This window comes from Procambarus clarkii, chromosome 55, assembly GCF_040958095.1.
Source record: "Procambarus clarkii isolate CNS0578487 chromosome 55, FALCON_Pclarkii_2.0, whole genome shotgun sequence".
Taxonomy (NCBI): Eukaryota; Metazoa; Arthropoda; class Malacostraca; order Decapoda; family Cambaridae; genus Procambarus; species Procambarus clarkii.
In genome coordinates, this window is record NC_091204.1 from 2,264,912 (window position 1) to 2,337,000 (window position 72,089).

The following is a 72,089-nucleotide window of genomic DNA, read 5'->3' on the forward strand; positions in this document are numbered from 1 at the left end:
CTATAAAACAATAATATTCTATTTTGTTAACAAACTAGGCTGGTTGTGAGAATTATTCCAGAAGGTTCCAGAAGTTTCGTGTAGGGACCTGACCTCAACAACACACATTCCCCTGGGGATTAGCTGGTCTGAGTCACAAATGGCGGGCGTCTCTGTTCATAGTTGCGTATAATGAATCATCCTATAGTATTCAGTAATTTAGAGAAATTAGCCTTTATTCATTTTGTATTAAAATTGTATTGTATAATATTACTGGGTACAATATCAAGAGTATTCTAATTATTGAGTTAAGTCACCATCAGTGACGTCACGAATCAGATCTAAGTTGTAAGGCGCGAAGTGACCGGCAGGTCATAGGTACATTAGAGTTGACATGTCCACTATTATCTCAAAGTTCAAATACACATTTTGGTGAACGGGAACAGCTCTGCCGTTAGATGCTTGTGTAATTTAACTTCAGTAAAATAATTCAACCAGTCTGGATCAATTAAGTACAACAGAGGTTAATTGTTATAACTTAAACCTGGCTAAGTAACTTGGTAAGCTATGCGGAAGGATATAATGCTCTAGTCTGGGGAAGACCAGACGAGGAGAGATCAGTGTGGACTCCAGATCAACAGGGAGAGGTCAACCATCTTACCTCTCCCAAGACCAGCCCAACATCTTTAGCTGGTCAACATAGAGGTATAGTTGCTATTGTTATTTATAGGGATAGTCAACTCATTGCCGTTCAGGTCAAGTAGGGAGTGAACATCTTTAGATTTTGTTTTAGTTTTCTTTTAATAAATTAACTAGTTAATAATTTGTATTTTTATTATTTCCATGTGTTTATGTGAACTTGTCCTGGTCACGTGGTCCACACGAAGCAGAGTTGGATTGGGCGCCGATTCTAACATCGAGTCGGAATTCATCATTCTCGTGTAATTTATTCCACACTCTAAGTTTCCAAGGTCATCGATTACTAGTGGGGATCAAGCCCCAAGGTTGATTAATTAGCATGATCGATCCAGACCTCGATCATTGCTCTGTGTCACTGGTCTGGTGGTGGCGGCGGAGGCGACTCTTGGGTTTTGCTCAAAGCCTATGTCACGTCATACGGGTTGTAGAATCCTAAGTCGGTCAATCGTCTTAGGACCACATGGGCGTGGAGTCGGCTTTAGTAAAAGTTTTGGAGTCCCTTGTAGAGAAATAAAAAGTAAGAATACGGGTAGAGGGGGAGAAGAAGGAAAGATCAGGCGAGAAACCTACCCCGTGTTACAAATGTGACGTAATGTGTTCAATGTGTGACGTAGTGTCATGTGTTCAATATGTGACATAGTGTGATGTGTTCAATGTGTGACGTAGTGTGATGTGTTCAATATGTAACATAGTGTGATGTGTTCAATATGTGACGTAGTGAGATATGTTCAATACGTGACGTAGTGTGATGTGTTCAATATGTGATGTAGTGTGATGTGTTCAATATGTGACATTGTGTGATATGTTCAATATGTGACATAGTGTGATGTGTCATAAATGTGGAGAATTGAGTGATACCATAAATGTATTATGTAGTGTGTCATTCAACGTGTTCCGTAATGTGTGATACCTGAACAATTAATTTTCGTCCTTATATACATAGTGAATTATGTAGCAAAATATATGTAATGTGTTGCGGTACTGAATGATTATTATTTTGAGAGCATATTTCTTTTAAATAATGTTACAATAAATGTTGAACATGTAATTGTTTCTTAGGCAGGCTGGGGAACTTAGACATCCTTAGTGCAATGTATTGTACTATAAAACAATAATATTCTATTTTGTTACAACATAAGTGTGGGGTGTTGTGTGACTTGAGTGCTATATAATGTTGGGATGCATAAGTGTGATTCTTACCTCCTATTACCTGCAGCGTTGACATCTGCTCCAGCGTCGAGGAGGATCTTCACAGTGTTGTCGTGACCACTTTCGGCTGTCCCTGAGAAGGGCTGTCCTGCCTGTCAACAGACACCACAATTGTTATTATGCATAAACCATCACGATTCCAGAGGTTTCTGTAAATTGTTGAAATAAACCATCCTTAATTAACAACTTTTATACTATTTAAGTGAAATACCAACTCTAAATATTATGCAAATTGATTTTTCCATTTTAAGAATAATAGACGATAACCGTGTTAAAATGTGATCAGAATAGATCACATTAAAAATATCCAACATACCAACGGTTATTATTTGATAAATTATTGCTTGTAACAAGAGAGAGCCAGTGGTGGTATGTAAATCAATTAAAAACTTTATTTGAAAAAGTACAGTACATTAGTAATATATAAAAAAACAGTAACAGAACAGCAAGTAGATATTGTCATTACCAGGACCAGGAACTTAACTGGTAACAACTTATACAAATATTTTCAATGCTAGCAAGACTAAACAGATGTATAGCAATCTTAATTTTATATTATATTTAGGCATAAATTGATTGACAGTTATTTGAAAATTTGAAAGACGATATAGTGTAAAGATAATATGTATTTCACAAATATAAGGTAGTTAGACAATTTGTCATAGAACTAATATAAACTTATAATACCATGACATTAAATATATTAGCACACGCTCAGTATTTAACATCAACACATTCTGTGCCTATCCTGCTCAAAAATGACCCCAAATGCACAGCTCAAATTGTTTTTTTCTGACTTTAGTTGACTCAAAATGCCTGCCAGTAATCCATCTCTCTGTGACATTATTTGTTTAATCATTTCAAATATCCAGCAGGGGGTCTCCCTAAATTAAGGATATTCAGAACCCCACAAGAGATGAACATACTAAGGTGAACTGATAGCTCCAGCCTTGTAAAATGACCTTTAATAAGTGTCCTACACTATTAAGGCTCCGCAATAAAATGTCGGTAATACTAGCCTGAGGAAAGAAAAACATTGTTGCTATCATTTAACCAAAGTAACTATAATTTGAATCTAAAAGTTACTATTTGACGATACTTGATGGAGAAAAGAGAAGCAGGAAAGGACAAAAGAAATTAATTATCTTCGCTAATTAATATTATTGGAGTTTATAATATCCTGCTTCACACCAGTTGACATCTGACCATACTGACCTGAGAGGAGAGCATTTTTTGTTGTCATTGTCAGATAAACAAGATGATCACTGAGGATATCCTCTATCAACCAAGTTGCTATATGGTCACACAAGCTCTAGACAAGGAAAACAAAGATTTGACAATGTTAGTTAAACAATATTACTAATAAAGATATTATGCATCACACCAGTTGTTATTTGAACAAAACGTCTTGAGACTGAAGCAAACATGTGTTGACTACATACTTATAACATCATAAGATAGTTCTTGAACCTCACAATTGTTAGCTGACCATTATATATATTGATACAAAAGCAGGAGGGTTTCATTAATCTCATTTATATATGACGTGCATATTTTCTACACAACACCAGTCACTGTACTAACCTGCAACTAGAGCATCAAGGTGACATTATTGTTGTACTTTGATTCATATAGATAATTAAAACTCCAGAATGAACTATTGCCCATGCATATTCATATTGAATAAAACTTATTCATATGTATTTCTAACCTTCGCTCGCAACAATCCTGCATTCCAACGTTCATGTTATCTGGTAATCACATCATTAACTCCTATTTCCAAAACAATATTTACCTATGTATTTTCAGAATATAAACTTATCTAGTATGAACCAGAGTGACGACACGTGATTTAAGAGAAGAAAGCATTAATTAGATGTTTTTTGTGGCTTATTATAATGTTCAGCCTTAATATGTTATGTTCTCTTCTATCATGTTCAGCCTTAGCAAGTTATATGTTCTTCTATCATATTCAGCCTAACATGTAATTATGTTCTTAATAATGTTCAGTCTTAGCATGTTATATGTTCTTTATCATGTTCAGCCTTAATATGCTATGTTCATTCTTCATTTATTACGTTAGAGTGAAAGCAACATATGACGGTAAGGTGGCTAGTATTTGCCTTAATATAATCTTTGGTGAGAAGCCACGTATGACGACGGAGGGAACCATCAGAGGTGATAACCAGCAATTGTCATTCATAGTAAGTGAAGCTAGTGTATGAGAAAGAGTAACGGGTAACTGCAGGTTTATCAATGAGGGGATAACTCTACACTCAGGCCTGGATAAGCAATGTCTGAAGAAGTTTAACTCAGAAAATAGTTTGACCTGAGGGTGAAGAGGGGCCCTGTAATTATTGTGTTTGAAGATGTCTGGGATCTGTGGGTTCCAGCAGCAGCAATCTCTATCATTCTAATACACTGATAAATATGTGAGAAGTCATCGATAATGTGGAAAACCCATTAGTTTTAATTAGGCGATTAGTGAGGCTTAATCCATACATGCCATTGATGGACAGTTAAAGTTTATCATATTATTCAAAATCATTATATATATATATATATATATATATATATATATATATATATATATATATATATATATATATATATATATATATATATATATACATACACATTGTGACGGTGTTACCCCCTTATATTTCTCCCACGACTGCTGTAAGAGTCATGTCCTCTTTACCCGAGCGTTCTCTACGTCGCAGGCATCAGTTTGATATATGTGGGAGAGTGTAGTGTTCTCGTGTTGGCGAGAAATTCGAAAAAGAAAAGTATTTTGGCCTGTTGTTTAGGCCCTTTAGGATGCCAATATGGCGCTGGCCCCTCCGTTTTGCCGCCAAAACTGTGTGACGTCAGTGGCACCAGATTGGTCACTGACAGTGACGTGGCACAGGGAGCCAATGAAAACCGCCCCTGGCAAGTATGACGTCACAAAGGCAGGGGGGTTTGGAGATCGCCTCTTTGGCACCACCAGTCTGAGGCGACACGTTGACAAGGTCGGACGTGCGAAAGTTGGTCCTGTCAGTTTGACAGTTGTACCCCGTTCCCATGGATTTTACGCGTCACATGTAGTCTGCAAGTACTCTGTAAGGTCTTCCTTCAAAAAGTGGGCATATCACGGTAAACTAAAAGTTGTTCAATTTGTTTATAAATTTATTTATGAAATGGATATAGAGAGGGCTGCAACTGGTCCAAGTTTCAGCATCATACCCTAAATAGAAAAGGAGAAAAAAAATACACAACGAATTATGCAACGAATTTTCAACATTTTCAAATAATGTCAGGGAACACATGTGTCAACTAAAATCATTTCTATAACACTCAGATATTAAAATTAGCATATAATAAAGGATTGGTGAGAGCAGTTTTATTAAAAAAGTGTTTAGTGCAATAATATAATTATTCAAAGTTACCCTTTCAAAAATATTCTAATATATGATGTTTATAAATTTTTATAAAATCAACAAATGGACTTTGGACTATAATATCTACATCGGGCTGTAGAAGCACAAACTCTACATATAAGGTGTAATTTGCATGTAAATTGATTAATAAATGAAAGCTATGACGTACCTTGAAGTTGTAAATTATTTACCTGAGTAAAATAAGATCAAAGTTTGGCCACCTGTAGCTGAGCTTGACGTCTATCGATTTCGTTCATAATTGGCACCCTTGCAGATAGGCATCCGTTGAGCAAGGTGTGCAAGTTCCATGCAAATCCCCTGATAACAAACGAAAAGAAAAATTTAAACAATTTGTAAAAAAAAAAAAAATTATTATACATACATATTATATATATATATATATATATATATATATATATATATATATATATATATATATATATATATATATATATATATATATATATATATATATATATATATATATATATATATATATATACCTATGTATATATATATATATACCTATGTATATATATATATATATATATATATATCCTGCACATACATATTATAATTATTACCAAATATCAAATCATAACACTAAAACATACTAACCTATTGAAATTGGTCCGAATTGTGGGTCCTCAAGGTAGCACTGCAATGTGTGAGGAAGGTTGAGGAGGTGTGTGAGGAAGGATGAGGTGGTGTGTGAGGGAGGTTGAGGAGGTGTCGGTGCGCCACCATCTCTCACTGGATATTACTCTTCTTTGTGCTAAAGCGGCTTTCTTTTACTGATAAAGACGGCGACCGAGTGCCAAATTTGCTGCTCTTATCTTCTGGCACTATCTCTTTATAAGAGTTTGTGCAGTAGATGCAACAATGTGCTATTCCAGGAACGATAATGGAGCGCGCGTCAAAACAGTCCACACTCAATCGGAAACACGAGGTGACTGGGGACTGGGACCTCCCTATGGCCCAACTAGGATGAGAAGGTTGCCAATGAGTGTATATTTACTCCTTATGCATACATCGATATTTACGACGTTATTACGAAAAATTTGACGTTTAGATCGTACGACGCAATACCTTTGGCGTGCCACAGCCGCGGGGCACCGGATTCTGACCAATTACGCATGGAAATGTACCATAAATACGTCAATTTATATCGTAAAATAATTCTGATTGCACCAGAGTGTTGCCAGAACTACGTAGTATTTTGATAAATATATCACAATGTTACGATTTTTCCCTAATTTTTTAGTTATATGTCCCCTTCATTCCATGTGTTGGACCGAAGAGGGAATCGACAGAATATTGAGCAACAAGTGCTCCAGGGAATATTGAGCAACAAGTGCAAGAAGAATTGAAGTCTGTGCAGTGACGTATGCAACGTCTGAGACAGTTCACCCATCTAGTGACAACGTAGCGGCTGGGCCAGTCCACCGGGAAGCAGTGCGAGAAGAAAACTAATTGGGAATCAGGACGACTGCAGCCGAGAAGTAGGTTGGCAGCTGTAGTTGTGAGGAGAAGTCGATGGCCGGGAGACCGACTCCAACTCTTCAAGAAGTTGTGGAGGAGCACGGACCTGCAGAGAACAGAGCACGGGGATGACTGCATTTATTGTGGGATATTGATTGGGTTCCTGGAGAGAGCATCAGTGTGTGTGTTTGGGGGTTCCCTACAACGAGGCGAGAGCCAGGACCAGGAGCAGCAATTCAACTCTCACCGGAGGGCGAGTCCACATCAGTGAGGTGGAAGTAGGTGATTCTAGTTTCCCTCCCAATTCCCCTTTAGTCAGCTATATATTTAGCCAGAGTATCTTTCCATGTTGTGAGCAAGGCTTACTTATGTCTATGTCACAGTAAGGCACAGATGTGGAGAGTGAGGCTGTGAAAGCCCTCACGATATTTATATATGTGGTGTGTGCAGGCACCTGGAATTATTGAAGAGTTTACTGTGTCGTTGATGATTTCTTTCATGTGACATTAATATGATAACTTATGTCAGATAATATATATTGTGTACCAGTTATTAGTGTTAGGCTGTATGCCCAGTATTTATCTTATTATTATTGATATTGATGAATTGATCTATATATATGTATATGTTGGTGTATTGAATAACATTTCCATGTGTGCAGTAGATTAATTGTGTTATCGCCCTCGAAAGGAATTACTGAGGCTGAAGCCAGTATCGTGATTTAATTGTATGTATTATCATTAGTATGATCTGCCGTGTATAACGCCTTTATAGTGAGATATTGTGTTTGTTGCTGTGGAAATTATTTATTGAACTCGAGATCAGTGTGGTGATTCATTGCATTCTATTGCTATTATAGAAAATATTGTGTTGATTACAAACATAGTGATCCCTGCGAATTTAAAGAATCAGGTGCTTAACGCCAAAGAAACAAGTACATAAGCATTCGCACAGTGAGGGGGGCTGCCCAGCTGACATTGACAGGAGGGGGAGTGTTGCCCTCTAGACGAGCCCCAGTTTTATGAAGAGAGAGTGACTTCCTGCATGTGCTTGATGTTTCATTGTTGATATGGATATAATACCTTGAAGTTTTTAAGTAAAATACAAAATACATTCGCGTTGTATTATCCCTCCATATATCTTGGTGCTATAGAACAGTTCCAAAGAGTGAGAGTGTTAGAGACATATACCTGCCTGTGACCAGATTTAACGAGTGAGCTCTCTGCCACTAGTACCACAATTCCACAATACCACTGACGTGTTACTGGACACAGGAAACACCAGTTGGCGACCTTGTAGTTAGTAGTAGAGCCCTTGTCAGGGTGGGCACACAGGTGGGAGAGAGCAAACTGTGTTCTCACTCGTCTTTGGCTATAAGGCCAGCTGGAGATAGACTGAGATAGCTCTGCTGGTGAACAGTGGCGCCGCGAGGATTGAGTGAAGACCCGCAGGGCTAACGGTGAGTAACAGTTGTCGTTAATATTACTGGGTGGTGTCTATGTAGAGAGAGAGACCCCGACGTTGGCGACCGTTGACAGGATATCAAGAACGGTTACTTATACTTATACTTATACTGACAACTAAGGTATTGACATTGGCATAGACATAGACATTGGCGATCCTGCCAGGTGTCTGGGATAAAGATGTGGTGTACACTGTTACTCGCCCCTCGTATTCCCCGACAATATTTATATACATGCGGCCGTGGCAGGTGGACACGTGGAGGATGCTCCATTGTTTTCTGAGCCATTACCTAGTGACATCCTGACGTCACCGTGCCTAGCCTTCACAGGGTGCTGTATGAATGTCCTGGGAAGGTGCAAGAGTGGCGGGAAGTGCCTAGAGTGAACCAGGGATGAGATGTTGTTGTGCGGTTAGGCGAGGGGGATGGGGGGGGGGGGGGTCACCCGTGTGCCACCCAGTATATATAGAAATTTGTTAGGGGGAAAGAAAAACCTATATCAGAATTCATTTTTAGAGTTAATTGAGCTCACAGTGTGTTTGATTTCAGGTATATATTTCATTCACCATTGTGCAGTGATATACTAGGAAACTGTACTAGTGTTTAAGTGTCACACTAACCCCCTTCCCCCACTCAAGCCGAGGGGTGTCCGGTCACAGCCACCCCCCTTCTCCGCCTGTCTCACCGCACCACTGTACATCCTGCCACCACACCACTCCGCCCACCCTGCGCCCGAGCAGCTCCCACCCACCCATTCACCACCCACACAGTGCTTGTTGCAGAGATGTGTTACCCTCCAGGCACTCAGACATGTCACAGGTCACAGCAAGCATTCAGGTTCCTACCAAAAGGGAGGGAGACACAAGTACTCACATAAGTGGTGAGTGCGATGGACAGCTAACAACCCTTCCCCCCTCTTACATTACACACGTGTCCACCCTCCCACGTCCACGCCCGCCCAGGGCCCGCCGATGTCTCAGCTCGCCCGGGTATGGAGGGGACTGCTACAACTAACCTGGAACCCCTTAGTCAAGAACACGGTCCTGGGAACAATGAACCCAGACGTTCACCCAGAGATGCAAATAGAGGTGCACCCAGACAACCCAGAGGAACGTGTCGAGTTTGTGACGAATCTCACAGACTTAGAATCGATGGAACCCTACGCAAACACAATGGTTGTGAGGGTTCATGGACAGAACCGTGTAGAGAGAGAAGGCCCACAGGTCCTCCAGGCAGCCCCACATATCCCAGCAAAATTCATGTTATCTAATGACCTCCTGGGGACAATCAAAGCATCCACCACTAGAACTCTTTCCCACATTCCAAAAGCAGCACGCCCAATTGCAGCAGGGAAATATACAGATCTTAGGAAAGTGAACGAATGGTCTGCAAACCTTAATGCCGCGGCCACCATTAAAGCATGGCATAATTTGCACCTGTTTGGCAATATTTACTTAGGTGTACCTGCAAGAGGAGGCAAGTCACTAGCCTCATCAGTCACTAGGGCAATAAATAATTTCCCCAGAGCTGACAACTTGATCCCCATCCCTCCTCAACGCAAAAGCTTGACTTGGTTGACCGAAGAGTTCCAATGACAATTTTAAGCTAGGGAACACAAGTTACCCCAAAAAATTAATAGGGTAACACAATAGGGACAATTAGGTCTCTGACCAGTGAAGACACAATCGCACCTAGAAATGCTGCCGCTGCCGACTCACTGAACGAGAAGCACCCTCCCAGAGTACCATGGGAACCCACTACTCAGAACACAAATGTCCAAGACACGGGACCTCTTCATCCAAGCGTCAGAAGTGTACCAATCTATCATGTCATTACTGCCAGGCTCAGCATGGGGATACACTGGAGTAAAACCTCAGCATTTCAAGGAGATGGCAAACCCAGTTCTCGGCGAAATTGCTGAGCCACTACTGTGAAAGGTCACGAAGTTTGTCAACAATTGCCTCACTGAGCTGATTCCAGATACAGTTATACCCATCTTCTTCTTCTTCTTCTACTTCTTCTCCGGAGCATCCCTTTTTGCCCTTAAGAAGAAGGATGGTGGAATCAGACCCATTGCCAGTGGGTAACACACTTCGGTGCCTCGTTGCCAAGGCAGCTATCAGAAACATCAGCATGAAAGCTGCAACGAAGCTTCGACCCCATCAACTAGGTATTAGTGTCCCCCCATGGCTGTGAAGCAGCAGCTCATGCAGCACGAGCCTATATTAGGCACCTCCCAGAAAAAAATTAACTAATTAAATTAGACTTTAAAAATGCCTTCAACCAGGTAAAAAGAGATGTGGTACTGGAAGAACAATTATTTGCATGTTTCCATTGTGTAGGCAACACTCCACTTAGGAATGATTTGTTAAACAGGTGGAGTAGTGGATTTCCAAACACTTCACACAATGCATTGAGTATGTCATAGGTGACGCCATCTTCACCAGGTGCTGTATATTTACCCTTTTTCATAGCGCCCCTTTACTTCCTGGGCTGTGATTGGTACCCCATACTCGTCATCACTAGACTGTGCTCTTGTTATCCTAATCCTTCTGTCATTATGTCGCAGGAGCTGTTCCCTGCTTACTTCTGCAGGGAGGGAGGAGGAGGAAGATGCATCACTCCATTTGTGTATTAGTTCTTCAGCCTTACCCTGAGGGTCTTTGTGAGCCGCAGGCCGGGCCCTGTCCCTTTAGCTATCTGAATTTTTGCCCAAACTTGTATTGCAGATGTTTCCCGTCCAATAGAGCTAGTGAATTCAAGTCATTATCTTTCCCGCTCTCTAATCTTCTTTTCCCTGGCTACTTGACACACAGTTTTAAATAGCACTTGGTTACTTTCAGTAGGATGCCTCCGGAACTCTCTACTCATGCTCCTAACATTTGCATTGAGCATCTTTATGTAATCGTTCTCATGCCATTTTATTTTCTTCTTCTGGGGGTTACTGCGCCCAAGCGTACGGCGCGGAACTCGGAGACAGTGCTCTATTTGGTTATTAAGGTCATCAATAAATGTATCAATGTCTGGGATTTGGTATTCCGTGAACCAGTCACTCATCCTGTTTATGAAGTGCGGCCTCATATCCAGTTCGAGTGATAATCTTTTTCTTTTATTTGTCTCTTTCCTTCTCTTGTTCATGTCGACGGTGGTAATCAGTGCCCAGTGGTCACTACATAAACTGTGTACAATGTGTGTACTGGCATCTGTGTCCTGTGCATTCAGCAGGAGAGCATAGTCTAATCTTTTTCCTCTGAGATGAGTTGGCTGTTCATCACCCACGACCTTGAGGTTTTCACTTCTCCTGACAAAGAGTGGCAGTTTCCGTCCATTGACATTGGGCTGATGACAGTTGGCATCAAAGCGTGGGTGCCTGGCATTAAGGTCACCGACCAGCAGGGTAGTTTAATAGGTTCACTTCTTGTGATATTTCCCTTAGTTCACTTGCATTGCTTGTGATTCCATCTATGTGTACTCACCTAATTGTGCTTGCGGGGGTTGAGCTCTGGCTCTTTGGTCCCGCCTCTAAACTGTCAATCAACAGGTGTACAGGTTCCTGAGCCTGTTGGGCTCTATCATATCTACACTTGAAACTGTGTATGGAGTCTGCCTCCACCACATCACTTCTTAATGCATTCAATTTATCAACCACTCTGACACTAAAAATGTTCTTTCTAATATCTCTGTGGTTCATTTGGGCACTCAGTTTCTACCTGTGTCTCCTAATTTGGTCTTATCCTTGACTAGATATGGACTCCATGCTGGGGCTGCATACTCCAGGATTGGCCTAACATATGTGGTATACAAAGTTCTGAATGATTCCTTACACAAGTTTCTGAATGCTGTTCTTATGTTGGCCAGCATGGCATATGCCGCTGATGTTATCCACTTGATATGGGCTGCAGGAGACAGGTCTGGCAGTGATATCAACCCCCAAGTCTGTTTCTTTCTCTGACTCTTGAAGTATTTCATCTCCCAGATGGTACCTTGGATCTGGCCTCCTGCTCCCTACACCTATCTTCATTATGTTACATTTGTTTGGGTTAAACTCTAACAACCATTCCATTCAGCTTGTTCGACCATTCCTTCAGCTTGTCTAGGTCTTCTTGAAGCCTCAAGCAGTCCTCCTCTGTCTTAATCCTTCTCATAATTTTGGCATCGTCCGCAAACATTGAGAGAAATTAATCTATACCCTCTGGGAGATCATTTACGTATATCAGAAACAAGATAGGACCGAGTACAGAGCCTTGTGGGACTCCACTGGTGACTTCACGCCAATCTGAGGTCTCACCCCTCACCGTAACTCTCTGCTTCCTGTTGCTTTGGTACTCCCTTATCCACTGGAGAACCTTACCAGCTACACCTGCCTGTCTCTCCAGCTTATGTACCAGCCTCTTATGCGGTACTGTGTCAAAGGCTTTCCGACAATCCAAGAAAATGCAGTCCTCCCAGCCTTCTCTTTCTTGCTTAATCTTTGTCACTTGGTCGTAGAATTCTATTAAGCCAGTCAGACAAGATTTACCCTTCTTGAACCCATGTTGGCGATTTGTCACTAAGTCCCTTCTTTCCAGATGTGTTACCAGGTTTTTTCTCACGATCTTCTCCATCACCTTGCATGGTATAAAAGTCAAGGACACTGGACTGGAGTTCAGTACCTCTTGCCTGTTCGCCCGTTTTGTATATTGGGACCACATTCGCAGTCTTTCATATTTCTGGTAGGTCTCCCATCTCCGGTGACCTATTATACACAATGGAGAGTGGCAAGTAAAGTTCCTCTGCACACTCTTTCAATACCCATGGCGAAATCCCGTCTGGACTAAAAGCTTTTCTAACATCCAGATCCAGCAGGTGTCTCTTGACCTCCTCTTACGTAATTTCGAACCCTTCCAAGGCCGCCTGGTTTACTTCCCTTTCTCCTAGCACAGTGACCTCACCTTGTTCTATTGTGAAGACCTCGTGGAACTCTTGTTGAGTTCTTCACACACCTCTTTGTCATTCTCTGTATACCTGTCCTCGCCTGTTCTAAGTTTCAATACTTGTTCTTTCACTGTTGTTTTCCTTCTGATGTGACTGTGGAGTAACTTTGGTTCGGTCCTGGCTCTGTTTGCTATAGTCATTTTCATAACTTTTCTCTGCTTCTCTTCTCACCCTGACATACTCATTCCTGGTTCTCTGGTATCTCTCTCTGCTTTCTGGTGTTCTGTTATTCCGGAAGTTCCTCCACGCTCTTTTGTTCAGTTTCTATACATGCCCTATTATTCCATGGATTCTTCTTTTGCTTCTTGATTTTTTCTTTTGGGCCGGGATGTATCTGCTTACTGCCTTCTGACACTTTTGGGTGACATAGTCCATCATATCTTGTATCGACTTAGCTCTGAGGTCTGTGTCCCAAGGTACTTTTCCTTAGGAAACTTTTCATCTTTTCATAATTCCCCTTTCGGTATGCCAGCCTTTTGTTTCCTAGTTCTTTTTTGGGGGTAGATAATTCCTAGCTCTACCAGGTACTTAAAGTTCAATACACTATGATCACTCATACCCAAGGGTGCTTCCATCTTACCTTCCCTTATATCCCACTCATTTAGGGTAAATATCAAATAAAGCATTGCTGGTTCATCCTCTCCTCTCATTCTTGTCGGTTACTTGATGTGCTGGCTTAGAAAGTTTCTTGTTGCCGCGTTCAGCAGCTTAGTTCTCCATGTTTCTGGTCCTCCATGCGGGTCGCTGTTCTCCCAATCTATCTTCCCATGGTTGAAGTCTATCATAATTAGTAGTCCAGATCGATTCCTGCTAGCAACAGAAACTGCCCTCTCTATTATGTTAATGGTGGCAATGTTGTTTCGATCATATTCCTGTCAGGGTCTTCTGTCATTTGGTGGAGGATTATATATGACTACGACTATAATTTTTTGTCCTCCAGTTGTTATTGTACCTGTTATGTAGTCACTGAAACCTTCACAGCCCTGAACAACAATCTCCTCAAAATCCCAGCCTTTTCTTACCAGCAGAGCTACCCCAGCTCCACCTCTTCCTTCCCTCTCTTTCCTCATAACATAATAATCCTGTGGGGACACTGCATTTGTTATTGTTTGCGTCAGTTTTGTTTCTGTGAGATCTATTATGTCTGGGTTTTCCTCTAGTACCCATTCTCCAAGCTCATTTCTGTGTGTGTGTTTGTGTGTGTGCGTGCGTGTGTGTGTGTGTGTGTGTGTGTGTGTGTGTGTGTGTGTGTGTGTGTGTGTGTGTGTGTGTGGGGGGGGGTGTAGAGAGAGAGAGTGTGTGTGTGTGTGTGTACTCACATAGTTGTGTCTGCAGGATCGAGCATTGACTCTTGGATCTCGCCTTTCGAGCATCGGTTGTTTACAGCAATGACTCCTGTCCCATTTCCCTATCATACCTGGTTTTAAAATTATAGAATAGTATTTGCTTCCACAACCTGTTCCTGAAGTGCATTCCATTTTCCCACTACTCTCACGCTAAAAGAAAACTTCCTAACATCTCTGTGACTCATCTGAGTTTCAAGCTTCCATCCATGTACCCTCGTTCTGTTACTATTCCGTGTGAATATTTCGTCTATGTCCACTCTGTCAATCCCTCTGAGCATTTTATATGTTCCTATCATGTCCCCCCTCTCCCGTCTTCTTTTTCTAGTGTCGTAAGGCACAGTTCCCTCAGGCGCTCCTCATACCCCATCCCTCGTAGCTCTGGGACGAGTCTCGTTGCAAACCTCTGAACCTTTTCCAGTTTCATTATATGCATCTTCAGATGGGGACTCCATGATGAGGCGGCATACTCTAAGACTGGCCTCACGTAGGCAGTGTAAAGCGCCCTAAATGCCTCCTTACTTAGGTATCTGAATGATGTTCTAACTTTTGCCAGTGTAGAGTACGCTGCTGTTGTTATCCTATTTATATGTGCCTCAGGAGATAGATTAGGTGTTACGTCCACACCAAGGTCTCTTTCACGCGTCGTCACAGGTAGGCTGTTCCCCTTCATTGTGTACTGTCCCTTTGGTCTCCTATCTCCTAGTCCCATTTCCGTAACTTTACATTTGATCGTGTTGAATTCCAGTAGCAATTTCTCTGACCATCTCTGCAACCTGTTCAGGTCCTCTTGGAGGATCCTGCAGTCCTCATCTGTCACAACTCTTCTCATCAACTTTGCGTCATCCGCAAACATCGACATGTAGGACTCTGTGTGTGTGTACTCACCTAGTTGTACTCACCTAGTTGTGATTGCAGGGATTGAGCTCTGGCTCTTTGGTCCCGCCTCTCAACCGTCAATCAACAGGTGAACAAATTCCTGAGCCTATTGGGCTCTATCATATCTACACTTGAAACTGTGTATGGAGTCAGCCTCCACCACATCACTTCCTAATGCATTCCATTTGTCAACCACTCTGACACTAAAAACGTTCTTTCTAATATCTCTGTGGCTCATTTGGGCACTCAGTTTCCACCTGTGTCCCCTTGTGCGTGTTCCCCTTGTGTTAAATAGACACAATGTCTTTATCGACCCTATCAATTCCCTGCAGAATCTTGAATGTGGTGATCATGTCCCCCCTAACTCTTCTGTCTTTCAGCGAAGTGAGGTTTAATTCCCGTAGTCTCTCCTCGTAGCTCATACCTCTCAGCTCGGGTACTAGTCTGGTGGCAAACCTTTGAACCTTTTCCAGTTTAGTCTTATCCTTGACTAGATATGGACTCCATGCTGGGGCTGCATACTCTAGGATTGGCCTGACATATGTGGTATACAAAGTTCTGAATGATTCTTTACATAAGTTTTTGAATGCAGTTCGTATGTTGGCCAGCCTGGCATATGCCGCTGATGTTATCCACTTGATATGTGCTGCAGGAGACAGGTCTGGCGTGATATCAACCCCCAAGTCTTTTTCCTTCTCTGACTACTGACGAATTTCCTCTCCCAGATGATACCTTGTATCTGGCCTCCTGCTCCCTACACCTATCTTCATTACATTACATTTGGTTGGGTTAAACTTTAACAACCATTTGTTCGACCATTCCTTCAGCTTGTCTAGGTCTTCTTGAAGCCTCAAACAGTCCTCTTCTGTTTTAATCCTTCTCATAATTTTAGCATCGTCCGCAAACATCGAGAGAAATGAATCGATACCCTCCGGGAGATCATTTACATATATCAGAAACAAGATAGGACCGAGTACAGAGCCCTGTGGGACTCCACTGGTGACTTCACGCCAATCGGAGGTCGCACCCCTCACCATAACTCTCTGCTTCTTATTGCTTAGAACCTCCCTTATCCACTGTAGCACCTTTTCCGCTATACCTGCCTGTCTCTCCAGCTTATGTACCAGCCTCTTATGCGGTACTGTGTTAAAGGCTTTCCGAGAATCCAAGAAAATGCAGTCCGCCCTGTGTGTGTGTGTGTGTGTGTGTGTGTGTGTGTGTGTGTGTGTGTGTGTGTGTGTGTACTCACCTATATGTACTCACCTATATGTGCTTGCAGGATCGAGCATTGACTCTTGGATCCCGCCTTTCTAGCTATCGGTTGTTTACAGCAATGACTCCTGTCCCATTTCCCTATCATACCTAGTTTTAAAAGTATGAATAGTATTTGCTTCCACAACCTGTTCCCCAAGTGCATTCCATTTTTCTACTACTCTCACGCTAAAAGAAAACTTCCTAACATCTCTGTGACTCATCTGAGTTTCCAGTTTCCACCCATGTCCCCTCGTTCTGTTATTATTACGTGTGAACATTTCATCTATTTCCACTTTATCAATTCCCCTGAGTATTTTATATGTCCCTATCATATCTCCTCTCTCTCTTCTTTTCTCTAGTGTCGTTAGGTTCAGTTCCTTCAGCCGCTCTTCATATCCCATCCCTCGTAACTCTGGGACAAGCCTCGTCGCAAACCTCTGAACCTTCTCCAGTTTCTTTATGTGTTTCTTCAGGTGGGGGCTCCATGATGGCGCGGCATACTCTAAGACGGGTCTCACGTAGGCAGTGTAAAGTGCCCTAAAAGCTTCCTCATTTAGGTTTCTGAATGAAGTTCTAATTTTCGCCAGTGTAGAGTACGCTGCTGTCGTTATCCTATTTATATGTGCCTCAGGAGTTAGATTAGGTGTCACATCCACTCCCAGGTCTCTTTCTCGAATCGTTACAGGTAGGCTGTTCCCCTTCATTGTGTACTGTCCCTTTGGTCTCCTGTCACCTGATCCCATTTCCATAACTTTACATTTACTGGTGTTAAACTCCAGTAGCCATTTCCCTGACCATCTCTGCAGCTTGTTTAAGTCCTCTTGGAGGATCCTACAATCCTCGTCTGTCACAACTCTTCTCATTAATTTTGCGTCATCTGCAAACATTGACATGTATGATTCCACTCCTGTAAACATATCATTTACGTAAATTAGAAAGAGGATTGGTCCCAGCACCGATCCTTGAGGTACTCCACTTGTTACTGTTCGCCAGTCCGACTTTTCGCCCCTTACCATTACCCTCTGGCTCCTTCCTGTTAGGTAGTTCTTCACCCATACTAGGGCCTTTCCGCTTACTCCTGCCTGCCTCTCAAGTTTGTATAGCAGTCTCATGTGCGGTACCGTATCAAAGGCCTTTTGGCAGTCAAGAAATATGCAGTCTGCCCAGCCTTCTCTGTCCTGCCTTATCCTTGTTACTTTATCATAGAATTCTAAAAGGTTTGTTAGGCATGATTTCCCTGTCCAGAACCCATGTTGGTGCTTGTTTACAAACCCAATGCTCTCCAGGTGTTCAACAAGTCTTAGCCTAATTATTCTTTCAAGTATTTTGCAGGGGATGCTTGTCAGTGATACGGGTCTGTAGTTAAGTGCCTCCTCCCTATCACCTTTTTTGAAAATCGGTACGACATTCGCCTCCTTCCAGCAACTGGGCAATTCTCCCGACATAAGTGACTCATTAAAGATCATTGCCAGAGGCACGCTGAGAGCCTGCGCTGCCTCTTTAAGTATCCACGGTGATACTTTGTCTGGTCCAACAGCTTTATTTGCATCCAGTGTTGTCAACTGTTTCATTACATCCTCTGCTGTCACCTCTATATCTGATAGTCTTTCATCTTGGGTAATCTCTTCTAACAAAGGGAGCTGCTCAGGCTCGGTTGTGAACACTCCATGGAATTTTGCATTCAGTACCTCGCAGATTTCCTTGTCGCTTTCTGTATATGCCCCTTCTGTTTTCCTCAGTCTTGTCACTTGGTCATTTACCGACATCTTCCTTCTTATATGGCTATGTAGTAATTTTGGTTGCTTTTTCGCTGTGTGTGTGTGTGTGTGTGTGTGTGTGTGTGTGTGTGTGTGTGTGTGTGTGTGTGTGTGTGTGTTTGTGTGTGTGTGTGTGTGTGTGTGTGTGTGTGTGTGTGTGTGTGTGTGTGTGTGTGTGTGTGTGTGTGTGTGTGTGTGCGTGCGTGCGTGAAAAAAATACATTGACAGTTGAGAGGCGAGCCGATAAAGCCATAGCTCATCCCCTGCAAACACAAATAGGTTAATACATACATACACACCCACACACACACAGACACACACACACCCTCTTATCAACCCCCTGTACCCTCCCCCTCTCCCCCACCACCCCAAGCCCTCCCTCCTCCACCAATCCCCCCGTGCCAGGTCCCCCCAGCTCCCACTCACCCCAGATCCCAAAGGTCCCCCCCCAAAAAAGAAGCAGAAGAGAGTCAGTTTCAGGGAGATGTACTCAAACAAAGATGGGATCACAAGCAAGACAAGTGAACTAAGGGAAAGAGCACAAGAAGTTAACCCAGATGTAATCGGACTCACTGAAACAAAACTCTCTGGAATCATAACGAATGCCGTGTTTCCCCAGGAGTATACAGTAATAAGGAAAGAGAGGGAAGGTAGGGGAGGAGGCGGAGTGGCCCTACTCATGAGAAGGGAATGGAGTTTTAAGGAGATGGCCATCCCGGGCTGTGAGGAGTTCAGAGACTACATAGCAGGCACCATAACAATGGGAGGACCAAGAATAGTAGTAGCAGTAATATACAACCCTCCACCAAATGACAGGAGACCCAGTCAAGAGTATGAAAACAACAACAAGGCAGTTAACACTATAATTGAGAGGGCAGCCTCTGCTGCCTGTAGAAATAGATCCCACCTGCTCATCATGGGCGACTTCAATCACGGAAAGATTGACTGGGAGAACAAGGAACCGCATGGAGGCGAGGATACGTGGAGAGCCAAACTATTGGAGGTGGTGACAAGCAACTTTTTAACCCAGCATGTCGGAGAACCCACAAGGATGAGAGGCAATGACGAACCAGCGAGACTCGACCTAGTCTTCACTCTGAACGACTCCGTCATAAGAGAAATCGGTTTTGAGGACCCAGTAGGAATGAGCGACCACAGTGTACTGGTGTTTGAGTACTTGATTGAAGAAGGGTTATTGAACTCGAGGAGGGATACCGAAACCAAAAGGTTAGCATATCGAAAGGGAAACTATGAGGGGATAAGAAAATTCCTAACAGATATAGCATGGGAAACAGAGCTCAGGGGAAAGACAGCCTAAGATATGATGGATTACATCACGCAGAAGTGCAAGGACGCAGGAAACAAGTTTGTCCCAGTCCAAAAGGAAAACAGAGAAATGAAGATGAGAAACCCATGGTTTAATCAGAGATGTAGGCTAGCTAAGCAGCAAAGTAAAAGGGCATGGAGAAACTATAGGAATAACAGGACACTGGAGAGCAGTGAAAGATACCAGAATGCCAGGAATGAATATGTCAGGATGAGAAGAGAGGCAGAAAGACAATACGAAAATGACATCGCAAGCACGGCAAAGACTCAGCCTAAATTGTTGCATAGCCACATTAGGAGAAAAACAACAGTAAAGGAACAGGTTATGAGATTAAGGATAGGGGCGGAAGGATTCACTACAAATGACAAGGAAGTGTGTGAGGAATTGAATAAGAAATTCCAGGAGGTCTTCACCTTAGAGCAACGAGAAATTCCAGAGGTAAGTGAGGGAATAGCTAACCAGGAACCACTGGAAGAGTTTGAGATTACCAGTGGGGAAGTAAGGAAGTGTTTACTAGAGTTGGACGTGACGAAGGCTATAGGCCCAGATGGAATCTCCCCTTGGGTTCTAAAGGAAGGAGCAAGAGAACTGTGCCTACCACTCTCCATAGTGTATAACAAATCACTGGCAACAGGGGAACTGCCAGATATTTGGAAAGCAGCTAACGTAGTCCCGATATACAAGAAAGGGGATAGACAGGAGGCACTGAACTACAGGCCAGTGTCCCTAACCTGCATACCATGCAAGCTGATGGAGAAGATTGTGCGAAAAAAACTAGTGAAGAATCTGGAGTGAAGGAACTTTGTAACACAGCATCAACATGGGTTCAGGGATGGCAGGTCCTGCCTCACAGGGTTACTTGAATTCTATGACCAGGCAACAAAAATAAGGCAAGAAAAAGAAGGGTGGGCAGACTGCATATTTTTGGATTGTCAGAAAGCCTTTGATACAGTGCCACACAAGAGGCTAGTGCGAAAGTTGGAGATGCAGGCTGGAGTGAGAGGGAAGGTACTCCGGTGGATAGAGGAGTACCTAAGCAACAGGAGACAACGAGTCTGTGTGAGGGGTGAGGTCTCAGATTGGCGAGACGTCACAAGTGGAGTCCCGCAGGGGTCAGTCCTTGGACCTATACTGTTTCTGGTATATGTAAATGATCTCCCAGAGGGTATAGATTCGTTCCTCTCAATGTTTGCCGACGATGCAAAAATTATGAGGAGGATTGAAACAGAGGATGATAGTAGGAGGCTACAAGATGACCTGGATAGACTGAGTGAATGGTCCAACAAATGGCTGTTGAAGTTCAACCCGAGTAAATGCAAAGTAATGAAACTAGGCAGTGGAAACAGGAGGCCAGGCACAGGATACAGAATAGGAGATGAAGTACTTAATGAAACAGAGAGAGAGAAAGATCTAGGAGTTGATATCACACCAAACCTGTCTCCTGAAGCCCACATAAAGAGAATAACGTCTGCGGCTTATGCGAGGCTGGCTAACATCAGAACGGCGTTCAGGAACCTGTGTAAGGAATCATTCAGAATCTTGTACACCACATATGTAAGACCAATCCTGGAGTATGCGGCCCCAGCATGGAGCCCGTACCTTGTCAAGCACAAGACAAAGCTGGAAAAAGTCCAAAGGTATGCTACTAGACTAGTCCCAGAACTAAGAGGCATGAGTTATGAGGAAAGGCTGCGGGAAATGCACCTTACGACACTGGAAGACAGAAGAGTAAGGGGGGACATGATCACTGTTACGTACTCCTAGCAGAATACGTATATAAATTTAAAATAACTTGTTTTGTTCCATTATATCATGCCTGTATATGTACACACATTGTGTTTTTGTAAATTATCGTGTGGTGTGGCAGCGTCAGTGGAGACAGGAGCGCGGTTGCTTTGCACACGTCTAATACCTGTTAAATTCGGGAAGCTGGACCTGTTCAGTTGGGAGTTCCAGATGTCACTTTTATTTAGTATATATAATTGTTTATTTTCTGTAATTAAACAGGTGGCATTGTACTTATATATTTTGTAAGTAGCTATTATATGTAATTTGCAGTCTTATGTGTTTTGAGAACAAGTGGTTGTTCAATTAGTTTTAAATATTAAAAAGTCCTTAGTTTCCATCCCTCATCCTGGATGAGGCAGAGGAGGTGAGGATTTGGGTAGCGACAGAGCGAGAGTTCAGTAGCTTCGAGGGACCAGGAAGAGTAACATGTGGGAGATAAGTCTGTTTACTTGTTGTTGTGCCATGTAGTAGATTTTTATTCTGGGAGAGACAATATTTGATGTTTGCTCTAATAGTGACCCACTGTTCGTATATACAATATTGAGATGTATATGAAATATATATATATATATATTAAAATGCATACGTATATTTCTTCAGTCCTAAGGGAGATATACTTTTAATTCTGTGCCTGTTATCATTCATGGGGTTATACTGGTGACCCGCTTAAGAGAGCAGCAGTGGTATCCCTAGACGTAACTAAAGCTTGGCTGCTGTAGGGTCACGAGCCGTAACGAACGATAGGTAACAAGAGTTATGGGGGCCTGTGCCGGGAAATATTGTTCCCACTTAACCTTAACTATGCTAATCTAACCTTGCCTTCCTAGGTACCAGTGTGTTAAGTGTCTGTGTGTTTTATAAGAACTATTCCATGTGCCAAGCAAGCTTTCCTGTGTGTCAAGTAACAACGTTTCACGATTTTGAGGTAAGTCATCCTATATATTTTGTTTGTGCAGTGAGGCCAAGCGAATTTTCAGTGTGGTGACAATTTTACAGTGAAGTGTAGTGCAGTGCCATTGTTTTTAATTATTGTTGTGAATCAAGTGCCAAGTGTTAGTAACGATGGAGGAGAAAGTTGCAGCGTTGGTGGCTCACCCAGACTTGGAAGGGATTCAGAGCCTTAAAAAGACTGAGTTAATACAAATGGCAAATCATTTGGATTTGACCGCCAACAATAGAATGGTTAAAGCCCAAATATTGAAAGTCATTGTGACACATTTTGTTGAGAATGGGGAGTTAGAGGAAGAAATTCTAGAGGAGTTAAGAGAGGAGTCGAGTGATCAGATGACGTTAAAGCGTCTTGAGTTAGAAGCTCGCCAATTAGAGCTTGAAGCTCAAAAGGAACAGAAACAATTAGAGCTTGAAGCTCAAAAAGAACAGAAAATATTAGAGATTGAAGCTCAACAGCAACAGCAAATATTAGAGGCTGAAGCTCAGCAGAGGGAGCTTGAGACTAGACGTTTAGAAATTGAGGCACAGTTGCAAATAGAAGCCACAAAAAAGCAACAAATAGAGATTCAACAACAAATGGCTGACACTAACTTCAGGCTTGAATCACAGCGTATGGCAGCTGGGCATGGAAATACTAGTAATGTTTCAATAAATAGTGATAATAATCCCATAAGGATGAATAAGTATATAGAGTTACCCAAGTTCAATGAGGAGGATCCTGAGGTTTTCTTTGCCCATTTTTATAAAATTGTCATCAGTATGAACTGGCCAAGGGATCAGTGGGTAGCCATTATGCAGTCTCAATTTAAGGGGCGTAGTCAGGAGGTTTTTACATTCCTACCTGACGCTCATAGCTTTGATTATGAATTTGTAAAGAAAAGCATCTTAAATGCATACCAAATAAATCCAGAGGCACACAGGCAAAAGTTTAGGAACCTAAGGAGGATAAGTGATCAGACAATAGCAGATTTTACTCGTCAGAAGACGAATTTTTGCAACAGATGGTTAAAGTCACTTTCAGTCACAGACTTTGCTTTAAAGAATCTTCTTATAATGGAAGAAGTATTGTCATGTCTCCCAGACCAGTTGTCTACTTTTATGGCAGAACAAAAGAATGTAACAGACATTTATGAGCTGTCAAAGCTCGCGGATGAGCATGAGTTGTTGACTAAGGCCCAGTTTACGGCCACTTCACCTAAGTCTAGTCGTAGAGTAAATTATAATGCTCACCGAACTCCTTATCAGAATCCATCCCGTCCTAGTGCTCCAGTTACTCCCGTGAACTCTTCTCTTACTAACCCTAAGATTGTTACTCCATTGCCAGGATCACCTAAGCCTAGTAATGTTATTTCTAAACCTACAGTTGGTTCTACCAGTGTGTCCACTGTAAGGTCCTGTTCCCATTGTAAGAGAAAAGGCCATGGAATTAATTCCTGTTTTATATTGCACCCTGAGTTACGACTAACTGGTCTCATTTATTGCAGAGGTGTGCAAAATAAACTTACTAATAAACATGTAACTGTAAACCCCAATTGGGTGAAACAGTATTCACCATATATGTCTTCAGGTGAAGTTTTGTGTATTAATGGGAAGTGGAAGCCAGTGGTTATTCTTCTTGATACAGGTGCTTCCCAAACCATAATTTCATCCAGTATTCTTTCTGATGTTGAACAGAGAGAGACTGGAAAGTTTGTTGTTCTTCAGAGTGTTGCAGGATGTAAAACTGTACCTCTAATAGACATTAATTTCAGATCCACCATTACACCAAGTTTATGCACTGTGGGTGTTAGTACACAGTTGCCCATCCCAGGTGTGGATGTTATATTGGGTAATGATGTGGCCATAAATCATGTTGTGGGTAAGATTGATCCCCGTTTGTGTAAACAGCCAGTTGCAGACCATGTTTATTCTGCCTGTGCTGAAGTTAGTTCTATGAATGAACCTGTTGTAGAAGATGGTTTTGTCCATTCTACCTGTGCTGATGTCAGTACTAATATAAATCCAGTTGTCAGTTCTGATGTTGTTACTCAAGCATTTGTTCCAGTAACCAGTACCCCTTCAGTGGAGAAGTGGGATGTGGTTGTTCCAGATTCCTGTGTGGCCGATTTAGTTGTTGAGAGTAAGCCTGATACTATGACTCTGCTTTATTCCAATAAATTGGGAAAGGATGTCCATGTACCATTGTCTTGCCCGCTCACTACGAACGTTGTGCCAGGAGTTGAGAGAAACTTAAAAGCCACGACTCTATTGTATTCCAGCCAAGTGAATGGTTTAGGACCAGATGTCGGGTTGGCAGAAGTATTCCCGCTCACTCCAAGTTTAGAATCAGTTGTCGAGAGTAAGTCTGTTGTAGAGGCCCCGCCTCACCCTAGTCAAGGTGATATAATAGGGGAGGAGGTCAAACTACCTGTTACTTGCCCGCTCGCTTCAGATTCCCTTCATTTATGTGCATTGAGTAGAACTGACCCTAAGATTTCAGAGAGAAGCAAGGAGACAGTCTGTACTGTAGATCCAGTTTTGGAGAGTGTGGGAAAGCAGCCAGAGGATCAGCTTCTGTTGAGTAGATGGAGACCCATTGAGCCTCCCTTTTCAGTTGTCTGTGAGGATGTGACCCAGCTTGGTAGTGATATTATTGATTGTGAGCAGACAGTACTCCAAGCAGCTCCAGAAGTCATGGGAGGAAATTTTGGTAAAATCATTAAGAGTGGTAAAGTAGCATTTGGATCTAAGTTGCGGAGTTGTGATTCTTATTCCATGTGGAGTAAGTATTTCTCATTGGGTACATTGAGTCAGAGTGTGTGTAGGATGTTGAAATCTACTTTTATTCTGCAGGAGCCATTTTCTTGTGAAGTAATGGACTGTGGGACATCTTTGTCAAGCCTTGTGGTTGAGCAGAGAGAGTTTACTCAAGTAGGTTGTGCATCCAGTTCTGAGGAAGTGGTGAGTTATGCTAGAGCAGTGTCTCTATATTCAGATCCAGTTAATTTTGATGCACGAGTGATGAAAGTGTATGTTCCACTCAAGTGTGGTATTGACTTTCAGAGTCATATTGTGGGTGAAGGATTAAACCATACTGGGGAGCAGATGTTTGAGGCTCCAGGTGTGTATTTCAAGTTGGGGGATAAGGTTATCCTACCTAGAGTTAATCATTGTGAAGGGTTACAGATTATCCTTGGGTGTTTCCCAGGTAATCTGCTGTTCATCTTCAAGATGTTAAGACCCTTAAACCTCTTGGTTGATTGGTTGTCATCAGACGTAAATCACTTGGGAAGTGATGGTGAGGGTTGTAAAGTTTTCGGCATGTTTTATTTAGTCTTTTGGAAGACTAGACGGTTAATGAAAGTGTGTGTTGTGTTCAAGTTCACCATCAGGGGGTGTGAACTTGTCTTCGGAGTTCTGATTGAGATATGGTGCCTAGGCATATGCCTGTTTTCTTTCACTGATCGTTATGACAGAGTTATGAGGAAATTGATTTCTGTGTTCCTTATGGATCATCTGAGTCAGTTCGATCAGGTAGTCTTTGCACTTATCTTGGGTTGTATTTCTTGGGTTGAAGGTCAAAGGTTTGCGTGGTGTGGCAGCGTCAGTGGAGACAGGAGCGCGGTTGCTTTGCACACGTCTAATACCTGTTAAATTCGGGAAGCTGGACCTGTTCAGTTGGGAGTTCCAGATGTCACTTTTATTTAGTATATATAATTGTTTATTTTCTGTAATTAAACAGGTGGCATTGTACTTATATATTTTGTAAGTAACTATTATATGTAATTTGCAGTCTTATGTGTTTTGAGAACAAGTGGTTGTTCAATTAGTTTTAAATATTAAAAAGTCCTTAGTTTCCATCCCTCATCCTGGATGAGGCAGAGGAGGTGAGGATTTGGGTAGCGACAGAGCGAGAGTTCAGTAGCTTCGAGGGACCAGGAAGAGTAACATGTGGGAGATAAGTCTGTTTACTTGTTGTTGTGTCATGTAGTAGATTTTTATTCTGGGAGAGACAATATTTGATGTTTGCTTTAATAGTGACCCACTGTTCATATATACAATATTGAGATGTATATGAAATATATATATATATTAAAATGCATACGTATATTTCTTCAGTCCTAAGGGAGATATACTTTTAATTCTGTGCCTGTTATCATTCATGGGGTTATACTGGTGACCCACTTAAGAGAGCAGCAGTGGTATCCCTAGACGTAACTAAAGCTTGGCTGCTGTAGGGTCACGAGCCGTAATGAACGATAGGTAACAATCACAACCTACAAAATCCTCAGGGGAATCGACCGGGTAAACAAGGATGAACTATTCAACACTGGTGGGACGCGAACAAGTGGGCACAGGTGGAAGCTGAGTACCCAAATGAGCCACAGAGACGTTAGAAAGAACTTTTTCAGTGTCAGAGTAGTTAGTAAATGGAATGCATTAGGAAGTGATGTGGTGGAGGCTGACTCCATACACAGTTTCAAATGTAGATATGATAGAGCCCAATAGGCTCAGGAATCTGTACACCAGTTGATTGACGGTTGAGAGGCGGGACCAAAGAGCCAGAGCTCAACCCCCGCAAGCACAATTAGGTGAGTACACACACTATAGTGAACTCTCATGTAGAAATAATTAGTAAATTGAAAGAAAGTAATGACCATTTAAATAGCAAAGTTGTATGTCTTGAGGGTGTAGTGAAAGACTTGCGCAAGGATAAGATTCAATTGGAAACAAATTGCAAAGCTATGGAAGAAGAAAATAAACTCTTAAAAATAGCTATGGAAGAAGTTAAAGTAAATTTAAACTTAAATGACTATAATAGGTTAGGTAAGGAAATTCAACAGGAGAAACAGCTTTTGTCAGCTTAGAGGAAGTTACACAGGGAAAAGAACAGTGCAAGAAAGATATGCAACTCACTTATGCACAAGTGGCCAAGGAGAAGGGAAAAAATGAAGAAGCAGTAAAGGAAGTCAAACACTGCAACAACCAAGATAAAACAAACATTAGGCTAGAAGTGAGAAAAGAATTGGCATCTAACCCGAAGTTGGTGCAAAACACAGTTGATCGGAGTAAGTCCCTGATAATTTTTGGCTGCAAAGAAAAGGAGATAACATATAGGTCAGAAAGAGCTGTAGAAGAAGCAAAAGAAGTAGATAAAATTGTTGGCCTCGTGGAAGGTCTTACAACCATAGAGAATGTGTGCGACTACAGGAGAATAGGCAGATATGTAAAAGGGAAAGATCGACCTTTGAGGATCACCTTAAATGGTGCCAAACAGATGGAAGAAGTACTAAGGAATGCTAGAAAATTACAAAGTGATGAGGATGGGAAAGTGTGGTCGTTAAGACGAGATCTTTCAAAAGAAGATAGAGAGAAGCTGAAACTGAACCTCGCCGAGGTAAAACGTATAAATGAGAGCAGGAATGAAGAAGAAATCCATTCTTTTTTCTACAAAGTGATAGGGGTAGGCAGACCAGTAAAGTGGTACATAAAGGCAAACCAACAAAATCATTAGAAAGAGGGGGAGTGAAAAATAAGAAGAGGGGGAACAAGTTCCTGAAGATTGCATACACCAACATTGGTGGGGTAAGATCGAAGATATTGGAGTTAAGTGATGTAATACAGCTGAAGACACCAGACATTGTTACACTCACGGAGACAAAACTTGAAGATGCTATTTTAAATGAGGTCATATTCCCAAGGGGCTACTCAATTTGGAGACGGGACAGAAAAATTAGGAAAGGCGGTGGCGTTGCTGTGCTGGTGAAAGAACACCTAAAGGTGAACGAAATAATGACTGTCAATCCACAAGAAGTTGACATAATAGCACTAGAGATCTGCCATGAGGATGATAAACTAATGATCATAAATGCATATAGTCCACCGCCAAGCAGCACATGGTCAAAGGAGGAGCTAGATAGTAAATGAGAAGGTCTTATAACAATAATGAGAGAGATCATAGCGAGGTCTTATAACAATAATGAGAGAGATCATAGCGAGAGCAGATAACTATAGATCACGACTGTTGATAGTCGGCGACTTCAACTTGAAATCCATAGACTGGGAAGCATATGAAGCTAAAACAGAAGATTTTTGGACCTGTAAATTTGTAGACCTCATCCTGGAAACATTCTTGTATCAACATGTTAAACAAGCTACGACAATGAGGGAAGGGGACGTTCCCTCCATGCTAGATTTGATATTTACCAGGAAGGAGGAAGAAATATTTGACATTCAGTACCTTCCTTCCTTGGGTAAAAGTGACCATGTCTTTTTGGGAATAAAGTATGCAATGCGTTATAATCTGGAAGAAAATAAGAAGGTTGATGCATTTGAAAAACCTGACATTAGGAGAGGACATTATGGCAACCTTAGAAAATTTCTGGTGAGTATAATTGGACAGACTTGTTGCTAGGGAAGGAAGTGAATGAGATGTATGTCAAGTTTTGTGAAATATATGATAAAGGCACAAAAAAATTTATACCAAAACAGAGATGCAGAACTAGGAAACAGGATTAGTTCAACAGAAATTGCGAGAGGGCCAGAGACCAAAAGACACAAAAATGGAATTAATACAGGAAGAGGCCAAACCCCCAAACATACCAGCGATACAAAGATGTGAGAAACAACTACACGGATGTGAGGAGAGAGGCAGAATGAAATTTTGAAAAAGGGATTGCAGACAAATGTAAAACAGAACCAGGTCTATTCTATAAATTCATAAACAACAAATTGCAGGTAAAGGATAATATTCAGAGGTTGAAAATGGGAAATAGATACACGGAAAATGAAAAGGAAATGTGTGAAACATTAAACGAAAAGTTCCAAAGTGTGTTTGTACAAAATGAAATCTTCAGGGAACCAGACACAATAAGAATTCCAGAGAACAACATAGAGCACATAGAGGTGTCTAGAGACGAAGTGGAAAAAATGCTCAAGGAGCTAATTAAGAACAAAGCAATTGGTCCAGATGGAGTTTCACCATGGGTTCTGAGAGAATGTGCACCTGAGCTCAGAATTCCACTTCAACTGATTTTTCAGGCATCCTTGTTTACAGGACATTGTAGCTGATGTGTGGAAAACGGCTAACATAGTTCCAATCTACAAAAGTGGAAGCAGGGAAGAGCCCCTTAATTATAGACCCCTATCAATGACAAGTGTAATAGTCAAAATATTGGAAAAAATAATTCAAACTAAATGGGTAGAACACCTGGAGAAAAACGATATAATATCAGTATGGTTTTCGATCTGGAAGATCCTGTGTATCGAATTTACTCAGTTTCTATGATCGAGCAACAGAGGTATTACAGGTAAGAGATGGTTGGTTTGACTGCATCTATCTGGACCTAAAAAAGGCTTTCGACAGAGTTCCACATAAGAGGTTGTTCTGGAAACTGGTAAATATTGGAGGGGTGACAGGTAAGCTTCTAACATGGATGAAAAATTTTCTGACTGATGAAAAAATGAGGGCAGTGATCAGAGACAATGTATCGGACTGGAGAAATGTCACAAGTAGAGTACCAAAGGGTTCAGTTCTTGCACCAGTGATGTTTATTGTCTACATAAATGATCTACCAGTTGGTATACAGAATTATTTGAACATGTTTGCTGATGATGCTAAGATAATAGGAAGGATAAGAAACTTAGATGATTGTCATGCCTTTCAAGATGACCTGGACAAAATAAGTATATGGAGCACCACTTGGCAAATGGAATTTAATGTTAATAAATGTCATGTTATGGAATGTGGAATAGGAGAACATAGACCCCACACAACCTATATATTATGTGAGAAATCTTTAAAGAATTCTGATAAAGAAAGAGATCTAGGGGTGGTTCTAGTTAAAAAAACAAACTATGGACCTGAGGTCCACATAAAGAATATTGTGCGAGGAGCCTATGCCACGCTTTCTAACTTCAGAATTGCTTTTAAATACATGGATGGCAATATACTAAAGAAATTGTTCAAGACTTTTGTTAGGCCAAAGCTAGAATATGCAGCGGTTGTGTGGTGCCCATATCTTAAGAAGTACATCAGCAAACTGGAAAAGGTGCAAAGACATGCTACTAAGTGGCTCCCAGAACTGAAGGGCAAGAGCTACGAGGAGAGGTTAGAGGCATTAAATATTCCAAAACTAGAATACAGAAGAAAAAGAGGTGATATGATCACTACATACAAAGTAGTAACAGGAATTGATAAAATCGATAGGGAAGATTTCCTGAGACCTGGAACTTTAAGAACAAGAGGTCATAGATTTAAACTAGCTAAACACAGATGCCGAAGAAATATAAGAAAATTCACTTTCGCAAACAGAGTGGCAGACGGTTGGAACAACTTAGGTGAAAAGGTGGTGGAGGCCAAGGCCGTCAGAAGTTTCAAAGCGTTATATGACAAAGAGTGCTGGGATGATGGGACACCACGAGCGAAGCTCTCATCCTGTAACTACACTTAGGTAATTACACACACACACAGCTGCTGGAGAGGAAAAGATCAGTTGTAGCTGGTACTACCTAGTGGTAGTATTAAAGAGCAGGAAGGCTCTAATAGCAAAGAGTGGAATGATAAGGACAAAGCGGCAGTGAATGAAATACTGAAGGCACTAGACATGGAAGGGGCTGAGCATAGCATTGAGAAGGTTTTCAGGTTAGGCTGGTACAAAAATGACCGAGACCGTGTGTTAAAGATAGTGATTTTAAACGAGAATGCAAAGGACACGATTCTAACAAAGAAAAGCCACCTGTAACATGTTGGAGAATTCAAAAAAGTATTCCTCCAGAGGGACATGACGAGGGAGGAGAGGGCCATGGTGGCAGAAGCAAGAAAGAAGTGCAGGGCGAGAGGGGAAAACCAGGAAATCACAGCTCCCAACACATCATCCCCAGGTGCGAGGGGGGAACCCACAACCAGCTACCCAGTAACACCAGTGAGGAGGGCAACCCCACCACCCTCCTCTGCATAGAAAACCCCCTTACCCCAAACTCTCCCTGCCCCCACTCAAATACTCAGCCAAATCTCCCTCCCCCCACACCCAATCCACACCCTTTTATCCCTTCCCCTCCTCCCACCAAGTCCCCCTCCCCCCCCTTTCCTTCCTGTCCTTTCTCCCCTTTCACCCTATACCCTCCCTGTCCCTCTTCACTTGACCCCCACCCCTCATCCCAGTATCCTCTGCGACCCTGTTATCCACCTCACAAATCATCACACCCATGGCACAGCTTCCTCCACCAGCAGAACACTCACCAAGGAGGCGATTTGAGAAGGGACAGAAGAAAGTGAGCCTGAAGGTAATGTACACTGACATAGATTGAATTTCAAATAGAGCAAATGAACTTAAAGAACGGGTACTAGAAGAAAACCCAGACATAATAGCTCTCACAGAAACAAAGCTAACGAAATCCATAACAAATGCAATGTTCCCACAGGACTATTATGTTATGAGGAAAGAGAGAGAAGGAAGAGGTGGTGGTGGGGTAGCCCTGCTGGTAAGAAAAGGCTGGGATTTTGAGGAGATGGTTGTTCAGGGATGTGAAGGTTTCAGTGACTGCATAACAGGTACAATAACAACTGGAGGACAAAAATTATAGTCGTAGTCATATATAATCCACCACCAAATGATAGAAGACCCAGACAGGAATATGATAGAAACAATATGGCCACCATTAACATAATAGAGAGAGCAGCTTCTGTTGCTAGCAGGAATGGATCTGGACTACTAATCATGAGAGACTTCAACCATAGGAAGATAGATTGGGAGAACAGAGACCCACATGGAGGACCAGAAACATGGAGAGCTAAGCTGCTGGACGTGGCAACAAGAAACTTTCTAAGCCAGCACATCAAGGAACCAACAAGAATGAGAGGAGAAAATGAACCAGCAATGCTTGATTAGATATTTACCCTAAATGAGTGGGATATAAGGGAAGTCAAGATGGAAGCACCCTTGGGAATGAGTGATCACAGTGTATTGAACTTTGAGTACCTGGTAGAGCTAAGAATTATCTCCCGCAAGAAAGAACTAGGAAACAAAAGGCTGGCATACCGAATGGGAAATTATGAGGTGATGACAAGTTTTCCTTTCTTGGGACACAGACCTCAGAGCTAAGTCTGTACAAGATATGATGGACTATGTCACCCAAAAGTGTCAGGAGGCAGTAAACAGGTACATCCCGGCCCAAAAGGAAAAATCCGAGAAGCAAAAGAAGAATCCATGGTATAATAGGGCACGTATGGAAGCAAAGAAACTGAACAAAAGGGCGTGGAGGAACTTCCGGAATAACAGAACACCAGAAAGCAGAGAGAGATACCAGAGAACCAGGAATGAGTATGTCAGGGTGAGAAGAGAAGCAGAGAAAAGTTATGGAAATGATATAGCAAACAGAACCAAGACCGAACCAAAGTTACTCCACAGTCACAACAGAAGGAAAACAACAGTGAAAGAACAGCTAGTGAAACTTAGAACAGGCGTGGACAGGTATACAGAAAATGACAAAGAGGTGTGTGAAGAACTCAACAAGAGGTTCCAGGAGGTCTTCAAAGCAGAACAAGGTGAGGTTACTGTGCTAGAAGAAAGTGAAGTAAACCAGGCGGCCTTGGAAGGGTTCGAAATTACGTGAGAGGAGGTCAAGAGACACCTGCTGGATCTGGATGTTAGAAAAGCTGTTGGTCCAGACGGGATCTCGCCATGGGAACTGAAAGAGTGTGCAGAGGAACTTTGCTTGCCACTCTCCATAGTGTATAGTAGGTCACTGTAGACGGGAGACGTACCGTAAATATGGAAGATGGCGAATATGGTCGCAGTATACAAAAAGAGCGACAGGCATGAGGCACTGAACTTCAGGCCAGTGTCCATGACTTGTATACCGTGCAAGGTGATGGAGAAGATCGTGAGAAAAAAACTGGTAACACATCTGGAGAGAAGGGACTTCGTGACAAATCACCAATATGGGTTCAGGGAGGGTAAATCTTTCCTGACTGGCTTAATAGAATTCTACGACCAGGTGACAAAGATTAAGCAAGAAAGAGAGGGCTTGGCGGACTGCATTTTCTTGGATTGTCGGAAAGCCTTTGACACAGTACTGCATAAGAGGCTGGTACATAAGCTGGACTACGTTGCACGGACTATGTTGCTGAGTTGAAACCTCAACAACAGTTCTCATCACCAGTTGACACTCGCACCCCTACACGTCGGTCAGAGATGATGATATTTACTTAGGCAGGGAATTAGCTTTCTTTTCTCAGAGCCCAAAGATAGCTAATTCTGTAAGTATCATATTTCATTTAGTAGGAAAACCCTCGCTTCTGTCCTATAGAGACTTGGCAAGGTATCCCTACATTCTTGGACTACCTTATTCACTTTTGAAACAGTTAAATGTTTTATTTGTTTTAGAAACTATCGGTTTCATTTATTTAGTAGGATTTTCTTGCCTTTATTCTCTTACATTGAGTACCAGGTACAAGATTTCCTGCGATTTTGATTGACTAATAATTTACCATACTAATATTAACGTTAATTGTTAACTATTAAATTACATCAGGATAGTTACTAGTTGCCACGTCATCCTGTTACTGATATTTACATTATCACCAGTATATTCGTTGTATATTTATTTGATATTTTCAAAATGTTTAGTCTCGCAGCATTTCGTAGGGATCCAGCAAGTGAAGTAGGGAACTTAAGTCGTGCCAAGAGGACCGAATTACAAACTCTTGCACACGAGTATCAACTAGATGCTCCCCCTGGAGCCAACAAAAATGACTTGCATAATATAATCTTGGATTACCTCTTAGACGAAGGAAAGATGAAGAAAAGATAGACTCTGAAACTCACGAAAGCTATTCTATTGCAGATAAACATGCTCTGGCAGCTTTGAAATTGAAGCTCGAACTAGCCAACATAGAGCGGGAACAACAAAAAGAAGCTCTCCAGATAAGGGAACGTGAGGTGGCCATAAAGAAAGAAGAACAAGAACGTGAGGGGGGCCCTGGCGAAAGAAGCTCAACAACTAAAGGAACGCGAGATGGCCCTAAAGAAAGAAGAGGCATCCTTACTCCAAGAGCGTAAGCGAGTACATCTTGAAGCAAGACAACGTCACCTGGAGATGCAACGCGAGCATGATAAGAAGCAAGCTGATATGGCTCTCGCATGTCGTCAACAAGAACTCACGTTGGAAACTACAAACCACACTCAGCGCCAACAAGCTACAGCTAGTCTTCCCGTAAGTTTCAATGTCTTGCATGCAAGTAAGTTAATGCCACCATTTGTTGAGACAGAGATCGATGAACTTTTCACCACTTTTGAGACCCTAGCTAAAAAACTTAGCTGACCTGAAGATCAATGGCCTACCCTTCTCAGAGTGCACCTCACAGTTAGAGCTGCGGTTACTCTCAGTACCTTAGCGTCTGAGAATGACTACCAGACCCTGAAGCAAGCAGTTTTGGACGTTTACCTTCTCTCCACCGAAAGCTACAGACGAAAATTCCGTGATTATCTAAAGGCAAGTACCACCACCTTTCTAGAATTTGTCAATACAAAGAAAAGATATTTCATGAAATGGCTGGAAGTAGCAATTGTCTCTACATTTTCAGAACTCGTCAACCTCATTCTAGTTGAGGAATTCTTGAGACGTGTTCCCCCTTCTATCCGTTTATATTTAGCAGACAAAGAAGAAACCGACTACATCAAATGTGCGAAGCCGGCTGACACCTCAACCTGTCCTCTTAAAAAGAACGTCAACATTTGCCGTTTGACTCTACGGCTGTTTTTGGACGTTATTTTGTGTAAAACTACGTCTATTATCGCTTCCATGGACTATCTTTTGTCATACAATGAAATACCACACTCTTATTATACTATAACTCACTGACTATGCTCTGATATTTGTTCTTCAAGTAAAAATATATATATTTTTGCCTTAATTAGGGTATAATCCAGAAAATTCCAGCCTATCGATATTTATATTTAGGAAAACATCTAATAAATTTGGAAATGAATTTTTCGTTCGCCGACAGTTGCCTGTTACTATTTAACCCTCCATGCTTTAATGTCGCTGGTCATTGTGACTTTCCCAGGATTTATATAGGTTTTGTAGTAGCATTTAGTCAGACTACAGTAATTTAACTAATGGGAAACCTCTATAGTTGTCGTAAATTAATAATAATCATATTTCAAATAATAAATTAGCAAACATATGCAACATTTTATGTTACGACTTTTCGGGTAGGCCGTTCTGTTTGTTTACAACCCCAATGGTTCAAAATACACAATACTTTTAATATATAAGTGACTAAGTATGCTCTAATATATGGTCCTCAATGAAAATTATCGTTTTTTTTTGTTAATTTGTCCATAATGAATAAGATTCCTTACTGTTGATCTTTATATTAAGAAAAACATCTAAACAAATTGGTATTGTGTTTTCGTTCAGATAAAGTTTCCAGATACTATTTCCTAGTTATCAATTAATGTAGGTGGTTATTTTAATTCGCAGCTACCAGGGGCTTTCTCCCATTATACAATATAAATGTACTCACTAACTATTCTCTGGTATCTGTTCTTCATTCTTCAAGTAAAATTACCTATTTGTTTTGCTTAATTAGTCCATAATTCATAAAATTCCTTCAGGTCGATCTTTATATTTAGGAAAACATCTAATCAATTTGGAATTTAATTTTTCGTTCACCTACAGTTACCAGCTACTATTTCATTGTTATATTTTATGTCGCTGGTCATTACGATTTTCTAAGAATTTAAACAGCTAAACAGCAAGTAGCATCTTGTTAGAGTACAGGAATTTACCTATGGAGAACCTCGATAGCTGCCGAAAATTATTAATGATTATATATGGAATTTAAAATAATGAATTATTTCAGGCGGTTCTGCCGGTTTACAACCGAATTGTTTAAAAATCACACTATTTTAAATGTATGAGTCACTAGTATGCTCTGATATATGTTCTGCAATGAAAATAAAGATTGTTTTGTTGTTAATTACTCCATAAATGTGTAATGTGTTAATTCAATCTAAAATCTTTTTGCAACGTTTATATGCGATATACGTAGCTGGCAACTACCTAATATTTAAAAATAATAGTTACAACATTCTATTAATATATAATGTTGAAATAAATTGTTGGAAATTTCCAACACTAATACAATACTGTTGTATTATTATTAAATATTACTAAAATATACTTATTACTGTAGTAACTAAAATTAACTAACAGTAGTGTTCACATGAACTAATAATTGTATCTGTACAAACATGCTGGAATTCTTACGTAACCAAGCGCCAGTATTGCGTCAGATTCTACCAAGTTAAACACATTTTTATCCAGTGTGTTAGAGAATTGAGTGTGATTCTCTAAAATAAGCAGTATTCCGTGTGATAATTATTTACAGATAACATAACTCCCAAATAATGCCAAATCGAGAGTTTCTAGTTACAACTGTTATCAAGTAATGAATTTAACGTCATGCGTGAATGCCGTGGAGAAAACTAAAATCATCTCCATTTCTCGTTTACCATCGTAAGACGAGAAATTAATAATATTTAGCTCCCTAGAATTATAACCCAGTCTTTATCAAAGCATTTTAGCCATAACTGCGCGAAATAATATTATTCATGATAAATAATTTCTGTGCCGAATGCGAGACGCCGGGGAGAGGGAGACGCCATTGTTGTGGTAGATGCCAGCTCGAGAAGTCGCCAGTGTGCGGCGTGAATACTTGTTGCGGAATTGAGCAACTCGTTTTGGTGTCAGAGTCTAGGATACGTTGCGGTGAATTGTCAGCAAGATTTAACCTGATATTCATCCCGGAACTAGTTAATTTGTTCTACGTGATCCATCGTGACCGGCCAAATAAGCGCGTCGACATCCAAGCCAAGCTAGCTACCACGTGTTCGCCATTGTGACGCTAGAGCTGGGACGCTGTTTCGGCAAGCTTCAACTTATACAGTACCCTATTAGCTAAGTATATATATAACTCCCTTTTGATGCATCATTAGAGATTGTATATGACAGGGTAGCTTGTCGTTACGTCGAGCGACACAAACAAGCCACATGTTAGTATTCTAAATTAATTTTATTCCCAATTTCTTGAATATAGATATTTAGTAGCCTAGTGCATTGCTACGTAATATCCCTTAATTTACAGCTCACGTGTGAGGAATTCCACGAGCTGTTACTTTACCCGTGTTATTCATCTCCCAGTGTTCTACGAGGAATTCCGGAGATCCCGAGGATGAGTCGTAACTGATGTCTTCGAAAACGTCTTCAAGCTAAGACTTCGTATTTCTTTATTATTCAAATTATCAGTATTTTAATTGTCATTTATGGAATGCTGTGTGCACTGGAGATAATACGCGTTTATTATAATGATTAATTTCTGATATTAATTATCTATATTCTTATTGGTGATAAATTTTCTATTGATTCTTTAATTGGTCATAAGATTAGGTTATTACCCAATGAACTGGTGTACGAACCACACTAGTTCCTAGACATATATGAAGTTCTAGCAATAACCCCCCAATGTAGGTGTTTGAGGCTTTGATTCAAGTAAATTATTTATACAGCCCATTAATTACTCAAGTGATTATATTTCCTAGTATTTATCCATAGTCACTGGTTCCTCTACGAATTTCTAATTATCACTTTTTATTAGTTTCCCTCTTTACTATAAAAGCGGGTGGTCCTTCGTAATTGATTTCATTACTTTAATAATTAAATAAATAGAGTCAAGCCCCAAATGTCCCACATAAATATCACACAAAGTCTGTATATCTGTTTTTAGATGTCTTTTAAATTTTTTTGTGAATCTTGAGTAAAAATTATGTTAATTATTATTAATCTAATTGTTATTATTTTAAGTAAAAGAATTGCAAGTATTCGAATAACAACGGGGTCTCTGTTTGTGTATTAAGTGCTCGGATTTGTTTTTGTTATGAGATGGACGCCTTAGAAAGCATGGTGCAGGTGGCTCGCATCCGATCCCACGATTGTCGTCACCTCTAAATCAACACAACAACAGGCCACCTGTGTTATCCAGGTATTTAGTATTTACGATTATAATAAGTAATATTTCTTGTATAATAATATTGCAGCAGGTGGTGTAGTGGTAGGACACTCGCCTGGCGTTCCGCGTACTGTGTACTTGGATGAAAAAAACGATTCTTCGCGGCGGGGATCGTATTTCAGGGACCTGCCCGAAACGTTACGCGTACTAGTGGTTGTACAAGAATGTAACAACTCTTGTATATATCTCAGGTTAGGGGCTAGGCATTTACACTCTTAGGTCAGCAAACTAGCTAGAAGGTTAGATATTAGACTCCACTGGTCAATCGGGGCCCTGCATGGCCCAGCTTATCCTAACCTAGCCCAGCTTAAACCATCTTAGCATAGTTCATTCTAGCTGTGCATAGTGCTTGCACAGCCTTGCTTATCCTAGTTTACCTCTTCCTAGCCTACCGTAGCCAAGCCTATCCCAGTATACCCTTACCTAGTCTTGCCTAGCCTAACACTGCCTTGCTTTAAAACATGACCAGTCCTTCCTACCCTAGCCAAGCCAATCCCTGCCTAGATTTAGCATAGCCTAGTTTTTTTTATTAATATATAGAGGGTACCACCTCTGGTTGAGTTTGTAGGAACCCTCCACTTATAGGGTTGAGGGTTCCATATATATATATATATATATGTATATATATATATATATATATATATATATATATATATATATATATATATATATATATATATATATATATATATATATATATATATATATTAGTATATTTTGGTAGCAGTCTTTCCTGTAGACATATATTATTAAATATGACCGAAAAAGTAAGATTAATAATGCTAACACGAATTTTCTCGATCTTTCTTACGTTTCTATTCACTGTTGATGGTAATTCAAAGATCAATTCTCCAAAATTCATTTTTACCTCTAGTCTGATGCGACACTTGAGCGCGTTTCGTAAAACTTATTACATTTTCAAAGACTTTAGTTTACAAACACACAACTGAAACTGAATAGAGCTTACACATCTTCGATTTTATATCTACATTTGGGTGAGGTGGATGAGGTGAAAACAAACATTCAACAATGGGTATTGAATGGGTATTAAATTCAAACACAAGACAGAACACGAAACAATGGGTATTGAATGGAAGTAATTGTAGAAAGCCTATTGGTCCATATTTCTTGATGCTTCTATATTGGAGCGGAGTCTTGAGGTGGGTAGAATAAAATTGTACATTAATTGGCTGTTGATTGCTGGTGTTGACTTCTTGATGTGTAGTGCCTCGCAGACGTCAAGCCGCCTGCTATCGATGGTTTCTGTGTTGTTTGCTAAGATTTCTCTGGTGATGGTTTGTTTGTGGGAAAAGATTATATGTTCCTTAATGGAGCCCTGTTGCTTATGCATCGTTAAACGCCTGGAAAGAGATGTTATTGTCTTGCCTATATACTGTTTTTTTTTTTTAGGCTTACAGTCCCCAAGAGGGCATTTGAAGGCATAGACGACGTTGGTCTCTTTTAATGCATTCTGCTTTGTGTCTGGAGAGTTTCTCATGAGTAGGCTGGCCGTTTTTCTGGTTTTATAGTAAATCGTCAGTTGTATCTTCTGATTTTTGTCTGTAGGAATAACGTTTCTACTGACAATATCTTTCAGGACCCTTTCCTCCGTTTTATGGGCTGTGGAAAAGAAGTTCCTGTAAAATAGTGTAATAGGGGGTATAGGTGTTGTGTTAGTTGTCTCTTCAGAGGTTGCATGGCGTTTCACTTTCCTTCTTATGATGTCTTCCACGAAACCATTGGAGAAGCCGTTTTTGACTAGGACCTGCCTTACCCTACAGAGTTCTTCGTCCACTTGCTTCCATTCTGAGCTGTGGCTGAGGGCATGGTCAACATAAGCGTTAACAACACTCCTCTTGTACCTGTCCGGGCAGTCACTGTTGGCATTCAGGCACATTCCTATGTTTGTTTCCTTAGTGTAGACTGCAGTGTGGAAAACTCCGCTCCTTTCCATGACTGTTACATCTAGAAAGGGCAGCTTCCCATCCTTCTCCATCTCGTAAGTGAAACGCAACACAGAATTCTGCTCAAATGCCTCCTTCAGCTTCTGCAGATGTCTGACATCAGGTACCTGTGTAAAAATGTCGTCAACATACCTGCAGTATATGGCCGGTTTCAAGTTCATGTACTATGCAAGGCCCGATTTGCCTAATAAGCCAAGTTTTCCTGAATTAATATATTTTCTCAAATTTTTTTTATGAAATGATAAAGCTACCCATTTCATTATGTATGATATATATATATATATATATATATATATATATATATATATATATATATATATATATATATATATGATATATATATATATATGATATATATATATATATATATATATGATATATATATATATATATATATATATATATATGATATATATATATATATATATATATGATATATATATATATATATATGATATATATATATATATATATATATATATATATATATATATATATATATATATATATATATATATATATATATATATATATTAGTATATTTTGGTAGCAGTCTTTCCTGTAGACATATATTATTAAATATGACCGAAAAAGTAAGATTAATAATTCTAACACGAATTTTCTCAATCTTTCGTACATTACGCTTCACTGTTGGAGGTAAATCAAAAATCAATTCTCCAAAATTCATTTTTATTTCTAGTCTGACGCGACACGGGCGCATTTCGTAAAACTTATTACATTTTCAAAGACTTTAGTTCACAAATACACAACTGAATAGAACTTACGTATCTCCGATTTTATATCTACATTTGAGTGAGGTGGAAGGGGTGATGTGGCATTAACACAAGACAGAACAAAGTGTGGTATTAATAGGGTATTAATTTCATCAACACAAGACAGAACAAGAGTATTAATAGGGTATTAATTTCATCAACACAAGACAGAACACGAAACAATGGGTATTGAATAGAAGTGTTTGTAGAAAGCCTATTGGTCCATATTTCTTGATGCTTCTATAATGGAGCGGAGTCTTGAGGTGGGTAGAATATAGTTGTGCAATAATTGGCTGTTGATTGCTGGTCTTGACTTCTTGATGTATAGTGCCTCGCAAACGTCAAGCCGCCTGCTATCACTGTATCTATCGATGATTTCTGTGTTGTTTACTAGGATTTCTCTGGCGATGGTTGGTTGTGGGAAGAGATTATATGTTCCTTAATGGAGCCCTGTTGCTTATGCATCGTTAAACGCCTAGAAAGAGATGTTGTTGTCTTGCCTATATACTGGGTTTTTTGGAGCTTACAGTCCCCAAGTGGGCATTTGAAGGCATAGACGACGTTAGTCTCTTTTAAAGCGTTCTGTTTTGTGTCTGGAGAGTTTCTCATGAGTAGGCTGGCCGTTTTTCTGGTTTTATAGTAAATCGTCAGTTGTATCCTCTGATTTTTGTCTGTAGGGATAACGTTTCTATTAACAATATCTTTCAGGACCCTTTCCTCCGTTTTATGAGCTGTGGAAAAGAAGTTCCTGTAAAATAGTCTAGTAGGGGGTATAGGTGTTGTGTTAGTTGTCTCTTCAGAGGTTGCATGGCTTTTCACTTTCCTTCTTATGATGTCTTCGACGAAACCATTGGAGAAGCCGTTATTGACTAGGACCTGCCTTACCCTACAGAGTTCTTCGTCCACTTGCTTCCATTCTGAGCTGTGGCTGAGGGCATGGTCAACATAAGCGTTAACAACACTCCTCTTGTACCTGTCCGGGCAGTCACTGTTGGCATTCAGGCACATTCCTATGTTTGTTTCCTTAGTGTAGACTGCAGTGTGGAAAACTCCGCTCCTTTCCATGACTGTTACATCTAGAAAGGGCAGCTTCCCATCCTTCTCCATCTCGTAAGTGAAACGCAACACAGAATTCTGCTCAAATGCCTCCTTCAGCTTCTGCAGATGTCTGACATCAGGTACCTGTGTAAAAATGTCGTCAACATACCTGCAGTATATGGCCGGTTTCAAGTTCATGTACTATGCAAGGCCCGATTTGCCTAATAAGCCAAGTTTTCCTGAATTAATATATTTTCTCAAATTTTTTTTATGAAATGATAAAGCTACCCATTTCATTATGTATGATATATATATATATATATATATATATATATATATATATATATATATATATATATATATATATATATATATATATATATATATATATATATAAATATGATATATGTATATATATATATGATATATATATATATATATATATATATATATATATCATATATATATATATATATATATATATATATATATATATATATATATATATATATATATATATTAGTATATTTTGGTAGCAGTCTTTCCTGTAGACATATATTATTAAATATGACCGAAAAAGTAAGAATAATAATTCTAACACGAATTTTCTCAATCTTTCGTACATTACTCTTCACTGTTGTAGGTAAATCAAAAATCAATTCTCCAAAATTCATTTTTATTTCTAGTCTGACGCGACACGGGCGCGTTTCGTAAAACTTATTACATTTTCAAAGACTTTAGTTCACAAATACACAACTGAATAGAACTTACGTATCTCCGATTTTATATCTACATTTGAGTGAGGTGGAAGGGGTGATGTGGCATTAACACAAGACAGAACAAAGTGTGGTATTAATAGGGTATTAATTTCATCAACACAAGACAGAACAAGAGTATTAATAGGGTATTAATTTCATCAACACAAGACAGAACACGAAACAATGGGTATTGAATAGAAGTGTTTGTAGAAAGCCTATTGGTCCATATTTCTTGATGCTTCTATAATGGAGCGGAGTCTTGAGGTGGGTAGAATATAGTTGTGCAATAATTGGCTGTTGATTGCTGGTCTTGACTTCTTGATGTATAGTGCCTCGCAAACGTCAAGCCGCCTGCTATCACTGTATCTATCGATGATTTCTGTGTTGTTTACTAGGATTTCTCTGGCGATGGTTGGTTGTGGGAAGAGATTATATGTTCCTTAATGGAGCCCTGTTGCTTATGCATCGTTAAACGCCTAGAAAGAGATGTTGTTGTCTTGCCTATATACTGGGTTTTTTGGAGCTTACAGTCCCCAAGTGGGCATTTGAAGGCATAGACGACGTTAGTCTCTTTTAAAGCGTTCTGTTTTGTGTCTGGAGAGTTTCTCATGAGTAGGCTGGCCGTTTTTCTGGTTTTATAGTAAATCGTCAGTTGTATCCTCTGATTTTTGTCTGTAGGGATAACGTTTCTATTAACAATATCTTTCAGGACCCTTTCCTCCGTTTTATGAGCTGTGGAAAAGAAGTTCCTGTAAAATAGTCTAGTAGGGGGTATAGGTGTTGTGTTAGTTGTCTCTTCAGAGGTTGCATGGCTTTTCACTTTCCTTCTTATGATGTCTTCGACGAAACCATTGGAGAAGCCGTTATTGACTAGGACCTGCCTTACCCTACAGAGTTCTTCGTCCACTTGCTTCCATTCTGAGCTGTGGCTGAGGGCATGGTCAACATAAGCGTTAACAACACTCCTCTTGTACCTGTCCGGGCAGTCACTGTTGGCATTCAGGCACATTCCTATGTTTGTTTCCTTAGTGTAGACTGCAGTGTGGAAAACTCCGCTCCTTTCCATGACTGTTACATCTAGAAAGGGCAGCTTCCCATCCTTCTCCATCTCGTAAGTGAAACGCAACACAGAATTCTGCTCAAATGCCTCCTTCAGCTTCTGCAGATGTCTGACATCAGGTACCTGTGTAAAAATGTCGTCAACATACCTGCAGTATATGGCCGGTTTCAAGTTCATGTACTATGCAAGGCCCGATTTGCCTAATAAGCCAAGTTTTCCTGAATTAATATATTTTCTCAAATTTTTTTTATGAAATGATAAAGCTACCCATTTCATTATGTATGATATATATATATATATATATATATATATATATATATATATATATATATATAAATATGATATATGTATATATATATATGATATATATATATATATATATATATATATATATATATATATATCATATATATATATATATATATATATATATATATATATATATATATATATATATATATATATATTAGTATATTTTGGTAGCAGTCTTTCCTGTAGACATATATTATTAAATATGACCGAAAAAGTAAGAATAATAATTCTAACACGAATTTTCTCAATCTTTCGTACATTACTCTTCACTGTTGTAGGTAAATCAAAAATCAATTCTCCAAAATTCATTTTTATTTCTAGTCTGACGCGACACGGGCGCGTTTCGTAAAACTTATTACATTTTCAAAGACTTTAGTTCACAAATACACAACTGAATAGAACTTACGTATCTCCGATTTTATATCTACATTTGAGTGAGGTGGAAGGGGTGATGTGGCATTAACACAAGACAGAACAAAGTGTGGTATTAATAGGGTATTAATTTCATCAACACAAGACAGAACAAGAGTATTAATAGGGTATTAATTTCATCAACACAAGACAGAACACGAAACAATGGGTATTGAATAGAAGTGTTTGTAGAAAGCCTATTGGTCCATATTTCTTGATGCTTCTATATTGGAGCGGAGTCTTGAGGTGGGTAGAATATAGTTGTGCAATAATTGGCTGTTGATTGCTGGTCTTGACTTCTTGATGTGTAGTGCCTCGCAAACGTCAAGCCGCCTGCTATCGCTGTATCTATCGATGATTTCTGTGTTGTTTACTAGGATTTCTCTGGCAAAGGTTTGGTTGTGGGAAGAGATTATATGTTCCTTAATGGAGCCCTGTTGCTTATGCATCGTTAAACGCCTAGAAAGAGATGTTGTTGTCTTGCCTATATACTGGGTTTTTTGGAGCTTACAGTCCCCAAGTGGGCATTTGAAGGCATAGACGACGTTAGTCTCTTTTAAAGCGTTCTGTTTTGTGTCTGGAGAGTTTCTCATGAGTAGGCTGGCCGTTTTTCTGGTTTTATAGTAAATCGTCAGTTGTATCCTCTGATTTTTGTCTGTAGGGATAACGTTTCTATTAACAATATCTTTCAGGACCCTTTCCTCCGTTTTATGAGCTGTGGAAAAGAAGTTCCTGTAAAATAGTCTAGTAGGGGGTATAGGTGTTGTGTTAGTTGTCTCTTCAGAGGTTGCATGGCTTTTCACTTTCCTTCTTATGATGTCTTCGACGAAACCATTGGAGAAGCCGTTATTGACTAGGACCTGCCTTACCCTACAGAGTTCTTCGTCCACTTGCTTCCATTCTGAGCTGTGGCTGAGGGCATGGTCAACATAAGCGTTAACAACACTCCTCTTGTACCTGTCCGGGCAGTCACTGTTGGCATTCAGGCACATTCCTATGTTTGTTTCCTTAGTGTAGACTGCAGTGTGGAAAACTCCGCTCCTTTCCATGACTGTTACATCTAGAAAGGGCAGCTTCCCATCCTTCTCCATCTCGTAAGTGAAACGCAACACAGAATTCTGCTCAAATGCCTCCTTCAGCTTCTGCAGATGTCTGACATCAGGTACCTGTGTAAAAATGTCGTCAACATACCTGCAGTATATGGCCGGTTTCAAGTTCATGTACTATGCAAGGCCCGATTTGCCTAATAAGCCAAGTTTTCCTGAATTAATATATTTTCTCAAATTTTTTTTATGAAATGATAAAGCTACCCATTTCATTATGTATGATATATATATATATATATATATATATATATATATATATATATATATATATATAAATATGATATATGTATATATATATATGATATATATATATATATATATATATATATATATATATATATCATATATATATATATATATATATATATATATATATATATATATATATATATATATATATATATATATATTAGTATATTTTGGTAGCAGTCTTTCCTGTAGACATATATTATTAAATATGACCGAAAAAGTAAGAATAATAATTCTAACACGAATTTTCTCAATCTTTCGTACATTACTCTTCACTGTTGTAGGTAAATCAAAAATCAATTCTCCAAAATTCATTTTTATTTCTAGTCTGACGCGACACGGGCGCGTTTCGTAAAACTTATTACATTTTCAAAGACTTTAGTTCACAAATACACAACTGAATAGAACTTACGTATCTCCGATTTTATATCTACATTTGAGTGAGGTGGAAGGGGTGATGTGGCATTAACACAAGACAGAACAAAGTGTGGTATTAATAGGGTATTAATTTCATCAACACAAGACAGAACAAGAGTATTAATAGGGTATTAATTTCATCAACACAAGACAGAACACGAAACAATGGGTATTGAATAGAAGTGTTTGTAGAAAGCCTATTGGTCCATATTTCTTGATGCTTCTATATTGGAGCGGAGTCTTGAGGTGGGTAGAATATAGTTGTGCAATAATTGGCTGTTGATTGCTGGTCTTGACTTCTTGATGTGTAGTGCCTCGCAAACGTCAAGCCGCCTGCTATCGCTGTATCTATCGATGATTTCTGTGTTGTTTACTAGGATTTCTCTGGCAAAGGTTTGGTTGTGGGAAGAGATTATATGTTCCTTAATGGAGCCCTGTTGCTTATGCATCGTTGAACGCCTAGAAAGAGATGTTGTTGTCTTGCCTATATACTGGGTTTTTTGGAGCTTACAGTCCCCAAGTGGGCATTTGAAGGCATAGACGACGTTAGTCTCTTTTAAAGCGTTCTGTTTTGTGTCTGGAGAGTTTCTCATGAGTAGGCTGGCCGTTTTTCTGGTTTTATAGTAAATCGTCAGTTGTATCCTCTGATTTTTGTCTGTAGGGATAACGTTTCTATTAACAATATCTTTCAGGACCCTTTCCTCCGTTTTATGAGCTGTGGAAAAGAAGTTCCTGTAAAATAGTCTAATAGGGGGTATAGGTGTTGTGTTAGTTGTCTCTTCAGAGGTTGCATGGCTTTTCACTTTCCTTCTTATGATGTCTTCGACGAAACCATTGGAGAAGCCGTTATTGACTAGGACCTGCCTTACCCTACAGAGTTCTTCGTCGACTTGCTTCCATTCTGAGCTGTGGCTGAGAGCACGGTCGACATATGCGTTAACAACACTCCTCTTGTACCTGTCTGGGCAGTCGCTGTTGGCATTTAGGCACATTCCTATGTTTGTTTCCTTAGTGTAGACTGCAGTGTGGAAACCTCCGCCCTTTTCCATGACTGTTACATCTAGAAAGGGCAGCTTCCCATCCTTTTCCATCTCGTAAGTGAAACGCAGCACGGAACTCTGCTCAAATGCCTCCTTCAGCTCCTGCAGATGTCTGACATCAGGTACCTGTGTAAAAATGTCGTGAACATACCTGCAGTATATGGCCGGTTTCAAGTTCATGTCGACTAAGACTTTTTGCTCGATGGTACCCATGTAGAAGTTTGCAAACAGGACACCTAGGGGAGAACCCATGGCGACCCCATCTACTTGCTTATACATGTGCCCATCAGGGCTCAAGAAGGGTGCCTCTTTATTTCAAGCTTGGAGTAGTTTCCTCAGAATATTTTCTGGTATGTCAAGATGAGTACAGGCTGGATCACGATACACTCTGTCGGCTATCATTCCGATTGTCTCGTCCACAGGTACGTTGGTAAACAGCGATTCTACGTCCAACGAGGCTCTTATCCCTGTGGCCCGTGTGCCCCGCAGTAAGTCAACAAATTCCTTTGGAGACTTCAGGCTGAAGGCGCAAGGAACATAAGGAGTCAGCAGGCCGTTGAGTCGCTTCGCCAGTCTGTACGTGGGTGTGGGTATCTGGCTAATGATTGGCCGAAGTGGGTTTCCAGGCTTGTGCGTCTTGACATTTCCATACGCATATCCAGGTTTATATTCCCCAATGATCTTTGGCAGGTGGAGTCCGGATTTCTTGGCGTTCACAGTTTCGATCAGTTTGTTGACCTTTGCTTTTAATTCGGCTGTAGTGTCCTTCGTTACCCTTTGGAACTTAGTTTGGTCAGAGAGTATGATGTTCATTTTCGCCAGATATTCGTCTTTTTTAAGAATGACATATATTGGTGACTTGTCACCTCTCCTGACAACTATCTCCTTGTTCTCACGAAGGCTTTTAGCTGCCCTTTAAGCTCGGGGGACAGTACGGTGCTTCTGTAGTTGCCTCGATTCTTTCCTCCTTCTGCAATAAGTTCTGCTTGTAAGGTATCTTTGGTAGTGACCTTCTTTTGTGTCTCGAGGTCGAATATGTCGTCCAACATATATATATATATATATGTATATATATATATATATATATATATATATATATATATATATATATATATATATATATATATATATATATATATATATATATATATATATGTCGTACCTAGTAGCCAGAACGCACTTCTCAGCCTACTATGCAAGGCCCAATTTGCCTAATAAGGTAAGAATTCACGAATTAATATATTTTCTCAATTTTTTTTCTTATGAAATGATAGAGCTACCCATTTCATTATGTATGAGGTCAATTGTTTTTTATTGGAGTTAAAATTAACGTAGATATATGACCGAACCTAACCAACCCTACCTAACCTAACCTAACCTATCTTTATAGGTTAGGTTAGGTTAGGTAGCTGAAAAAGATAGGTTAGGTTAGGTAGGTTAGGTAGTCGAAAAACAATTAATTCATGAAAACTTGGCTTATTAGGCAAATTGGGCCTTGCATAGTAGGCTGAGAAGTGCGTTCTGGCTACTAGGTACGACATATATATATATATATATATATATATATATATATATATATATATATATATATATATATATATTTATATATATGTCGTACCTAGTAGCCAGAACGCACTTCTCAGCCTACTATGCAAGGTCCGATTTGCCTAATGAGCCAAGTTTTCCTGAATTAATATATTTTCTCTAATTTTTTTCTAATGAAATGATAAAGCTACCCATTTCATTATGTATTATGTCAATTTTATTTTATTTTAGTTAAAATTAACGTAGATATATGACCGAACCTAACCAACCCTACCTAACCTAACCTAACCTATCTTTATAGGTTAAGTTAGGTTAGGTAGCCGAAAAAGTTAGATTAGGTTAGGTTAGGTAGGTTAGGTAGTCGAAAAAACATTAATTCATGAAAACTTGGCTTATTGGGCAAATCGGGCCTTGCATAGTAGACTGAGAAGTGCGTTCTGGCTACTAGGTACGACATATATATATATATATATATATATATATATATATATATATATATATATATATATATATATATATATATATATATATATGCGAACAAGCCTGAATGGTCCCCAGGACTATATGCGAATGAAAACTCACACCCCAGAAGTGACTCGAACCCATACTCCCAGAAGCAACGCAACTGGTAACTACACTTCTGAGACTGATACACTCAGATATATATATATTTTCATATATATATATATATATATATATATATATATATATATATATATATATATATATATATATATATATATATATATATAAATATATATATATATATATATATATATATATATATATATATATATATATATATATATATATATGTATATGTATATATGTCGTACCTAGTAGCCAGAACGCACTTCTCAGCCTACTATGCAAGGCCCGATTTGCCTAATAAGCCAAGTTTTCATGAACTAATGCTTTTTCGACAACCTAACCTACCTAACCTAACCTATCCTAACATTTTCTGCTACCTAACCTAACCTAACTTATTAAGATAGGTTAGGTTAGCTTAGGTAGGGTTGGTTAGGTTCGGTCATATATCTACGTTAATTTTAACTCCAATAAAAAAAAGTTGACCTCATACATAATGAAATGGGTAGCTGTATCATTTCATAAGAAAAAAATTATAGAAAATATATTAATTCAGGAAAACTTGGCTTATTAGGCAAATCGGGCCTTGCATAGTAGGCTGAGAAGTGAGTTCTGGCTACTAGGTACGACATATATATATATATATATATATATATATATATATATATATATATATATGTCGTACCTAGTAGCCAGAACGCACTTGTCAGCCTACTATGCAAGGCCCGATTTGCCTAATAAGCCAAGTTTTAATGAATAAATTTTTTTTCGACTACCTAACCTACCTAACCTAACCTAACCTAACTTTTTCGGCTACCTAACCTAACCTAACCTATAAAGATAGGTTAGGTAGGGTTGGTTAGGTTCGGTCATATATCTACGTTAATTTTAACTCCAATAAAAAAAATGACCTCATACATAATGAAATGGGTAGCTTTATCATTTCATAAGAAAAAAAAATGAGAAAATATATTAATTCAGGAAAACATGGCTTATTAGGCAAATCGGGCCTTGCATAGCAGGCCGAGTACGACGTTCTGGCTACTAGGTACGACATATATATATATATATATATATATATATATATATATATATATATATATATATATATATATATATATATATATATATGTCGTACCTAGTAGCCAGAACTCACTTCTCAGCCTACTATACAAGGCCCGATTTGCCTAATAAACCAAGTTTTCCTAAATTAATATATTTTCTCTATTTTTTTTCTTATGAAATGATAAAGCTACCCATTTCATTATGTATGAGGTCAATTTTTTTTTATTTGAGTTAAAATTAACGTAGATATATGACCGAACCTAACCAACCCTACCTAACCTAACCTAACCTATCTTTATATGTTAGGTTAGGTTAGGTAGCCGAAAAAGTTAGGTTAGGTTAGGTTAGGTAGGTTAGGTTGTCGAAAAACAATTAATTCATGAAAACTTGGCTTATTAGGCAAATCGGGCCTTGCATAGTAGGCTGAGAAGTGAGTTCTGGCTACTAGGTACGACATATATATATATATATATATATATATATATATATATATATATATATATATATATATATATATATATATATATATATATATATATATATATTAGTATATTTTGGTAGCAGTCTTTCCTGTAGACATATATTATTAAATATGACCGAAAAAGTAAGATTAATAATTCTAACACGAATTTTCTCAAACTTTCGTACATTTCTTTTCACTGTTGGAGGTAAATCAAAAATCAATTCTCCAAAATTCATTTTTATTTCTAGTCTGACGCGACACGGTCGCGTTTCGTAAAACTTATTACATTTTCAAAGACTTTAGTTCACAAATACATAACTGAATAGAACTTACGCATCTCCGATTTTATATCTACATTTGAGTGAGGTGGAAGGGGTGATGTGGCATTAACACAACACAGAACAAGATGTGGCATTAATAGGGTATTAATTTCATCAACACAAGACAGAACACGAAACAATGGGTATTGAATAGAAGTGTTTGTAGAAAGCCTATTGGTCCATATTTCTTGATGCTTCTATATTGGAGCGGAGTCTTGAGGTGGGTAGAATATAGTTGTGCATAAATTGGCTGTTGATTGCTGGTGTTGACTTCTTGATGTGTAGTGCCTCGCAAACGTCAAGCCGCCTGCTATCGCTGTATCTATCGATGATTTCTGAGTTGTTTACTAGGATTTCTCTGGCGATGGTTTGGTTGTGGGAAGAGACCACAACCAAACCATCGCCAGAGAAATCCTAGTAAACAACACAGAAATCATCGATAGATACAGCGATAGCAGGCGGCTTGACGTTTGCGAGGCACTACACATCAAGAAGTCAACACCAGCAATCAACAGCCAATTAATGCACAACTATATTCTACCCACCTCAAGACTCCGCTCCAATATAGAAGCATCAAGAAATATGGACCAATAGGCTTTCTACAAACACTTCTATTCAATACCCATTGTTTCGTGTTCTGTCTTGTGTTGATGAAATTAATACCCTATTAATACCACCTCTTGTTCTGTCTTATGTTGATGAAATTAATACCCTATTAATGCCACCTCACCCCATCCACCTCACTCAAATGTAGATATAAAATCGGAGATGCGTAAGTTCTATTCAGTTGTGTATTTGTAAACTAAAAGTCTTTGAAAATGTAATAAGTTTTACGAAACGCGCTCGTGTCGCGTCAGACTAGAAATTAAAATGAATTTTGGAGAATTGATTTTTGATTTACCTCCAACAGTGAAAAGAAATGTACGAAAGATTGAGAAAATTCGTGTTAGAGTTATTAATCTTACTTTTTCGGTCATATTTAATAATATATGTCTACAGGAAAGACTGCTACCAAAATATACTAATATATATATATATATATATATATATATATATATATATATATATATATATATATATATATATATATATATATATATATATATATATATATATTTATATATATATATATATATATATATATATATATATATATATATATATATATTTTTATATATATATATATATATATATATATATATATATATATATATATATATTATGTGTGTGTGTATACTTACGTAGTTGTGCTTGCGGTGATTGAGCTCTGGCTCTTTGTCCTGTATGTATGTATTCATTACATATATATATATATATATATATATATATATATATTATATATATATATATATATATATATATATATATATATATATATATGTCGTACCTAGTAGCCAGAACTCACTTTTCAGCCTAGAATGCAAGGCCCGATTTGCCTAATAAGCCAAGTTTTCATGAATTAATATATTTTCTCTAATTTTTTTCTTATGAAATGATAAAGCAACCCATTTCATTATGTAAGAGGTCAATTTTTTTTTATTGGAGTTAAAATTAACGTAGATATATGACCGAACCTAACCAACCCTACCTAACCTAACCTAACCTATCTCTATAGGTTAGGTTAGGTTAGGTAGCCGAAAAAGTTAGGTTAGGTTAGGTTAGGTAGGTTAGGTAGCCGAAAAAGTTAGGTTAGGTTAGGTTAGGTAGGTTAGGTAGTCGAAAAGCAATTAATTCATGAAAACTTGGCTTATTAGGCAAATCGGGCCTTGCATAGTAGGCTCAGAAGTGAGTTCTGGCTACTAGGTACGACATATATATATATATATATATTATATATATATTATTTATATATATATCCTGCCTGAAATGCTGCGCGTACTAGTGGCTTTACAAGATAGTTCTTATAAAGATAGCATTTTGTGGATATTGTCTATATCTGGTTCACTTAACAGTAAATAAGTACCTGGGAGTTAGACAGCTGCTATGGGCTGCTTCCTAGGAATGTGTGTGTGTGTTTGTATTCATGTTGAATTTTACAAAGTAGGAAAAGAGATGTTTGTAAAAAAAAAAAATCAAATATTTTTGAAAGTATAAGTAGATTTGATATTTTTCTTTAATTGTTTATGTCTGCTGTCTCGCCTCCTTTATAAAATGGCATCATTCTTGCTTTTTTATGGATATCAGGAAAAGTAAGGCATTCCAGAGATTTGTTGACTCCTTCCTAGTTTTGCCTAGCCTAGCCCAGCCTAGACAAGGCAGGCTGGGCATCCTAGCCTCACGCAGCTTAGCCCCCACCTACATGTAGCATCCCAGTCCATCCTAAGTGATCATTACCTTACTGGCTGTGTTTTCTCTTCAGCCCTGAATGTAATGTGGTGGGACATAAGCAGATACATATCAAGTCTTAGAGAATCTGTACTTCATACATTTCTTAATAATGTCTCACAAATATTTAAATAATTAAAAAAAATTGTATAATAACTTCATATTATTCCTGCAATTTATTTTTGCATTTTTTTATACAAAATTTACATTTTAAAAGATTACCTCTATTTTTAGAATGATGACTTGAAGACTACAGTGCCATCCACAGCAAATCATGGGCCAGATTCACGAAAGCACTTACGGAAGCACTTACGACCCTGTACATCTTTTCTCAATCTTTGGCGGCTTTGTTTACAATTATTAAACAGTTAATGAGCTGCGAAGCACCAGGAGGCTGTTTATAACAATAACAACAGTTGATTGGCAAGTTTTCATGCTTGTAAACTGTTTAATAAATGTAACCAAAGCCGTCAAAGATTGAGGAAAGATGTACACGTTCGTAAGTACTTGCGTAAGTACTTTCGTGAATCTGGCCCCATGGTCTTAAAATAACTCCTAGCAATGACGAGACCAATTTTCACAGAGATCAAATTTTCGCTAAGCAGTAGTCACAGGTAAATATATATTATATATATAATGTTATATATATAAAATTAACTACTTCATTGCTCAAAGCACCTTTAGACATTCTGAGAGTTGTGCTATTTTATTAATTAATTAATTAGGCTATATTTTAATGTTTTGTAATGTTTTCATTAATTTTTTGTTTTGAAATATAAATTGTTGAGTTTTGAAACATTTTGACATTAACTATACCTGAATATTTATAAACAAAAAAATACCAGAACTATGTCCTTGACAATTGCACAAAGAAGTTTTTGCCAAAATCAGGTGCTCAGTGCAGTAGTTAAAAACTTAAAAGTTGTACCACCTCTGGTGCAAGATTAGGGACCCATAGCCTCAGAGAAGAAAATAAAGAGTACTCAGAGAAGGCCTTGAATAATAGGCAGGCTGTTTGTGTGTGTGTTTCGACGGTAAGCTTGCTGACATCATATGTAATTATCTAAGTGTAGTTACAGGATTAGAGCTACGCTCGTGGTGTCCCGTCTACCCAGCACTCTTTGTCACATAATGCTTTGAAACTACTGACGGTCTTGGCCGCCACCACCTTCTCACTTAACTTGTTCCAACCGTCTACTACTCTGTATGCGAAAGGAAATTTTTGTATATTTCTTAGGCATCTTTGTTTAGTTAGTTTAAATCTATGACCTTTTGTTCTTGAAGTTCCAGGTCTCGGGAAATCTTCCCTATCGATTTTATCAATTCCTGTTACTATTTTGTACATAGTGATTTTATCACCTCTTTTTGTTGTCTTCTAGTTTTGGCATATTTAATGCCTCTGACCTCTCCACATAGCTCTTGCCCTTTAGTTCTGGGAGCCACTTAGTAGCATGTCTTTGCACCTTTTCCAGTTTGTTGATGTGCTTCTTAAGATATGGGCACCACACAACCGCTGCATATTCTAGCCTTGGCCGAACAAAACTCGTGAACAATTTCTTTAGTATTTCGCCATCCATGTATTTAAACGAAATTCTGAAGTTAGAAAGCGTGGCATAGGCTCCTCACACAACGTTCTTTATGTGGGCCTTAAGTGATAGTTTTCTATCTAGAATCAACCCTAGACCTCTTTCTTTATCAGAATTATATAAAGATTTCTCACATAATTTATAGGTTGTGTGGGATCTATGCTCTATTCCACATTCCATAACATGGCATTTATTCACATTAAATTCCATTTGCCAAGTGGTGCTCCATATACTTATTTTGTCCAGGTCTTCTTGAAGGGCATGACAATCATCTGAATTTCTTATCCATCCCATTATCTTAGCATCATCAGCAAACATGTTTATATAATTCTGTATTCCAACTGGTAGATCATTTATGTAGACAATGAACATTTCTGGTGCATGTACTGTGGTACTCCACTTGTGACACTTCTCCAGTCCGATTGCCTCTGATTACTGCCCTCATTTTTCTATCAGTCAGAAAATTTTTCATCCATGTTAGAAGTTTACCTGTCACCCATCCAAAATTTTCTAGTTTCCAGAACAACTTCTTATGTGGAACTCTGTCGAAAGCCTTTTTTATGTCTAGATAGATGCAGTCAACCCAACTACCTTTTTCCTTTAAAATCTCTGTGGCTCAATCATAGAAACTGAGTAAATTCGATACACAGGATCTTCCAGATCGAAAACAGTACTGTCTGTGTGATATTATATAATTTCTCTCCAGGTTTTCTACCCATTTAGTTTTTATTATTTTTTTTTCAATCTATTAACTGTTACACTCGTCAATTAATCAGGTCTATAATTCAGGGGGGTGGGGTCTTCCCTGTTGCCACTATTGTAGATTGGAACTATGTTAGCCTTTTTCCACATGTTTGCTATGACTCCTGTACACAGGGATGCCTGAAAGATCAGGTGAAGTGGAAGGCTGAGCTCAGATGCACATTCTCTCAGAACCCATGGTGAAACTCCATCTGGACCAACTGCTTTGTTCTTACTTAGCTCCTTTAGCATATTTTCCACTTCATCTCTAGACACCTCTATGTGCTCTATGATGTTCTCAGAAATTCTTATTGTGTCTGGTTCTCTTAAGATTTCATTTTGTATAAACAATCTTTGGAACTTTTCGTTTAATGTTTCACACATTGCATTATCATTTTCTGTGAATCTGTTTCCTATTTTCAACCTCTGGATATTATCCTTTACCTGCAATTTGTTGTTTATGAATTTGTAGAATAGGCCCAGTTCTGTTTTACATTTGTCCATTATCCCTTTTTAAAAAAAAAATTCTGCCTCTCCCCTTACTGCTGTATAGTTGTTTCTCGCATCTTTGTATCGCTGGTATGATTGGGGGTTTGGCTTCTTTCTATATTGATACCTGCTTGATGGGGTTCTGCTCTTCTACTTCCCAAGCCCGGCCCGAGGCCAGACTCGACTTGTGAGAGTTTGGTCCACCAGGCTGTTGCTTGGAGCGGCCCGCAGGGCCACATACCCACCACAGCCCGGCTGATCCGGAACTTCTCTTAGAAAACAGTCCAGTTTTCTCTTGAAGATGTCCACGGTTGTTCCGACAATATTTCTTATAGTCGCTGGGAGGACGTTGAACAACCGCGTACCTCTGATGTTTATACAGTGCTCTCTGATTGTGCCTATGGCACCTCTGCTCTTCACTGGTTCAATCTTGCATTTTTTTCCATATCTCTCACTCCAGTACGTTGTTATTTTACTGTGTAGATTTGGGACCTGGCCCTCCAGTATCTTCCATGTGTATATTATTTGGTATCTCTCTCGTCTCCTTTCTAGAGAGTACATTTGGAGAGCTTTGAGACGATCCCAATAATTTAGGTGTTTTATCTCGTCTATGCGTGCCGTATATGTTCTCTGTATTCCCTCTATTTCAGCAATCTCTCCTGCTCTGAAGGGGGAAGTGAATACTGAGCAGTACTCGAGACGGGACAACATAAGTGACTTGAAGAGTACAACCATTGTGATGGGATCCCCTGACTTGAAAGTTCTCATAATCCATCCTATCATTTTTCTGGCTAACGCAATATTTGCTTGGTTATGCTCCCTAAACGTTAGATCGTCGGACATCATTATTTCCAAATCCTTGACATGCTGTTTTTCTACTATGGGAAGATTCGACTGTGTTTTGTACCCTGTATTATGTTTCAGATCCTCATTTTTGCCGTACCTGAAATTTATCACTGTTAAACATCATGTTATTTTCTGCTGCCCAATCGAAAACTTTGTTGACATCTGCTTGTAGTTTTTCAATGTCTTTCATTCCATTTTTGTGTCTTTTGGTCTGTGGCCTTCTCTCAATTTCTGTTGAACCAATCCTGTTTTCTGGCCCTGCATCTCTGTTTTGGTATGAATGTTTGTGTGCCTTCATTGTATATTTTGCAAAATTTGGCATACATTTAATTTACTTCCCTGTCTAGCAACAAGTCTGCCTAATTACTTATTCAAAAAATTTTGAAGTTCCCTATAGTGACCTCTCTCTCTTGAAATCAAGTTTATCAGCTGTTTCAATGTCCCCATTTTCTGTGTGTGTGTGTTTTGAGGCTAAGCTTGCTGATACCATGTGTGTGTGTGTTTGGAGGCTAAGCTTGCTGATACCATGTGTGTGTGTGTTTGGAGGCTAAGTTTGCTGATACCTTGTGTGTGTGTGTGTTTGGAGGCTAAGTTTGCTGATACCATGTGTGTGTGTGTGTGTGTGTGTGTTTGGAGGCTAAGTTTGCTGATACCATGTGTGTGTGTGTGTGTGTGTTTAGAGGCTAAGCTTGCTGATACCATGTGTGTGTGTGTTTGGAGGCTAAGCTTGCTGATGCCATGGGTGTGTGTGTTTGGAGGCTATGCTTGCTGATACCATGTGTGTGTGTGTGTGAGTGTGTGTGTGTGTGTGTGTGTGTGTGTGTGTGTGTGTGTGTGTGTGTGTATGTGTGTGTGTGTGTGTGTGTGTGTGTGTGTGTGTGTGTGTGTGTGTGTGTGTGTGTGTGTGTGTGTTTGGAGGCTAAGCTTGCTGATACCGTTTGTGTGTGTGTGTGTGTGTGTGTGTGTGTGTGTGTGTGTGTGTGTGTGTGTGTGTGTGTGTGTGTGTGTGTGTGTGTGTGTGTGTGTGTGTGTGTGTGTGTGTGTGTGTGTGTGTGTGTGTGTGTTTAGAGGCTAATCTTGCTGATACCATGTGTGTATTTGGAGGCTAAGTTTGCTGACACCGTGTGTGTACTCACCTACTTTTACTCACCTGTTTAAATAATACTTAAATAATGCTCAGAATACTCTCACAAATTTATATCAATGTAATATTTTGGAATCTTATAAAACAAAAATTGTATGACTAAAAATTCTCCTTCTTTCCCATCAACAGGTCTTCCTCACTGGGCTTGCTCGGCTTTTGTGTTACTGTGAGGGTGTCATCATCGTTTACCCTTCAAGACTGACTCATGCTGGCATTGCATTTGTGGACTTCCCTTCACAGTAAACAGTCCTTCTCCATATGGTGATTGTCCAGGGCAGGCAGGGTGTGACTGCCATCTTGGAGAAGCAGGGTCTTTTAATATGAAGAATCTTCCGTCTTCTCTACTTACGCCAGCTTGTGCCAGCCTTGCATTCTTGTTACTTCATGGCCCTTGGGCCTCTTTTATTTATTTTACCTAATAAATTTTTTTATTAATACCTGTGTTTCACAAGAGATCCTTAACATTTTAAGCACCAATTGTATTGACTAATGTACGTCTTGTAACCTTTAAGATGAAGAGATGACTTCCACGACCAAGAGATGGCTTCCTGAACCTTGCAGGAATCAACCTCACTGAGGACCAAGTCACTATCCTAAATCTGGGTATAAACTGTCACGTTATGTCCAGACCGAGTGAGATGACCCGGAAAGTGGAGTTGGAGATTCTGTTGGACGACATATTCGACCTCGAGACACAAAAGAAGGTCACTACCAAAGATACCTTACAAGCAGAACTTATTGCGGAAGGAGGAAAGAATCGAGGCAACTACAGAAGCACCATACTGTCCCCCGATCTCAAAGCGGCAGCTAAGAGCCTTCGTGAGAACAATGAGAAAGTTGTCAGGAGAGGCGACAAGTCGCCAATATACGACATTCTTAAAAAAGACGAATATCTGGCGAAAATGAACCTCATACTCTCTGACCAAACTAAATTCCAAAGGGTAACGAAGGACACTACAGCCAAACTGAAAGCAAAAGTCAACAAATTGATCGAAACTGTGAACGCCAAGAAATCTGAACTCCACCTGCCAAAGATTATTGGGGAATATAAACCTGGATATGCGTATAGAAATGTCAAGACACACAAGCCTGGAAACCCACTTCGGCCAATCATCAGCCAGATACCCATACCCACGTACAGACTGGCGAAACGACTTCACGGCTTGCTGACTCCTTATGACCCTTGCGCCTTCAGCCTAAAGTCTCCAAAGGAATTTGTTGACTTGCTGCGGGGAACACGGGCCACAGGAATAAGAGCCTCGTTGGACGTAGAATCTCTGTTTACCAACGTACCTGTGGATGAAACAATCGGGATGATAGCCGACAGAGTGTACCGTGATCCGGCCTGTACTCTTCTTGACATACCAGAAAACAGTCTAAGCAAACTACTCCAAGCTTGTACTAAAGAGGCACCCTTCTTGAGCCCGGATGGACACATGTATAAGCAAGTAGATGGGGTCGCCATGGGTTCTCCCCTAGGTGTCCTGTTTGCAAACTTCTACATGGGTACCATCGAGCAAAAAGTCTTAGTCGACATGAACTTGAAACCGGCCATATACTGCAGGTATGTTGACGATATTTTTACACAGGTACCTGATGTCAGACATCTGCAGGAGGTGAAGGAGGCATTTGAGCAGAATTCTGTGTTGCGTTTCACTTACGAGATGGAGAAGGATGGGAAGCTGCCCTTTCTAGATGTAACAGTCATGGAAAGGAGCGGAGTTTTCCACACTGCAGTCTACACTAAGGAAACAAACATAGGAATGTGCCTGAATGCCAACAGTGACTGCCCGGACAGGTACAAGAGGAGTGTTGTTAACGCTTATGTCGACCGTGCCCTCAGCCACAGCTCAGAATGGAAGCAAGTCGCCGAAGAACTCTGTAGGGTAAGGCAGGTACTAGTCAACAACGGCTTCTCCAATGGTTTCGTGGAAGACATCATAAGAAGGAAAGTCATATTTCTTGATGATTCAAATTGGTGCGGAATCTTGAAGTGGGTAGAATATAGTTGTGCATTAATTGGCTGTTGATTGCTGGTGTTGACTTCTTAATGTGTAGTGCCTCGCAGATATCAAGCCGCCTGGTATTGCTGTATCTATCGATGATTTCTGTGTTTTTTGTTAAGATTTCTCTGGTGATGGTCTGGTTGTGGGAAGAGATTATATATTCCTTAATGGAGCCCTGTTGCTTATGCATCGTTAATCGCCTGGAAACAGATGTTGTTGTCTTGCCTATATACTGAGTTCTTTGAGGCTTACAGTCCCCAAGAGGGCATTTGAAGGCATAGACGACATTGGTCTCTTTCAAAGCGTTCTGCTTTGTGTATGGAGAGTTTCTCATGAGTAGGTTGACAGTTTTCTTAGTTTTATAGTAAATCGTCAATTGTATCATCTGATTTTGACGATTTACAAAATTCAGGAACCTGTGTAAGGAATCATTCAGAATCTTGTACACCACATATGTAAGACCAATACTGGAGTATGCAGCCCCAGCATGGAGCCCTTATCTTGTCAAGCACAAAACGAAGCTGGAAAAAGTCCAAATTTATGCCACAAGACTAGTCCCAGAACTAAGAGGCATGAGTTACGAGGAAAGGCTGCGGGAAATGCACCTTACGACACTGGAAGACAGAAGAGTAAGGGGAGACATGATCACAACCTACAAAATTCTCAGAGGAATCGACCGGGTAAACAAGGATAAACTATTCAACACTGGTGGGACGCGAACATGGGGACACAGGTGGAAACTGAGTACCCACATGAGCCACAGGGACGTTAGAAGGAACTTTTTCAGTGTCAGAGTAATTAACGGATGGAATGCATTAGGCAGTGATGTGGTGGAGGCTGACTCCATACACAGTTTCAAATGTATATATGATAGAGCCCAGTAGGCTCAGGAATCTGTACACCAGTTGATTGACAGTTGAGAGGCGTGACTAAAGAGCCAAAGCTCAACCCCCGCAAGCACAAATAGGTGAGTACACACACACACACACACGCACACACACACATACCCTCTCTGGTCAATTAATCAGGTGTACAGTGCGAGGTAAAATATTATCAAATTCTTGTTCAGGATAGCATATATATTTAAAATCTCAAAGTGGCTCATTTTAGGTAGAAGTTAACGCTTACGGGAACTCATGACACACACGCATGCACGCACGCACGCACGCTCTCGTACGTATGCACGCACATGCAAAAACGCACACGCACACACGTACACGCAAACGTTCAGTCAGGGAAGAAAGGATTAACACCTTTTGTGGAAAGAGGCATTTGGACCCCATTATACCCCACCTCTTCTCTTACCCCGCATCTGACCTGACCTGACCTGGTCGCCACCACCGCCCCCCCCCCCACTCCCCAGTCCCCCGCATAACCGTTACACAAACTCTACCCCTCTCTCCTTCTCTTTCTCCCACTCTCTCTCTCTCTCTCTCTCTCTCTCTCTCCCTCTCTTTCTCCCACTCTCTCTATCTCTCTCTCTCTCTCTCTCTCTCTCTCTCTCTCTCTCTCTCTCTCTCTCTCTCTCTCTCTCTCTCTCTCTCTCTCTCTCTCTCCCTCTCTCTCTCTCTCTCTCTCTCTCTCTCTCTCTCTCTCTCTCTCTCTCTCTCTCTCTCTCTCTCTCTCTCTCTCTCTCTCTCTCTCTCTTTATCTCTCTCTCCCCCCTCCGTCTCTATATCTCTCTCTTTATCTCTCTCTCTCTCTCTCTCTCTCTCTCTCTCTCTCTCTCTCTCTCTCTCTCTCTCTCTCTCTCTCTCTCTCTCTCACTCTCTCTCTCTCTCTCTCTCTCTCTCTCTCTCTCTCTCTCTCTCTCTCTCTCTCTCTCTCTCTCTCTCTCTCTCTCTCTCTCTCTCTCTTTCTATCTCTCTCTCTATCTCTCTCTCTCTCTCTCTCTCTCTCTCTCTCTCTCTCTCTCTCTCTCTCTCTCTCTCTCTCTCTTCTCTCTCTCTCTCTCTCTCTCTCTCTCTCTCTCTCTCTCTCTCTCTCTCTCTCTCTCTCTCTCTCTCTCTCTCTCTCTCTCTCTCTCTCTCTCTCCCCCACCCCGCCCTGCCCTTCTGACAAATCCTATCACAGCACAACTAGGAACAGGGTCAAGCATGACAGCCAGAGGCAACAGGGGAACAGGGAAAACAAGGGGACACAGGTGGAAACTTAGTATCCAGATGAGCCACAGAGACGTTAGAAAGAATTTTTCAGTGTCAGAGTAGTTAATAAATGGAATGCATTAGGCAGTGATGTGGTGGAGGATGACTTCATACGCAGTTTCAAATGTAGATATGATAGAGCCCAGTAGGCTCAGGAATCTGTACACCAGTTGATTGACAGTTGAGGGGCGAGACCAAAGAGCCAAAGCACAACCCCCGCAAGCACAATTTGGTGAGTACACACACACACACACACACACACACTAGGCTAGCTAAGCAGCAAAGTAAAAGGGCATGGAGAAACTATAGGAATAACAGGACACTGGAGAGCAGAGAAAGATACCAGAATGCCAGGAATGAATATGTCAGGATGAGAAGAGAGGCAGAAAGACAATACAAAAATGACATCGCAAGCAAGGCAAAGACTCAGCCTAAATTGCTGCATAGCCACATCAGGAGAAAAACAACAGTAATGGAACAGGTTATGAAATTAAGGATAGGGGCAGAAGGAAGTGTGTGAGGAACTATAAAACTTCACTACAAACGACAAGGAAGTGTGTGAGGAACTGAATAAGAAATTCGAAGAGGTCTTCACCTTAGAGCAAGGAGAAATCCCAGAGATAAGAGAGGGAATAGCTAACCAGGAACCACTGGAAGAGTTTGAGATTACCAGCGGGGAAGTAAGGAAGTGTTTACTAGAATTACTGGTGTTTACAGACCAGTGTCCCTAACCTGCATACCATGCAAGATGATGGAGAAGATTGTGCGAAGAAAGCTAGTGGAGCACCTGGAGCGAAAAAACTTTGTAACACAGCATCAACATGGATTCAGGGATGGCAGGTCCTGCCTCACAGGGTTACTTGAATTCTACGACCAGGCAACAAAAATAAGGCAAGAAAGAGAAGGGTGGGCAGACTGCATATTTTTGGATTGTCAGAAAGCCTTGATACAGTGCCACACAAGAGGCTAGTGAAAAAACTAGAGATGCAGACTGGAGTGAAAGGGAAGGTACTCCGTTGGATACAGGAGTACCTCTGTAACAGGAGACAACGAGTCACTGTGAGGGGTGAGGTCTCAGATTGGCGAGACGTTACGAGTGGAGTACCGCAGGGGTCAGTCCTTGGACTTATACTGTTTCTGATATATGTAAATGATCTTCCAGAGGGTATAGAATCGTTTCTCTCAATGTTTGCCGATGATGCAAAAATTATGAGGAGGATTGAAACTGAGGACGATAGTAGGATGCTACAAGATGACCTAGACAGACTGAGTGAATGGTCCAACAAATGGCTGTTGAAGTTCAACCCGAGTAAATGCAAAGTAATGAAACTAGGCAGTGGAAACAGGAGGCCAGGCACAGGATACAGAATAGGAGATGAAGTACTTAATGAAACAGAGAGAGAGAAAGATCTAGGAGTTGATATCACACCAAACCTGTCTCCTGAAGCCCACATAAAGAGAATAACGTCTGCGGCATATGCGAGGCTGGCTAACATCAGAACGGCGTTCAGGAACCTGTGTAAGGAATCATTCAGAATCTTGTACACCACATATGTAAGACCAATCCTGGAGTATGCGGCCCCAGCATGGAGCCCCGTACCTTAATGACATCGAAATAGGGAGTGAGCTAGGGAGCAGTGATCACAAAGAAATCAGATTTAGCATAGAATGGAATAGACCAGTAGGAGAAAATTCTGTTAAAGTGCCAGATTTTCGAAAAGCTGATTTTAACAGCCTAAGAAATTTTTTGGGTCAAATTGATTGGAAAGGCTTGGGTATGGGGTGTGGGCCGGTCTTGGAGCGAGACATGAACCCAGCGATAGGTGACTTAAATGGGGATTTCGATGTGGATTCAATATATAACTTATTTAAGAATATTCTAAACAAAGCACAGGAACGTAGTATACCATACGAATTGAATAGATCGTATACTAATGACCCAAAGTGGATAACAAAGAATTTGAAGAACCTTATAGGTAAAAAGAGAGCTTGGTACAAAAGGATTAAAAATGGGGAGGTCACTTTAGAACAGGAATTCGTACAACTGGTTAGAAATGTTAAAAAAGAGATAAGGAAAGCAAAAAGAAACTATGAAGTTCGCATAGCAGGGCAAGCAAAGACAAATCCTAAAGGGTTTTTTCAGTTATATCGTACTAAGACTAGGGAAAGGATAGGTCCATTAAAAACTGAGACAGGTCAAATAACAGATAGTGATGAAGAGATGAGTAGTATTTTTAATAAATATTTTGTATCTGTATTTACTAAAGAGGAACTTAACAATATGCCTTCAGCCGAACAAGTCTATGTGGGTGGGGACGAGGACAGGTTGACGAGTTTAGCAGTTACCAGGGAGGATGTTCTTAAACAAATAGTAAAACTCAAACCAAACAAATCCCCAGGGCCGGATGAAGTGTTTGCTAGGGTGCTTAAAGAATGCAAAGAGGAGCTTTGTGACCCACTGTCAACCATATTTAATAAATCAATAGAGTCAGGCAGAGTGCCAGAGTTTTGGAAAGTTGCTAATGTGATACCAGTTTTTAAGAAAGGAGATAGATCACTTGCGTCTAACTATCGACCAATTAGCCTAACGTCTATTGTGGGAAAGTTACTCGAATCTATAATAGCAAATAAAATTCGTCTTCATCTTGAAAAACATAAATTAATAATTGAGTCGCAACATGGTTTTATAAATGGCCGTTCATGTTTAACAAATTTGTTATCTTTTTATTCTAGCATTGTTGAGGCAGTTGATAGTGGTAAGGATTGCGATGTTGTATACCTTGACTTTAGCAAAGCTTTTGATACAGTGCCACATGAAAGACTGATTAAAAAAATAGAGTCTCATGGTATTGGGGGTGCTATATTAAGCTGGATTAGGGCATGGCTATACCAAAGGAAACAGAGAGTTAGTATAAATGGAATCAAGTCAGAGTGGGAAAATGTTGAAAGTGGAGTGCCTCAAGGCTCTGTCCTGGGACCTCTGTTGTTTATAATATATATAAATGATTTAGATTCAGGTTTGAGTAGCAACATTTGCAAATTTGCCGATGATACGAAAATCGGTAGGGAAATTAATTCGGAGGAGGACTCACTATCACTTCAAGTTGATCTAGATAGGGTTTTGAAATGGTCAAAGGATTGGCAGATGCAGTTTAATGCTGATAAATGTAAAGTTCTGAGGTTAGGTAATGATGATAGAGTTACAAGATACGAGCTAGATGGTGTTGTGATTGCGAAGTCGGATTGCGAAAGGGATCTGGGAGTTATGATTAGTAAGAATTTAAAACAAAAGGATCAATGCATAAATGTTCGTAATAAGGCAAATCGGACACTTGGATTTATTAATCGCAGCGTTAGTAACAAGACACCTGGTGTGGTTCTCAAGCTATATCTTGCTCTAGTTAGGCCCCATTTAGATTATGCAGTTCAGTTTTGGTCGCCATATTATAGAATAGATATAAATTCACTTGAACGTGTCCAGCGTAGGATGACTAAGTTAATTCCCCAAATTAGAAATCTTTCATATGAAGAAAGATTAACAAAGCTTAAGTTGCATTCACTGGAAAGGCGAAGAGTTAGGGGCGACATGATAGAGGTTTACAAGTGGGTGAATGGACATAACAAAGGGGATATTAATAGGGTATTAAAAGTATCAACACAGGACAGAACACGAAACAATGGGTATAAATTGGATAAGTTTAGATTTAGGAAAGACTTGGGTAAATACTGGTTCAGTAACAGGGTTGTAGATTTGTGGAACCAATTGCCGCGTAACGTGGTGGAGGTGGGGTCCCTCGATTGTTTCAAGCGCGGGTTGGACAAGTATATGAGTGGGATTGGGTGGTTATAGAATAGGAGCTGCCTCGTATGGGCCAATAGGCCTTCTGCAGTTACCTTTGTTCTTATGTTCTTATGTTCTTATGTCAAGCACAAGACGAAGCTGGAAAAAGTCCAAAGGTATGCCACTAGACTAGTCCCAGAACTTAGAGGCATGAGTTACGAGGAAAGGCTGCGGGAAATGCACCTTACGACACTGGAAGACAGAAGAGTAAGGGGAGACATGATCACAACCTACAAAATCCTCAGAGGAATCGACCGGGTAAACAAGGATAAACTATTCAACACTGGTGGGACCCGAACAAGGGGACACAGGTGGAAACTGAGTACCCACATGAGCCACAGAGACGTTAGAAGGAACTTTTTCAGTGTCAGAGTAGTTAATGGATGGAATGCACTAGGCAGTGATGTGGTGGAGGCTGACTCCATACACAGTTTTAAATGTAGATATGATAGAGCCCAGTAGGCTCAGGAATCTGTACACCAGTTCATTGACAGTTGAGAGGCGGGACCAAAGAGCCAAAGCTCAACCCCCGCAAGCACAAATAGGTAAGTACACACACACACACACACAAACACAAAAAAAGTGGTGTGGGAAAAAAAAAAAAAAAAAAAAAAAAAAAAAGTAGTTAGTAAACAGTTGATTGACAGTTGAGAGGCGGGCCCAAAGAGCAAAGCTCAACCCCCGCAAAACACAACTAGTAAACACACAACTAGTAAACACACACACACACACACACACACACACACACACACACACACACACACACACACACACACACACACACACACACACACACACTCACACACACACACACACACACACACACACACACACACACACACACACACACACACACACAGGGGCCTCGTAGTAGCCTGGTGGATAGCGCGCAGGACTCGTAATTCTGTGGCGCGGGTTCGATTCCCGCGCGAGGCAGAAACAAATGGGCAAAGTTTCTTTCACCCTAAGTGCCCCTGTTACCTAGCTGTTAGTCAGTTAGGTACCTGGGAGTTAGTCAGCTGTCATGGGCTGCTTCCTGGGGTGTGTGTGTGTGGTGTGGGGAAAAAAAAAAAGTAGTTAGTAAACAGTTGATTGACAATTGAGAGGAGGGCCGAAAGAGCAAAGCTCAACCCCCGCAAAAACACAACTAGTAAACACAACTAGTAAACACACACACACAGATATCCTGAGACCTGGAATTTTAAGAACAAGAGGTCATAGATTTAAACTAGCTAAACACAGATGCCGAAGAAATATAAGAAAATTCACTTTCGCAAACAGTGGTAGACGGTTGGAACAAGTTAGGTGAGAAGGTGGTGGAGGCCAAGACCATCAGTAGTTTCAAACAGTTACATGAGAAAGAGTGCTGGGAAGACGGGACACCACAAGCGTAGCTCTCATCCTGTAACTACACTTAGGTAATTACATACACACACACACACACACACACACAATGCTTGATTTGATATTTACCCTAAATGAGTGGGATATAAGGGAAGTTAAGATGGAAGCGCCCTTGGGAATGAGTGACCACAGTGTATTGAACTTTGAGTACCTGGTCGAGCTAGGAATTATCTCCCCCAAAAAAGAACTAGGAATCAAAAGGCTGGCATACCGAAAGGGGAATTATGAACAGATGAGAAGTTTCCTAAGTGAAATACCTTGGGACACAGACCTCAGAGATAAGTCTTTACAGGGTATGATGGACTATCATACCAGAGCTCAACCCCCGCAAAGACAACTAGGTGAGTACATACACACACACACACGCACACACACACACACACACACACAGGACATGTTTACAGGAGTGGAATCATACATGTCAATGTTTGCAGATGACGCAAAATTAATGAGAAGAGTTGTGACAGACGAGGATTGTAGGATCCTCCAAGAGGACTTAAACAGGCTACAGAGATGGTCAGGGAAATGGCTACTGGAGTTTAACACCAGTAAATGTAAAGTTATGGAAATGGGATCAGGTGACAGGAGACCAAAGGGACAGTACACAATGAAGGGGAACAGCCTACCTGTAACGATTCGAGAAAGAGACCTGGGAGTGGATGTGACACCTAATCTAACTCCTGAGGAACATATAAATATGAAAACGACAGCAGCGTACTCTACACTGGCGAAAATTAGAACTTCATTCAGAAACCTAAATGAGGAAGCTTTTAGGGCGCTTTACACTGCCTACGTGAGACCCGTCTTAGAGTATGCCGCGCCATCATGGAGCCCCCACCTGAAGAAACACATAAAGAAACTGGAGAAGGTTCAGAGGTTTGCGACGAGGCTTGTCCCAGAGCTACGAGGGATGGGATATGAAGAGCGGCTGAAGGAACTGAACCTTACGACACTAGAGAAAAGAAGGGAGAGAGGAGATATGATAGGGACATATAAAATACTCAGGGGAATTGACAAAGTGGAAATAGATGAAATGTTCACACGTAATAATAACAGAACGAGGGGACATGGGTGGAAACTGGAAACTCAGATGAGTCACAGAGATGTTAGGAAGTTTTCTTTTAGCGTGAGAGTAGTAGAAAAATGGAATGCACTTGGGGAACAGGTTGTGGAAGCAAATACTATTCATACTTTTAAAACTAGGTATGATAGGGCTATGGGACAGGAGTCATTGCTGTAAACAACCGATAGCTAGAAAGGCGGGATCCAAGAGTCAATGCTCGATCCTGCAAGCACATATAGGTGAGTACATATAGGTGAGTACACACACACACACACACACACACACACACACACACACACACACACACACACACACACACACACACACACACACGCGCACACACACACACACACACACACACACACACACACACACACACACACACACACACACACACACACACACACACACACACACACACTAGTTCACTTGTGTTGTGACCATCATGTTGGGTGGACGTGGGTTGGGAGCTCCTGGTTCACTAGTGGAGTGGGAGGGGTAATCAGGCAACTTCGAAGTGAAAAAGTGTGTACAAGTGAATGAAAAAAACCTTGGGTTTTGACCAAAGCCATAAGGTAGTGAAGAAAAACAGTTTAAGTAGCGTAATTGAAAATAGTTGATGAAGTACTGTGGCAGTGTGCAGTGTGGAGCAGACCTCACCGACCTCTGACCGTGACCTCACCCCCGGCAGCAACCCTCCTACCACCACGTGGGACGACGCTTGGAGATTCACTCACCTATTGTGTTAGCAGGACGGTAAGATACTTGGAACCGCTGTGGGTAAGGTTGCATTATAGCAATGACTAGGTCAAGAAGGGCGTCTAGGTCGAACATTATTATGATTGAGGAAGAAGATAGGTTTGTGGAGAAGATGATTGGGAAATTTGTAGAGAAGAGGGATGTTTGGATAGCTGATCTAATCCAGGGGATTAAAAGTGAGGTCTTTAAAAAAATACAGGACGAGGTTCAAAGACTCAAACAAGAGTTTATGGATTATATTCAAGAGGAAATCAGGAAGAGCAGGGTAGAATGGCAAGGAGAAATATCTAGGCTTACTAATGAATTTGGCAGGAATAAGGGAAGCTTGGCAGTGGAAGGGGGAGTAGTAGTAGGTGGAGTAGCGGGTGTGGGAGGGGTGGGGGTCAGCCAGGGAGGGGGCCACCAGCATGACCCTGAACTGAGAAAGAGGACAATCATAATCCATGGATTGCTTGAAGCCAGGGCACCATCGAGGCAGGAAAGGATGGAGATTGAGGATTTGGAGCTACAGGGGATCTTGAGAGACATGAGAGCCCAGATGGCAGGGAATGAGGTGCAAGTCCAACGACGCATTGGGCCATACAACTGTAACAGGAAACGACCTGTCCTGGTACAGTTCACTAACGAAGAGGCAGTGGATTACATACTGCATCACAAACACTTACTCAGAGGTAGCGAAAATTACTACAACGTATATATTGACAAATTCATGACGAAGGAGGAGCAAATAGCCCACAGAGCAAGCAAACAACAATACAACTCTTCCCATTTGAGCGTAGCTACACACCCCAATGCTAATCCACCCCATGCTAACCAGCACCTTCTCAGGTCACTCCCTCCCCAAATCAGTCCTCCCTGCCTCTGCTTATCTCCCCAACACCTCCCTTGACCCCTCTGACCCCACTGCAGTCAAATTCATCCCACATTCCAAGGACCCCCCTCATCACCTCAACCCCCAAAACCCGTCCAGCCCTCATCCCCTCAACCCCCAAAACCCACCCAGCCCTCATCCCCTCAACACCCAAAGCCTACCCAGCCCTCACCCCTCCTCATCCCCTCTCCTTCCATGTGACCCCCCACCCTTGCGAGGGGGGTGGGAGGTTCCCCCCACCCACTCAATCCTTCCCCCTCCCAACCTCTCAACCTCTATCTGACTCCCAACCTTACGCTATCTCCCAACCCCTCTATGCCTATCAGACCCTCCCTAATCTTCAGACCCAGTATGCCCTTCCCACTCCAGACCTACCTACCCAGGCCCTACCCCAGACCCTCCTACCTACCTTCCTAGAAGCCCAGCCCCCATTAGCCCCCCAAGCAACCCTCCTGACCTCTTTTACCCTCCATACACCCCCCGGACCCCCCCAGACACCCCCCGGATCCCCCCGGACATCCCCCGGATCCTCCCCGCCCCCAGTCATCCCCCAGATACCCCCTAGATCCCTCAGATCCCCCCTGCCCCCAGTCACCCTCCAGACACCCCCAGATCCCCCCAGACCCCCAGAGAAAGGGAGAACTCTGGTACAAGAGTTTCCATGAAGAATCTCAAGGTTTGGTACACCAATGCTGATGGGGTATCTAATAAAGCAGAAGAGATAAAAGAAAGAGTGAGTGAAGCAGATCCTGACATAGTTGCAATTGTGGAAACTAAAATTAATGACATGATCTCAGATGCAATCTTTCCTGAAGGGTACCAGGTGATACGAAAAGAGAGGACACAGAGACAGGGAGGGGGAGTGGCACTCCTAATAAAGCGGAAATGGAAGTTTGAAGACCTGGGAAATCGAGTTACCAATGAGTGCACAAGCTTCATACATGGAACTCTGACAGTAGATGGGAGGAAGATTGTGATCTTGGTAATCTACAATCCCCCACCAAACAGTAGAAGACCCAGGCAGGAGTATGATGACAACAACAAGGCATGTATAGATGAACTGCAGAAGGCAGCAACACTAGCCCACAGAATGAGAGCGAAGCTGCTGATCATGGGGGACCTAAATCTTGGAGAGATAAATTGGGAATCAAGGAATCCCCATGGAGGGGACGAAACGTGGG